Here is a 60,948-nt window from a genome sequence, read left to right on the forward strand (position 1 = left end):
AAGTTTTGTTACTACAAACTTTGTAACTACAAAAAGGTTTTCCAATGGCTCATCATTCTACCATGGACCAGTCAAAGACTTGAAGGCCTAGTGTCTGGCTTATGTCCCACCTGACAAAAATCCTAGAAAGGAAGACTTAGTTTTTGCACCAGAACTACATTCAAGAGGGCAAGATGAAAGGCATTTGAAAAATTACTTTTAACTCCATTATTTACTGGAGACTGTAAAGAGAAACAGAAAGACAGAATCAAACCAGGATGTGATCCAAAGGTCCTTTCTAAATTAACAACAAACAGGTGTTTTATCATGAACATCCTTGTTTTTTAACTTCTCTGGAAGTCAAATTTCCAGGGAGTGTCTTGGATCAAGACCTGTTTCATAAAAAAATGAAGTCACTGCTGCAATATAGCCACACTGGATTTTAGAATTGGCTCAAGCTAAACAAACTGTCAAACCTTAAGATGCCGGGGGGAGTTTGCATTTTGCAATGTCTGTCCCTGAATCTGAAATGAAGCAGAAGAGCTTAGTCCCACAAGGAGTTTCTTTGCTCCGCTTTCTAGTGAGGACCTGCCTAAATTTCTGAGCCCTACTCACCAGCTGACTCCAAAGTGAGATGGGTGAGTATACTCATCCTGGTGCCTGCCGCAAAACTCGCTGTCAGAAGCACCACAGAGTGCAGATCTGAACAGAGGGAGCATTCTGATGGACTAGAATGGATACTAGGCTCTTGAATGTTGTCTTCAAAGGATATTGGGTTCTCTGTGTGAAATGCTGAGTTCAAATGAAGGATTAACCACTGTAAAATGCTGATGACATCATTTATTTTTCTCCATCAACATGCAAATGTTCCCCCTGGAAAAGAATGGATGAAGAAGCTCAATTGTCACAAGGTAATCACTTTCTCAGGAATTAGAGCTGTTTGGCTGAAATTCACATCTCCCAGTGCTCAAGGGCTGTAATGATGTCGTGGTATCTGTACTTTTCTGTTTACTGCTTCTTGTGCATTGTTTAATAAAAGTCAGAGATACATTTCAAGACCTTTTATCTTATACGCAACATGAACAGCACTTAGACTACAAGACACGTTCAGCTGGTACCTTGCATGCTTGTGCAGTACCATGTTCGTTCATATTTCCTTAGGATACAGCCTGCTGACTGGAAATACTTTGCAAAGGGAAGACTCATTTCCATAAGCTTTTCAGTTTAAATTACTCTGCCAGAAGAATCCTTTGACTGGACTGTATTAGCTTATAGTAAGGTATACTTTGGGCAATGAAGTTGGTGAAAGGTCTAGAGAACAGATCTTATGAGGAGAGGCTGAAGGAACTGGGGTTGTTTAGCCTGGAGGAAAGGAGGCTGAGGGGAGACTTTACTGCTCTCAACAACTACCTGAAAGGAGGTTGTAGCCAGGTGGGTGTCAGTCTCTTCTCCTAAGTAACAAATGATAGGACAAGAGGAAATGGCCTCAAGTGTCTCCAGGGGAGGTTTAGATTGGGTAGTAGGAAAGGTTTTTTCACTGAGAGTATTGTGGAGCACTGGAACAGGCTGCCCAGGGAAGCAGTTGAGTCATCATCCCTGAAGGTATTGAAAAGATGCATATATGTGTCACTTAGGGACATGGTTTAGTGGTGGATTTGTCAGTGTTAGATTAACAGTTGGAGTCAGTAATCTTAAAGGTCTTTTCTGATGAAAATGATTCTGTGATTCTATTCTTGGATTCTATAAAAAATGCTATGTAATCCTAGTAAAAGTCATCCTCTGTAGTTCCACCCAGCTGAGATCTACATCCTCAGAGGGACTGGGGAACCACTGTAAGTATCTGCCAAAACCACAGATGATGTAATTTAAAAAAAAAAAAAATTAAAAATGTGTAAAAGTATACAAAGAATTACCTTCAAATCTACTGCCTGTAGAGAAATATTCAAAACTACAGATGAGTCTAGTGCTTAGGGGCCAGCCCACTTCCAACTGGACAATGCAGAAAAACTCCTACTTACAAAGCAAGATTATGTTCACATATTTTTTGCTTTTAAAAAATAGCTGTTCCCTCTCCCCAGTGAATTAAGTACATGCAGGTGCTTCATACAACAGAACATAATTTAATGAAGCTGTGGCTACCCATTAGATTCTCAGTTGAGAAATAGTACGCTAGCAAAAGGACTTCCTTAACTACTCAATCATTATTTCTTGCCTAAGCAATACTGGGGCTCCTGTAAATTGTTTAGCCTGTTAGAACCAATGTGGTTTAGTCAGATTATACATGCTCTGTGCTTGCACAATGAATGTTTGTGCATGGTATTAAAGAGCTACAATCTGTGGGATCTGGCTGAAGAGCAGCAGTTTCATGAAGGTCCATCTGGTCCAACCCTCAGCATAAGAGGAAAAGCTGCAGGATACAGCTGGTCTCACACAGAATTGATTCTGTTAATAAGATTAAGAAAAAATGATGCCATTGATCAGACCAAGAAAGAGCAATGTCACTGAAGTAAAATATGGATCAAGATGGGTAATTCTTTAAAGACTGGAGACTGCAATCTGAAAGATAAAGGACATTTGTGGGTGTTCTCCACATGAACACTGAAAGACCATCCAAGTGTCCTGGATAGCAATCTGGCTCCACTTCCCAGTGACTTGGTTAGCCACCAGACAGCATGGTCGGCCTCCAAGACTGGTGAATTGTAGAGACTAAGTAAGTGTATATTTGGTCCTGTGAGTAGTTTCAGCTAAAAACAAGGTCTTCCTCTTGCACTGATCTTGCACAGGGGCTACTGATTTAAGAATTGTTGACACTGGTTATTGTATTCACAGGTAACTGTGTAACTTGGCATTGTGCATGCATCTCTCCTTCAGGTCAAACTCCTTTCCTTGCAGTTACTTTCAGACCTTTTATCTGTGGAATGGCAAAACTTCCAGTCTGATCTGTGACTTTAATTTTTGCTAAATGCTAACCACAGCCATTTCAATGAAAGACAATGTGCAACATATGACACATTTACATTTTGTGATCTGACTGGAACATATATTAGGTTATATTCATGGGAGAATGGAGAAAGGATGCCAGAACTGACAGTTTGTGTCTTACTGTGACAATACCTACTTGTAGCTACCAGTGTCTACAATGTATTTTGCAAATAACTATGAGCTCTTTCTCCTTGTCCTCTAAATGAGAACAAATCTCATGGCTCTATTACTGTGGCACTGAATTCCAGCTAACAGGCAGGGTGGTTTAGTGTTGGCTTAGGGATGTGTTTAGCGTAGCCACATACTTCTTGGTCAGCAGGCAGTGTGAGCTCATGCCTGCCATCAGATGACTGTGCAGATAAGCTTCCTCTTGCATTTATGTAAGACCAAGAAAATAGTCAAATGATGACCGTCATTTACTATACAAACTTTGAGATTTTAGAGACTAATCTCACTCCTCCCCAATACCTCCAGTTCTGAACCAAATCCTTTTTAAGGCAACATCTATTTACAAAGCATGCTATTATCATAGTTTGTACAGCTCAGGTTACTCTGTCAAATCAGGTTTCCTCTCATACTTTATCTCCATTCTTCATGCAATGTGAACCAAACAGCTGTACATTGGACAGCAAGGTTCTCCTATTTAATAGAAATAAGATACAACAGAATGAAGGTGCCCCTCTTCAGCAGCATTTAACCTCCTCTGTGTACACTACTATGGATTCCTATGGGCTCTTTCATTGCTTGCAGTATTCCTGACAGGGAGCCATAAATAAGTCCATCAGTGAACTAAAACAGATCTTGTTCTACCAAAAATCAATGAGTTTTTCTTCACTATAAGGAATGTTGAAGAATTTATTTAAGCAGTAACGATGTAGTTAAAAGTCCAAACATATTTAAATAACTTGCATTTAAACTTTTCCTCTTTCCTTTCAATTTAAACAACTTTGTCTCCTCTATCTCCTGGTAATTCTCTTTTTGGCCCATCAGTAATGTTAGTTTCTATACTTCTTGGACAGTAAATAAACTTTGTATTTCAAGATGACCGTCAAACACAATTTTACTGGATCACAGCTAAACCTTTATCTTTGCTGACCCATATTCTACTTGAAAACAGCCAGGAGGTCCTTTTCAGATAAGCATTTCATCAGTTAATGTTGGATTGCAGGGTTTTTTATTAGTGCTGAATGAATCCCTGAACATATTTCACTGAGTTAATGAGAGAGAAATCATTAAACATATCTGTGCAATTAATTACCCTAACATATTGCAAACAGAAATTATTCCATGAGTAGCTGAACAAATCAAGTCTAATTTCCTACAGTTCTGCGTGCTACATCCCTCCCTTTACTCAGTCCCCTCTCCTCCTTTACTGTCTGCTTTCTGTTTGACTGAACAACCACTAGCAGGGTGCATTGATAAAATGGATGCTGCACCACAGACTAGAAACGCAGCTATAGTAAAATTATCCTTCCTAAGTAAGGGAATTAACTTGGTCATTCTATATGCAGTGACTAAACGTATTGAAGGTTTCTCTCTCTCTGTCAAACATACTTGAGGTTCATATACTTCCTTTTTTTTTCAAATATGCGTAAATTCTCCACCCCCTTTGTCAAACCAAAGGAAAAAAAATAAAAGAGGGACAGACAGGCAGGCTGTGTAAGTCTTGCTTTCCTGCAAAGCCTGGCAAAAAATACCAACTCTTACAGGAGACTCCCAAGTTCTTACGCTATGTGTTTAAACTGTCTTAAAAATACACCTTGGAGTTTTCTGAAATATTCTCTTCAGTTAGTTGTGCTACTGTATTATGCTGGACAAACATGTTTTACATTTAACTCCTCTATCTGTACCACTTGGAAGACTTCTGCCTGCTTCTTATTTCAAGATAAATCCTGGCACAAGTATATTCCTACGGTTTAATGCAATTAAAATTAAATGCAGTGTCAATGCAAGATGTTAAAGAATTTATGGTAACAAAATTCTTTGCTTACATCCTTGGCTATCATCTTGTCACTATATTAGCTTCAGCCTGGGCCAAAGTCCTGTAGGACGATGCTATAAAAGTCTGGTAGGACAGCCCAACGAAACTTAGTCCAGAACTGCAGCTGGAAAACCCTCTGGTGATTCCTTGTTATTTTCAAACATTAAATTAAGAAGTTTGTTTTGTGAGCTTTCTGGTCAACTTTGCAAATTGATTTTCTGAATACTGGGGGAAGAAGACATCAGTTCCATATGTCTCTCTGTGAAGCACAAGTGCTACGGGAAAACCTGCCAGGAACCTACTGAGAAGAAAGTGGGCTATTGCTAAGTCCACTCTTAGCTGGATTGAGCACCTCTTTCCAGAGTTCTGCTGTACCACTAAAATCAAACACAGTGGGAATGTTTTGCCCATTTCTGCTCCTTGCAGGAGCCGTTCGCTATTGCTGGAAGGTATTTGCCTGTAGGCTAAGAGCATTCATGCATATCAGCTGGGTCCAGGACACTTTGGCACAAAAAATATGCCAAAAGAAGGTTAAGAAAAGATGTTAATTGCTATCCAGCAGAGAAAAAGCAACATTACTGGCACGAGAACGCATATTTCAAGAGGTGGTCTGGCATCTCATTTGCAGTTTATTTGAATGTCATTTTTTTCTTTGTGAGCAGGGATCATGTTGGATTTTTCCTTCGTATGTCAAATGCAATGTGAACTCTCAGCTCCAAATTCCTTTACACTAATGGAAGTCTAGAGTTAACTCCACAGCCTTCTGAATCTGGTTTATAGAGCTTAACCAAAAGAGCTGCATAGCTCTTCCTATGTATTTGAGAGGATTGCAATACAAATGAAGTGAAGGAAAAAGTGGGTCACAACTTTGGCAACCCTTTTTCCTTCCCTCTGTTTTTGGTCTCAGAGTTAAGGCCTTCAACATTTCCTTGTATGGACAAAACAATTCATAAAAACCCAAACCTTACAGTTGAGGCAACCATGCAACTAAAGTGGTTTTACTCTACCAGTAAGGAAAATGCATAAAAATGGGCAACAGCCTGTAAAAGTCCCAATATCGTACCACATATGGTGTGAACTGATAAAATTAGCGTAGGTGATCTGCAGATAATGTCTGGGAAATGTTAACAGTAAAACAGTATGGGCTGAAGGCTTCCAAAGTTTAAATAAATATTCCAAGTAAATGTTATGAAAACCTCTACTCCTTTCATAAGAGCCTGTTCCAAGAAGGGTAAATGAGATATAGTTTATTTACATGAATCACATTTTGATCTTCAATAAAATAAAGTACCGGCTGTGTTGGACAGGACGGTATTGCACACCCAGCAGAACAGGGCACAAATCCCATTCATCTCAGAGATATGCCCGGCCTGTGGAAACAGGAGGTGTTGTCCTCCTAGGATAGCTAGCAAAATTTTGTTCTATGCATGCTCCAGTTTTGCAACCTCCACAGTGCTTAAAAATTCAGGAGGGAAACGAATTAATATAATTCCCTTTAGGAAAGCTATAAAAAAATGTGTCCACTCACAAGGCCAAAAGAGACCCCTGGTCAGCAAGGAGAGAGTTCTCCTTATCCTGGCCCAGCAGGACAGTGCTTTTGGCTTTGCAGATGTTTGCCTTGGATTAAGCACAGCTGGGCTTGGAAGCAAGAGGGATTAGTGAGACACATTTTACCAAGAACTCTTTCTCTCACACAAAGTGCCCACTCACTCTCCTGAACCTTCCCACTTGTTTGGCATATGTGGCCAAAAGAAGAAGAGGAGGGAGGAAGGAAAAGGATAGGGTTGAGGACCATTTCCTTTCATCAAGGCAGGGACAGAAATAAAGCTGGGCTATAAAGAGAGCAGGAGAGCCCCAGTGGGATGTGCTCACTGCTCTCCCTGTGTTGTAGAGGTGGGCCTCTACTCTTTATAGAGGTGGTTCTCTACAGAGAGTAAAACCAGCTGAAGGAGGAGAAGTAGATGAGGAGGCTTGTTGTCAGCCTGGGGTAGGAGGGCTGGCTAGGGGTCAGGGTGGCAGTGCCTCTGCAAGAGGGAAGCCACATCCAGCCTCACTGCTTGAAAGAGACTTCAGCTTGGGGCCAGGAGAAACCACCAGCAGGATGAAATCAAAGTCTGGCTGAAGCCATCTTTCTTATCACTCCTCCCCTCCACCCCTATGGCTCCAAACTTTATGTATACTTGACCAGAAGGTCCATTGTTTTATTTAGAAATTCCTAATAGGTTCTGGATAAAAGTTTCCATAATCCCTGACTTTCAAGTGGAAATTGTCCCTTTCAAAGTCATGGATTGCCAATGCACATTGTGGGTTGTTATTGATGGGCTGGGGCAGTGGGATCAGGGCTGGACACTGTAATTTCAAAGTATTTCAGGGTGGTAAAGAGGTGGGGACAAAGCAGAGTGAAGCAGATGCTGGGGACATGGAGAGGGCAGAACGTCCTCCCTCAAGGCCAGTTTATGCCATTTTCTGTCTGAGATAACTAAGCCATTTGAGTCACTCCAAAATACCATATTTATAGGTTCAAATCATGACACAGCAAAGCAGTTAGAATCAAACCTGAGTGACCCACGTTTTCAATTCTCGGTTTTTAAAGGCTTTTTTTTCCCAGATTTTTAAAGAATCTGAAATCCCAACAGAATCAAGATTTCAGGTTTAATTTAAATTAATATCTTCAGTTTCATAAGGTAGTTTGCACTTGGGCTGATGGTATGTGTGTGAGGTTTCGTATTTATGGCTGAGTTACAGTCCCTGAATTAAACAAGTAATATAGACCCACGAACCTTCTTTTGTAGCAATTTTTACTTTGTAGAGATACAAAAATAAATATTTGCATTTTGAATAAGTTTTAGCTTGGTTACATAACTGTGCTGTTAACTTCTCTTTGTGTTCATGGATAATATTCCAGCAGCAGGGTTTCTCCATTTATTTGATAAGCAAATTTTTCCTTGGATTTTTGTGCTGCATAACTTCTGGGGCTTATGTAAAGACAGGAAATAAATAAACTTTTATTCTGTACCAGGCTGTGCATCTATCTATAAACAGGTCAAATTGATGGGAGAAATAACAGCAGAGAATGTTCAAAATACCAGTTTTTCACTTCTGGCTTCTGCTTATGCCTGGTTTGTGCATGATCCAGTTTTTAAAACCCGAATGCTAATGAGAATATAAATTGTACATCATCTCTGTTAACATCATAATATGTTAAATAATTTCTGAGGATTTTTTTCTCCCGAATATTAACTTTTTGTAGACATTGATGTTTTCCACAGGTAGAGTAGGATTTTCTTTTATTTATCTCCAATGTTATATTTGATATTCCCAGATGATTCACCAAATATGGAAATGATACTATCAGCTGAAGGATCTTTGAGAGAACAAACAGCAACATTTAACTTTTGGAAAAGCTGGTAGTTTCAAAAATCTTTTGTAGTACTTACAGATTGCCAACCTCAATGACCTCAGGTTAAGAAAACATTAAGCTGAAACAAACTAGAAAATATCAGCAACTTAGGTATTACTTAAACATCATGCTTCCTTTGACGCAAAAGCAATTTCATTCATCTGCACCATTTCCTTTCATTTTTATTAGCTGTCCAAATCTTGGAGGCAGCTTTGTAAATCCCAGTCCTACTTTTTTCAATTTGATAGGTCACACCGAAAAACTGATAAAAGATGCTTATGGTTTTTTTTCTTGCTACATTTGTAGTGCTGCCAACTGCAAATTTAAGGAAAACAAGAATATAATCCCCATAGCCTTGACATGGTGTTGAAGTCAGGAAGAAGAAAAAGTAAGGTGGGTTATTCATATCTGACTTGGGACTTTTCAGCTCTGAAACTGTAATTGTCTCACATTCTTCATACATTGAAAGTAAAAAAAGACAGAAACTTTGCTTTTAACACAAGGGGAGATTCTTATGAAATAACAAAGTTTTAGCTTTCTTACAGCCAGAATCTTGAGGCTTTAAGAAAAAAACGTAAGTCGTGAGACTTGTGATGAAATTGTGAGAGCTGGCAACACCTCAATCAAGCTTGTTCTTCATTTCCATTGAAATTGAAAAGAAAAATGCCAAAAAAACATACTTCTGGTGCACAACATGATACACCAGCAGGAAACTGTCTTGCCCAGTCAGCTTTTTCCCTGAAAGGAAAGAAAGCATCTTGTAAAAGGTTGTCTCAGAGTTCCATTGAAGTCAAAATTGGCTCTCACTGGCTCCAGCACTAAAATATTTCACCTACCTACGGGGTTGTCCAAGGCAAGAGAGAATAACCTACTACCAAATTGAAATTTGGATATGCTTGGACCTGATAAGCCTGTAGCTCTTTAGAAGCCACATGGCATAGAGAAATCTTTTTCTTAGTGCCTCCTTACCAAAATGACCTTCTGTTACTGGCTTTGCTGTGAAATATTCAAAAGTGACTCTGAATACTGTGTTTTGGTTTATGTTTAAGAAAAGCTGCATTCACCAAGCTAAATTAAATGATTAAAAGAATCTGAAACTAGCAAGCTAAATTATTTTTTTGCAATTTATTAATGAAAACAAGTTTATTGGGTAAGGGTTGCAAACCTAATTGGATAAGTTAAAATAGTGGAGGTTTAAGGCTCGAAATGACACCATGAGGAACAGCATATGAAGTTGTCTACTCATTATCTTTAAAATGTGATGGCAATGCTAGTGCCAAGTCATATTCATCATCACAATATGTTTTCTCCAGGTGGTGTCTGTAGGTTGCCATGAAATATGCCTCTGCTACCACCTATACTTCAGTTGCTTATGCCCACCACATCTTTCTCCTTAGGACAGGCAATTATGCAATCTCAGAGCTGCTGGATCTGCTCACACAGCTCTCTGAAAATTAATCTGTTCCAAAAAAAATTTAAAAAGGGGAAAAAAAGTTATCACTTAGCTGAGTCTGTAAGTTGACTGGGCTCCCTGCTCATCCTAAGTATCACACGAGTGGTAGAAGGACAGCACAGTGATGGTGGAAAGGTAGGACTACCCTTTCTGCAGAAACATGGTGTTTAAAAAGCCTTTCCACCACCCTGCATTTTAGGAAGCTCTGCCAACCTGCACCAACTGGGCTTAGCAAAACAGACCTGGTTAACAGCCAGGTCTCGCTGGCAGTGCTTTCTCTCCGCTCCCTGCAGGTGGAATTCATCCCACCAGGTGCTAAGTGGAAAGCCCAAGGGCTGGATTTATTTTTCTTCCTTAAGACTGCTTTGTACTAAACTGTTTGCAAGTCACAACAGTATCTAGCTCAGTGTTAGCTTCTAGATGATACCAGAGCGCAGAACTTAAAATTTCTATTTATATCTATGGATGTTTAAGGTGCTCATTTAGTCTTTATTTTATTTCCACCTGCCTAAAATAAAAGAATTTTATATTAAAGACACGATTTCCGTTAGGAATCAAATTAATATACTGAAATAGCTATCAACACAAGATTTTGTTACTAACTGTAGCAGAATTGTACACACTTCACTGAAAATTTTAAGCCATTGCTTTGAGAGTTTCTGTGTCACAAATCAAATTCCTCATTATCTTTCTTGACAGTAAGCAAAAAAACCAAAACAGTGCTTGAAAAATTAAGGAAGAAGAAAATGAAGGTTTTCTTCAATGTACCATGAAAATCCTTTGTGGAACAGAAAGGGCATCAATCTATTAGCATGCAAACACCTAATGAATAAGTGCTTTGTCTTTTACTTTGTCGCTGTAAAGTAACTGAACGGGAGCAGTGAAGTCAAAATTAACTGTTTACTGCATGTAAGCGGCATGTCAAGTCCAGATACACAATTGGCTGTTTGATGTGAGCAATCAAATACACAGCAGCTCAGAATTTTTAGACTCACTCTTGTTGGGAAAACAGCTATGTTTTTTCTCATCAGAAAGCAATTACATACTTGATAACCAAGTAATTAAAAACTTTCTAAGACAGATCCTTTGCTAAGCTAACACTATATTTCCTTTCTGTGTTCAGTAGGTATCTGTACTTCCCATCCTTTTTCACTGTGCAGCAGGATCCTCTCTGTTTTGGCAGGTTCTCTTCATACAGTGTGCAGTACAAAGGAACAATGTGGGTGAGGTCCAAATATCTCCACCTACTCTCTGTAAATACTGGGTGGGTAATGTGCAAGGCCAAGCAACAGATAAACACCGTTGCTTTGACAGGGTCCTGGTGGCTCTGAAGCAGAAGGTACAGTCAAGGCCACCAGATGCTCCACAAGCTGTGAAAAAGATACTCCTCATTTTGTATCGCTGTGGACATATTGCATTGGTTTGAATAAGAGGGGAGCTGTGTTATAGAACATAAAGTAATAATAGTGTAACAGGACCTCCAGGGGTTATCTAGCCCAAGGCAGAGCCCACTTTAAAGGTGCATCATGTTGCCTGAGGTCTTGTTCAGTTTAATGTGGAGTATCTCCAAAGATGGTGGTGATATCATAGCATCTTTGAGCAACCACTTCTGATGCTTGACCACTCTATGAAGAATGTGTCTGTTCTTTCCCAGAGATTTAGCTCAGGAAAAGAGGGCATAAGATCAAGTATTAGAGAAGAAGGAGGGCAGCTAGGCAGACGCTGGAGGTGCAAGCAGCTCAGAGCTTCTGGAGCTGTGAAGTCATTAGGTCGCATGCTGGATGGTAGCAGTTGTGGCAGTGGGTGCTGTGCAGGGCTGGAGGGTATGTCCTGGTCCACGAGTGGTAGGGTAACATGGAGCTGGTAGATTTTGCATCTATTATTTTGAAGGTGAAGATCTTCTTTTTGCTGCGTTTCATCTTGAGGTCCAGATGGCACACAAGCACTTTTGTAGCTCACACTGTGATGAGGGCTGTGTGAAGAGTTTGTATAGCCAGTAAACTTGGTAAACTTGGGTTGACTGACAGAAAAAGGCCATTTACAGTATCTTCCCTAGCCTGGGAGAGATTGCTGGGTGATCACCCAGTGATCCTACAGAGCCACCCAAAGTGTGACACGGCTTGTCAAATTGCTTTGGGGAGCTGAATTGCTTGCTTATGGTCGGTCTTCAGGCTCCCCGACACAGGACCAGTTGCTGCAGACATTCGTCCCAAAATGCATTACAGCAGCAGGTCCACTCGTTGGCTGTTTGGTTTTTGCCACCAATAATAACTCAGTCTTATTAAAAACATGCTATCTGTACAATGCTGTGACCTTAGGGCACAACCAGAAATTGGGACTGCCTTGTGCTACATTTACTCTGTCTGCACTATAAATCCACATGCTATTCATTCAGAAGAAACAGTTTTAGTCCTTCTGTTTTAACTGAGTTGTGCAGGGCAGTATTGATAACATACTTTCAAATCTGACAATGTTTAAAGAATGAGAACCTTATTTTTGTCCAATTCCTAACTGATAGGACCTATTGATTTCAGTGGAGTCATACAAATGATTAATCTGGGGTTTAATGTACAATAAGTCCTATTCTGTGAACAAGTTAAAACCTGTTGAAGGGAAGTGTTCACCATCTTATTAAGATACTTCCAGAAGGGATGGGAGATGATTAGTAAGGAGGTCAACGAACCTAGTAACACAACAAAGAAGCATTCTTTTTTTTTTTCCCTTCAATGTTTGCAGAAAAGAGGATAGAGGCTCTTTTAGGCATGCCAGGCTGAAAATTCTTCGTTTTAAGAAACTGTTTTTTCATCTAGGAAAACTGTAGAAAAATCTGCCTAAAGCTTTGTGTTTTGTAGTGCAATCAGCTGCTGCCTGTGGCATCACTTCCAAACTGGTTTTCTTCTTCCCAGAAGTAATCAAGTCCATTTCGTTTGAAGTATTTTACATCCTGTGCTAAGGCACTTGTCTCATGAATACGTTTAAACATGCACACACAGGAAAATGCTGGGAGATTTTTTTTCTCTGAGGCCAAGACAGGGAAACTGTGGAGGCTAAATCTGAAGACTCTTGCTGTCAGTGATGGAAATTCAAAGGTTTCTGGATAAACTCTGATCCTCTGTGTGAAGGCCTTGGATTAACTGAGAATGTGTCAAGGTCTATAATGTTACCTAGAAACTTTAAAACCTCTGTGGATTAGGAAAACCTTTCCCACAGCTTACTTTGCCCCTTGGGTAAACACTGCCACCTCAAAATGAGATAATTTATGGGACATTGTAAGACTAGAGGATCTGGGCTATTTACTTCTGACAGAGCAGTTTGGCCCTTACGGGTATTAGGTGATTACTGTGATTTAACTCCTAGCTTCATCTTTATCATCAGTTTTTGCATAATATGAAAATGAGACAGATCATTTCTGTTGTACTTATCCGTTGGTGCCCCAATAATTCTAGGAGGTAATTATGGCAGAAGAAATGCTTTTTTCCAGCAATTGAACTGCAGTGATGAAACATGAATTTCTGTTAAACCTGAGCAGAAGTAGTAAGAAAGAGAGAAAAAAGATGTAATTTGTTTTTTTTTCCAGTAGTTTGGAACATGGGAGAAATATAAATGGGAATGGGCAATCCTGATACAATAATGATTGCAAACACAGTCAGCATTGAACTTCAGGTCAAGTAGAATTACAGAAATGAAGGAAAAAACAAGTAGGCTAAGAAACACAGAACAAAATATACTGACTAAAATTATGCTTAAATTGGGAAAAGCCTTTGTATATGAGCTTGTTTGTTAAGCTGATGCACGACCCATCTCAGGCAAACTGCTGATTATTTTTTCAGTTCCAAAGTCTCTGATCACTTACCCTGGGAGAAAGTGTTTGCTGGAACTTGCTGTATTTCTACCAGACTTTTAATTATCCCACTGGGATGCTATTTACAGCCAGCGTTTTAGGGCGAGCCTTAGAGGTGCAGTTCCCATTAACATTAATGATGTGTGCGTTCTGTGAAGATAACTATAATCCCTTTGCAGATTAAACACTTGGTGCTGTCAAACCTTTCCTGATGTAAATCAGAAGGCATTCAAAATGGCTTTTTTCTTTCTGTTTTTCTTTATCCCATAGAGGTGATTGCAGTAGTTTTGACTTCTTAGGATGAACAAAAAGATCTCTCCAAGACTGGTGCTGTCTGTCAGAAAGCACAGTTGTGAATGGGTGGCCTTCTTAGCGTACGTGTTCAGGATCTTTGAAAGTCACACCAAAGAGTCTCTACATTATATTCTTGTGGGAGCTAACTTGGTTAAAGTCTACAAAAACATAGAAATTTTAATTCTTCAATTTAATTTTAATCCACTGTCAGGTTGGTGACAGCTCATTCTGCACTGATACACATTCAGTGTGGCAGGAGGACTCTTATGTGAGTTTCAAGAGTTGTGGATAAAACAAGAATGTGATCCCATGAGGAAAGTAATTGCTCTCCTTTCTGAAATATAAGCTTCTTTATGCACTAAGTGCGCTATATCTAGTTTTGCTCTCCACAGATATGTTATATCTCCAGCTGAATACAAAACTGATGTAAAGAATTTTAACATCATGCTTGTAGACATGCTGTGCTGGTCTACAGGCAAATTAATGTGCAGATAATTGCACGAGGAATTGATAAGCATGTTTCAGACAGAGAGGCCGAACTGCAGGTATCCTTCGACCTGAAGACCTCTGATTTGTAACCAAGCCAACATGGGAAGTCAGAGAGAAGCAGAAATACAGCTGAATTACATCCTCAAGCTAGATAGAAAAATAAGGCACTTAAGAGAAAGACGTAAACAAATCAAGACACAATGTAGTCCTAAAATCAAGTGTCTCTTTAATATTATGCAGTTGCAGATATAGTACATAAATTTAAACACAGACACACTGAGATAGACTCAGGTCCATGGATAAGTGGGTCTCTTGGGTGGGAAAAGCCCTCGCACTTGCTGGCGCCAGCTGATGAAAAGTCTGTTGGGCTTCATCTGCTACAGGCAAAACTGAGTTGGCTCCCATTGAGATTCAGGGCTTGTATCTGCCTTTGCCATCCACCCACCCCAACAGAATGCAAAGACCAGCCTGTGTAGACTCCGCCTCTTTCTTCTTCCACCTATGCAGTGGTAGTAAATAGTTAATTCGTCTTTAAAGGTAATTGAAACATTTAGCTCATTAAAATGTCCCCTAAATACCTTGTTTATTCAGGGACATTATCTGGCCTATCCAAAGCCTCATGGAAAACTAGATGGAAATGGAAAGCAAATGTACTGGGAGAGTCTAGGAGTCAGTTGCTACCATCTTAGATCTCATATGAAGTACCCTTGAAGGAAATGAAGTGCCACCCATTCACTTTTTTAAAAATGGCACAATGCTAGGTTTCTGTTGGGCAGAATTTGCTTCAGGCCACATATCATGTTTGTGCTTTTTAACACTGTTTAATACTTTATGAATCTGTTGTATGCTCCAGAGGTCTCCGTTTTAGCAAGGTGTATGACAAATGTGACAAAATTGTGCCCAGGCTCTGTGTATGCCAGGCCAGGTTGGGTGCTGTTACTAGTGAAGTAGCTGTAAAAAGGAGATATATCCATCTGGTGCCCAGAGTCTGGACTGGAGACAAACCCAACATCTCAGCAGCAAAGGTTATTTCTCACTGCTTACCCCCAGTTGTTGCCTCACTCCTTCACTGCTCACAGCTGCACCATCCGAGAAGCTGCACCGTTCTCCAAACATTTTGAATAGTATTTGAAAATGCCTTTTGGAAAAGGGAGAGAAAACACAGGAAGAACAGCAGGGAAAAAATCCCAAATTCATTCAAGGCCATTTTGTGAAGTGCAGAGCACTCTGAGGATTTCCAGGTGCATGAACTAGGCGAAACAAGGAAGGGCAGACCTCCAGATGGTGTTGCATATTTCCAGGTCAGTCACATGGAGCGATGCTAGCTGAGGCTTGGGATTGACCTCTTCTTTAAAGGTTATTTTATTAGTCTTTAAATCAATACTCAGGTTTTGTAAGCGAGACTACAAAGCACTCAAAAATACTTATGCTGCAGCAAGAGGGCCTTTTGATTCTGTAATCACAGCTCCTCCCTGCACTTCCAGTGTTTCTATAAATAAGGAAGTATCTGTCACAGGTAGCCCAAAAATGGAAGCACATATTAGTCCTCTCAGCAGGGAAAAAGCTAAGAAACCATCAGTGGTGTCCCAGGCCATTCCCATGAATCCCTCTCCAAGTCTGGGAGACATCACTTGCCTCCTCAAGGAAAACTTTCAAAGCTGGAGATGGGGTATATACCAGACAATAAGACGTTCAGGGTCTCTGCAGAAAATTTCCCTCAATTCATCTGGCTGCCTCCACCCACGTATCACAAACCTGCCATGTGCTGAGCACAAAGGGCTACTTGAAAGCACCTGGCCATGCTGCAGGCAGGAATGAAATAGAGAAGGTGACAGGAGAAAAGCAAGTCATGTTTGGTGGGTGATGGCATTCTGAGGACACCTGAAGAGAATCTCCTGGGAGAGGCCTTAAGGGTCATGGTGGCAATGAAAAGCTCTTCCTAGACTAGATCATCCACTGATGGGAGAATCTGCATGGCTAGTTCGTTTCTTTGCTTTATATGATTAGGGAATATGTATGTATTGCAGTTCTGTGGTAGCTTAGTCAAAGGATACTGCTGTCACAGCAGATTTGAACACAAGAAAGAAGTGGTAACAACTGGTCTAACTGCATACTTCTGAGCTTTCTGCCCCTGCAGAAACATACACATCTCCTGAGGACCTTCAGGTTCTGACCCAGGTACTTGTAGGCCATGGTGGGCCTAAAGCAGACCCTCCAGTCAAGCCAAACACTAGGGCTCATCCCATCATCACCCTCTATTTGTCATCCAGCCCTGCCCCATTCTGGCTGAAAGTAAATAGTGGATTGCAGCAGCTTTGGTAGATATGCTGCTGGCAGGATCCCAGGCAGGGAAGCTGAAGCTGCACATATTAAAACACAGCTATTTGCATTACCATAAGATCTGGTGACTCCACCATTACTTCCAGTCTCTATACCAGTACCTCAATTCTTCCTGAAAGCAATTCTCTGCTTTGGTGGATATCAGCTTGAGACCTGTGTGGCTCTTCTGTGGACTGCTTCTAAGATGATTAGGAAAAGTATGTCAGATACTGTGAGTTTTCTGCAGAGGTCTGTGCATTTGATGGAATGTTTTAGTGACCCATAACCTGAAAAAGGTTGAGAATGCCCGCTACTTCAAGGTAGAGCTACTTCAACTGTAACTCATCTGCCTCTTGATGGGAATTACCCGACGAAGGGTAAAATGTCTGCATTGCACAGATGACAGATGACTGGAAATAATTTTTTTCTCTCTCTCTTTATGAAATACTTGTTTTCTGTTATTGAAAAGAATATTAGTGTCCATGTAACACATGCAGCTAGGACTGATCCTAAGTTTGACACGTCTTGCTTTCTTGTCACCATAGTATCGGATAAACTTCCTCAAGTGTGTTTATCATCATGAATAATGTTTGTCTTTCTTTTATCAGAAAAAGTCTGCACATTGGAGTGACTTGTTTTGATAAGTTTTAGGGTTTTTTGGTTTGTTTTTGGGTTTTTTTTTAAAACATATATGATTCTTTCTATTTAGGCAAGATCAAAGAACACAGTAGTACCCAGTTGCAGAAGGCACTTGGTTCTCAGGGAGAGCTCTTAGTTTCCAGCAGGTTCCTCTCATGGTTTTCCATTATGGATACAACTTCCACACAGATAAGTTCTCCCTTGGTAATAGAGCCCTCGTCATGTTAGAGAAATTTAATGCTTGACTAGAGGAGAGGCATAGTGTGGGACTGGGCTTTAGGCAACCATGAAGAAACGGATCAAGACTTTGAGCTTGAGTTGAAATTCTGCAGGAAACTGATATGACAGGTCTCCACATCTTGCCTCTCAGCTGAGACAGTTACATATGGAAAAGCTTCTTCTATTTCCTTCAAGCTGAATCAGGGCTCACAAAATCCTACTGCGCCTTTACTTGCATGGTGCAAGCACATGTGTGTGCACACACATGGGCAGAACTCGGGATAGGGTATGGTCTGCCTGCAACATGGGGACTCTGAGATCTCTGGAAGGTTATTAGGTGGGTTACAAAGAGGTGCCTTTTCAAAAACTACATACGCCTAAGTAAGTCCATCATCTGACTGAAAAGCTTTTTTCACTGTTCTGATCTTAAACAGCATGATACGCATGGAATTTGGATGGATAAAATAATTCAGAATGTTCTAGATGCTGCAGATGCTCTCTGTGTGTGGTTCTCAGTACTTCTCTGCAGACTGTGAGCCAAAACCTGCCTTGTATGCTGACACAATTACACTCACTTACGTGAAGTGACATGGCTGGAACTAATTGGGCTAAGCACGCAAACTTTCACTGCACATAGCCAAAGACAAACTTGGGATCCAAATGTTTTTCCCTGAATACATTTCCATGGTACCTGGCCTCATTTTATCCTGAACAATACAGTTTTGTCTACAGACACTAAAAATAGTTCATGTACTAATTAAAAAAAAACGCAAGCTGTGACAGAAAACAATAAAGGCAAGGAAATGGGAAGGCATTTTTACATAGCCAGCAGCTTCCCTGGCACCATTTCTAGCTATGAAGAGGGTTATTAGGAAGCCCACAATTATATAAACAGTTTTCTCTGCCAGCCAGTACATCAGAATCATCATTTACTTTCAAATTATTCAAGTCAGCAAAATCCACCTTTTCATCAAGACCAGTGAAAAGATTGGCAGAGGTTTTTAAAAGTGGGATTATGATCAGAAAAATTACTCTCTTTCTCGACAGTACACTGCCCTAATTTCATAAACTCTTTGTTATTCCTGCTTTCTTCATTGACAGAATAAAAGTGTGTTTATTCCTGCTAGCACAGCACGCTCATCAGCTGTGGGAGAGGGAGCCGGAGCTGCATTCTTCTCTGCAAAATGCACCGTCATCAGAACCATCCACTATCTCCAAGATGCTGAATCTTTTGCTACTGGAAGTGATAACTGAGAAGGAAACAAACAGATTGAGTTTTGGACTGTGCTAATACTAGTTGCAGTTCAAAACAGCAGGGCAAATCTGAGCTGGAGTTAACGAGAAATAAACAGTCTTCGCCACTTTTTGCATAAATTTAAGTAATGAATTTGAGGATAAGCATTCATCCCTCTGGCTTTTTATCCTGATGAAAAGGGCGTTGACTGGGCCTAAATCTGGGCTCATGCTTGCTCTCGACATGACAGAGAAGCGTGGGTGCTCTGAGCTGCGCAAGGAGAGGCTGGTGGCTGCAGCGTGCAGCCGAGAGAGAGAGAGAGAGAGAGAGAGAGAGAGAGAGAGAGAGAGAGAGAGGGAGCAGCATCTCAGGCAGCCCTCGGGCACACCAGGAGGCCCCGACTCAGTAAATCCTCCAAGACTGCATAACTTGGAACAAGCGAACAGCCCTACAGTGGGGTTACTACGTGCCTCAGGTTATGCAAGTGCCTAAGTGTTTTGCTGGATATGGGCCCTAGTCTGTCAGAATCCGGTTCTCCTGTCTTTAAAACGGTAATAATGACTCCTCCATCAGGAAGGGAAGGAATTACAGAACAAAGGGGGTCTGTATCTACTGAATAAAATAACCCCAAAGCAGGAGAAATATGGAAGTGTGTGGAATAATATCCTGGGAAGGTTATTTTATAAGAGACGGTTCTGTTTTGGAAAGTGTTGATGTTAAACCGCCACCTTCTCTTACTCTGTCTGATCATCGGCATTTAAGAAGTAAAACCATCTGGTGAATCCTGCAGGAAGACAGCTAGCAGTCAGGAGTTAGAGAATCATCACAGAACCATAGAGTCCCATGGGCAGTGTCACTCTCCACTAGACCAGGTTGCCCAAACCTGGACTTGAACACTGCCAGGGAGAGAGCAGCCACAGCTTCTCTGGGCAGCCTGTGCCAGGGCTTCACCTCCCTCACAGGGAAGAATTTCTTCCTAATATCTAATCTAAACCTACTCTGCTTCAGCTTAAGGCCATTACCCCTTGTCCTATCACTATAAGCCCATATAATCAGGATCCCTCCAGCTTTCCTGTAGGCCCTTTTAGGTACTGGAAGACTGCAATAAGGTCTCCTCAGAGCCTTCTCCGCTCCAAGCTGAACAACTCCAACTCTCTCAGACTGTTTTTGTAGGAGAGGTGCTCCAGCTCTCTTATTATCTTCGTGGCCCTCCTCTGGACTCACTCCAACAGCTCAATGCCTTGCTTGTACAAGGGACCCCAGAGCTGGATGCAGTACTTCAGGTAGGGGTCTCACAAGAGCAGAGGGGCATTCCAGGAACTTTCTGGATTGATTGTGCCCTGCTGTGTTGTACCTTCAATGGATATTGGGGTGGCTGAGGTGCGCCATCAGGAACAGGGCTTGTAAACATGAGGCTGCTCCCAGCTGTCTGTAGAGACCCTTATCCGCCCGGTTTCCCTTGTTGTGTGGCCTATAGCAGACCCGCCCACTATAGTGTCACCTGTCACTGCCCTCCCTTTAATCCTGACCCAAAAGCTCTGATGGAGCTCCATGCACTCCAGCTGGTCCTTGACATAGAGGGAGACACCCCCTCTTCCTCATCTTCCTTGTGTGTCCTGCCTAAAGAGCCTGTATCCTTCCATCCCAACACTCCAGCCATAGGAGCCACCCCACCACATCTCTGTGATGCCAATAAGATCACAGCCCTGCAGGCATGTGCACATCTCTAACTCCTTTTGTTTGCTCTCCATGCTACCTGTGTTTGTATGGAGGCATTTCAGTTGGACCCCAGATGAAGCTGACTGGAGCAGCTGGAATTCCTTTGCACTGCACTTCAGATGCTCTCCTGCTGACCTGTGATCCTTCTCCCAGTTCTGAGCATCTTTTGCTTGCACTGTCATCAAACTTTAGTTTAAAGCTCTTTTCATCAGCTCACCCAGCCTATGACCAAAGATGCTCTTCCCTTTCTTTGAGAGATGAACCCCACCAACCCCCAGTAGACCAGGTTTCTCAAGATGAGTCCCATGGTCTAAGTAGACAAACCCCTGGCTGTGACACCAGTCCTGTAATCATTTCCTGATTTGCCAGATTTGACTGGCCCTTTCATACTCCTTTCCCTTGACTGAGAGGATTGATGAAAAAACCACCCATGCTCCAGACTCCCTTACCACTGCTCCCAGGGCGCTGTAGTCCTCTATACTCCTCAGACTGCTCCTGACTGTGTCACTGATGCTCACATGAAACAACATCAGTGGATAATAGTCAGGACTGTATGAAGTGTGGTAGTTTTGTGGTGACATCCTCGAGTCTTGGTGACATCTCTGGTCAAGTGTATTCTGTTTCTCACACATTACACACAGATGGCTTTGTATCTGAGCAGAGACTTTGAAATCACAAGTGTCCTATTTGGCCTAAGGAATCAGGACAGGCAATCTGGATAACAAACTGACTTTCCAGGACCAGGAGTTAAAAAACTCAACACTTTATGCATCAATGTTTACTTTGTAAATGCTTTTCTTCAAACACAACTAGGTGCTCAGCACTCTCCCTCACACATAATTCCTGGGAAATATTGTTCTCAACATTACTAAAACAAATGAGAATTGTAATGACATCATTATGAGACTTCTAGATTGTAATAGAATTTAGAATTAAGATAAAAAAGAGCTAATATGAGAAAATGTATGTATGAGTGCAATTGTATTATTCCATAAGCCATAGGCTGTTTATTCAGATAGATGTAGTTCTAGCCTGAGAAGGTAAGGGGAATGCTCTACCATGTACATTAGCTGAGCCAGTCTCATTGTGAATCTCTACTGGTGGAGGCAGCCCTCCTGCCCTCTCCCCACCTGGCTCCCTCCCCTTCCTCACACTGGCTCAGGTGCTTCCTTTCAGTTCAGCTCCCCAGACATGTAAAAAGAGAAACTCAGGGGAAAAAAAAAAAAAACAACCTAAAAACAAACAAACAAAGAACAACAGGAAAAGGATATTTTCCAGCCCTGATCTGCTTAAGTTGGGCATACAAAATTTACTGACTTTTTCTGCATGGAAGCTTGACTGCAGCTCTGTGTTCATCTCAGGACTTGGACATTTCTTCAATAACTTACAGAGGGGGTGAAGGCCTTTAAAAAGCAGCTAAAAATACCCTGACAGATAGCTCTGCTATATTCCTACTAACCTCTAGAAGTCAAGCAATTTCATGCATCATTACCAACCCCAAGCAAAACTGATAGTTGTAATTGAGATGCAAGAAAGCCAAAGTGTCTCCCATGGCAGGACTGCCAGGGCAGAGCGAGTGGAAGGGGAAGGCTGTTTGCACAGCAAAAGACCTTTCTCAGACACAGGCAGGTACTCAGCATGCTCGCTTACGGCCGATTCAATGTAGAACAGCTCAAGCTAGTCAGTGAAGCAGCACTGTGCTTTCTGTATAGCAGCATGGGCTATGAAACTATAGAGGCTTTCTTCTATTTATCATCTACTGTGTTCTTACACAGGCTGATCATTAGTGAAGACAAATTACACCTCATTTTTCTTATATCCCAACTGTTGACATTGCTTTAAGCTGCCAGCTACACCAGCAACACTGTGGTTCGATACCTCAGTAGGGATTACTTCTTATCACAAGAAAGTCTACTTTTTCTGACCATCAGGAACCAGGACCTTTTACCACAAACTCAAAATATAGCTGTCTGTGGTGCTCCCAAGAAGCGAGATCTTTGGGTGGCAGGATGGAGACAACCTGTAGCCTTTGTAGTCACATCAGCTGCCGCATTGTTTCAATTGAATATGGAAGCAGGTTGCTTTTGGAAGGGTATTTCTGTAAAATGAATAGAGCTATGTGCAAGTGCAGGTCTAAAAGAAAGAGAAATGCCCTGCAGCTTCTTTGAAATCTCATTTTGTTGCCATCGGATTAACCTCCTAGTAGCAAACGAAAATGAGCTTGATTTGTGCAAGTTAGGACCTTCCAAGGAGTTTGCCCATGAGGAGGCGTGGGCATGTGGAATGCCGCGGGCTGACAGATAATGTATTTGAAAACAGCTTTGAAGTTGAGCTCAATTGTCCTTATACCAGGTCCTCAAAGTGTGGCTGAAAGTTAAATTTTAAAATTATTTTTATTCTTGGACTGAAGCTTTTCCCAGCTGTAGGTGTTTTTAGTCTTCTGCCTAATGACATGGGTAGATGTGCATTGTAATGGACTTTTGCTCTGCGTTACACATTTCATATAGAGAGAGCATAAATACCCATTGTTTAATAATAGAGTTGGTAAGCATGGTAAATAATAGAGACTAGTTGTCTTTCTAATTTACTGTCAGAGCTCATTTGGCTCAGCTTTGTCTTCGCGGTATTATAAACCAAGGAGAACTCCATGTAAGGTGATGGGGACGCTTTGGTTGGAAATAAGAAAACAATGGAATGAGACTCACTGGAACCATTTGCATGCAGCAGAAATTAGTTGAAAAATGTGTTTCACAGTCTTGGTTTCTTTTCCCCTCTTCCCATACAGTACTGCAGTTACGATTTAGTTTGGGAGTTTGAGTTTTGAGTATCCAAAGCTAAAATAGGGCAGAAATGGCAGAAGAGTACAAAAATGGCTGGTAACTTGAGCTAGACTGTGGCTTGTGAAATCTCAGCAACACCTGCTTTGGAGAAGATTACAATACAGTCCTGAGATTTCTCCTCACCTCCGGGATTAAGAAGTATTTTGGGACCGAGAGCATGTGTGGAACAGAAGACCTGTGTCCTCTGTTCCATGCAATGCTCCTCCATGGCTTAAAAAACAGAGCAAGGGCTCTGCCCATTCCCTAAGCTTACCTTTTACATTCTTTTTGTTATCAGCCTTGCCCCAAACGCTTTGTCTTGTAAAGTTAGCAGCATGACCAAAAACAGATAACCAATAGCAGGGCATAAGCAGTACCTACTTTCTGTAAACCATCTCGTCTGCATGAGAAAGAAATCTCTGCCTGTTTTGCTGGACTTGCCTGTAAGGGTTTCAATGCTGCTTCAGTGCCCGAGAACACATCGCTGTGTTTCTTTGTCCTTCTTGTTCACAAATTACCTAGTGCTACTCCTAATAGAGGAACCAAACTAAAAGGGAAACAAAACAAAGGGTTTGCTGGAACAAACAGGGTGAGCTTGTTCTTGCCTTTAATTAAGATTCTTTTTTCTTGCTGCTCTGAAGAATCTGCTTTACTGGGTCTAGCAAAAATTCTAACATTTTTTCATTTGTTTTCTGTTTTCTTTCACTAGACCATTGCAGACATAGTTTCTTGTTTTTCTGTAATCACAGACAGTAAGAGAAAGCCACTCTTTAATCTCTTCTAAACTTGTCCAAGTTTCACTGAATTACCCCTTTAGCATAAGTCATCTGCACACGGTTTATCTACTTACGAAGGTAGTTTCTACTGTTTGCTAATATTTTGCCTTTCACTGGAATCCAATACTGGAAAGGAAAACATGAAGAGGCATTCCTGCTCTCACACCACCTTTCACCAAGACAGGCTTCGAGCCTTGCTCTCCTCTCACCCGCCGCAGGAACTCCCCCACGCTGGCTATTCAGGGGTCCAAGCTGTGGGCTGGCAACATGCCAGTGAGTTCATTAGTGGCACACTAGGTAACAGCAGACCCAGTCCTCTGGGATTTAAACAGCATTTTAACAGCAACACTGTGATGGCTGAAAGAAATTAAACTCTGGCCTGCTGGAGCTGTCTCAGGGGGTCCGAGCACCCACATGTAGCAGATAATGTAATCGACTGTTGTCTCTTGTCTGTAGGCTGCTTTGGGAGAGCAAATGACTCTTGCCATAGTTGCTATCTGCAAATTAAAGTGTGCAAAGCTAACATACTTTTGCAGTCACCTCACTACTTACTTTTAGGATTTGATTTTTAGCAAGAATGGCCAGGTCCTGGAAACCTCGTAGGACTGGAGATAACAGAAAACCAGAACCTAAATCTTCCTGGTTTAGTAAGTTACTTGGGGATCCCTCCTGCTTTCCTGGTGCACCTGCAAGTACAGCTTCTTTTGTTTGTTCTGGAAACAGAGCTTTTTTTTATATTAAAAAAAATAGTAAGAAAATGAAAAACAACACAAGCAAGTGCTCCTGGCTGTGTGGGATGTGCCCTGAAATGAGAAAGTGTCTGTACCAATAAACCACGTCCGGTGACCCCCCGGCCATCCCCTCCCTGCATGGAGGTGGATGAGGACACTCTAGGACAGCTGTGTGGGTCACAGCTGTGTGGGTCACTGCTGTGTGGGTCACTGCTGTGTGAGTCAGTGCTGGGCAGTGTGTGGTTGTGTGGGTCACTGCTGTTCAGGGCACTGCTGGGCAAGACTGCCATGCAGATCAGTTCTGTAGGGCCACCACATGCAGGACATGGCTGTGTGACACTGCTGTGCAGGACGTTGTTCTGTGGCTCACCACTGCGTGACACACTGCTGTGCAGGAAGGACATCACTGGGTGGGACCCTGCTGTCAGGGTCATCACCACGTGGGATGCTGCTGTAAGGGACATCTCTGTGGGAGGCACTGTCATGAGACACATCGCGGGTCACCACTGTGTGGGTCCCTACAGTGTGAGACACTGCTGTGAGGGATATCATTGCATGGGACATGGCTGTGTGGGACATGGCAGTGCAGGACATCCCTGTGCAGGACATCCCTGGGAGTGTCATGGCTGTGCAGGACACCACTGTGTGGGACACTGCCATGTGGAAAGCTGCTGTGTGGGTCACTGCTGCGCAGGACATCCCTGTGCAGCACATCACCATGTAGGACCTCCCTGAGTCGGTCACTGCCACGCAGATCCTGCAGGGAACATCCCCACGTGGGGGGCCCCGGGCGGGCACCCACCCCCTCCCTCCTCACCCCTGGCTGCCCCCACCCCTCGAAGCTTTGCCCTCTCGGGGCAGGGAGCGGGGGCGGCCGGTGCGGCCCTTCCCAGCTCAGCCCGGCCGGGCAGGGAGGGCCGGGGAGGGCCCCGCCGGCCGCCCCCCCAATACCCCCCCCGCCCCTGCTCCCTGCCCGCCGAGCCCGCCCCGCTCCGCCGGGTGCCGGTGGCAGTCGGATCGCGTAGCGGTGGCGGGATTCCTCACGTCGGGGCGGCACGGTGATGGGCGGTGCGGCTCTATCGGGAGCGCTGTGGCTGGGATTGCTGTGGGCCGGGAGCGGGGCCGGGGGCAGCTGTTCGGGGAAGTGCTGCGAGGGCCGGGACGCCGCTTGTATCGGCGAAGGATGGAGGGAGGGAGGGGGCTACGGGACTTGTTACTGCGACGGAGGATGCCGGCGAACCGGGGATTGCTGCCACGACCACGGCCAGGCGTGCCCGGGTAGGTGCGTCCGATCCTCCACCCCCTGGGCCTGTGAGGGGGTGGAGGGGGAGTCGGGCTGGTCCGCATCCCGGAGCGACCCCTCCGGGAGAGGCGGGCAGGGGGGACGAGGCTGAGCGGGGATCCCCCGGGCAACCCTGTCCCTTTCTCCAGGTGTAGTTAGCTGTTCGTTTGCCGGTGCTCTGCGGGCTGGTAGGTTTATTTGAGTTCGGAGACGAGGAGTACGGTAAGGGTCTCAGCTGTGAGGGGCTCGGCGTGGACAAATTCCTCCCCGGTATCACCAGCCTCGGGACCGGGACCGGGCTGGAGCTGCGTGAGGGCAGCAGCAGGCACAGAAGTGGGAAGAGAGAGTTTCTCCCACACTAGAAGTTTTCAGGGCGTCTGATCAGCTGCAGTACCGGCAAAGCCTGAAGCTATTTTCCCTCTAAAATGCGATGTTACTTTTCACTCCCGCTCATCCCAAATGCACATTGATTACAGTGGGGATGTGGGACTGCAGACAGGGAGATTTATTTAGCACTGCTTGTGTCTCTGCACTGATTCCTCATGACAAAGAAATGCCAGTGAAATAATTGGGGAAATCCCCAGGGTGAAGTTTCATCCTCATCTATAGGGGCAGAAATCAGCAAGGAACCTTCATGAGGGCAAGGACTTCAGCACGAGTGTAAGGGAACTAGTGAGAGGGTCTGGGCTGCAGGTGAAGGCCTGGCTCCCGGGATGTGGGGAGCAGTGGCAAGGAGGGGAAAGTGTCCCAGTTCCACCAAACTGGACTCAGCATCCTTGTAGGTATTTACTCTTTCCGTGGTATTTCTATCCTTTGTGATCGTGGGACGCTGCCTTCTCTTTACAGGTGCAGCACTAGTGCTCAGACACCTTAATGTCTCCTCCCAGCTGGCTGGATGAACACCAGCCTATAGCCAAAAAGCCCTGAGTCTCTGCCGCACAGTCCTGCTAATTAGGGTGTAGTTAGCAGGCTCAGCGCTGCGCTGACACGGCCACACAGCTTTGGGACCCAAGTTGGCTTGTGCCTGCCTGGTTTGGGAAGGGGGGAGTATGACTGTCCTATGGTCTAGACCCATCTTAAGTGATGCAAAGCTGCACAAAAAGACTCAGCAGAACAGAACTCTGATCCCAGGTCTCCAGAAGAAACAATCAGTTCTCTGACTGTTAAATAATCTCTTCATAATAAGATGGCGTGGGGGGTGGAATGCACCATGAGGTCTGACAGAAGGTAGCATCTGTAAAATGAGCATTTTTTAATATATTGGTCTTTTGTTCAGGAAAATCAGCAGGGCGAGAACAGGCAAGCTGCTTGCTTGTCATACAGTCACAGCATACTGCTTTTCAGTAGATCAAAATGTTTTTGATACTGGAGTGTAAAAGAAGGACACTCCCAAAGGTGCATCGTGTGAGCATGACAACAGAGCTGTGATCGGATACAAATCTCTACACTCGTCAAAAAGAAGCTCAAACTGGTGCTTGAAAAGTTCTGGTTTAGTCACTTTTGTTGCTATGACTTCTGGCACGACTTCTGGCAATGCCTTATGGTTATCAGATAGTATTTTTTGTCTCAGGCTCAGTGGAGATCGCCTCAAAAGGCATGAGATGTATGCTTGTGCTGCCACTGTCCTGCACCCTGCACGGACGGTGGGTACTCTAGATCCAGCAGGAAGACAAGAGTCTTGATGAAGTCTGTCTGTCTCTCCTTCACCAGAGATGGAATTTGACAGTCTCTGGTGTCCCAGTTCAGGGCGCTAAGCCCCATTTCTGTTTCCTCAGTTACCCCTTTCTGGCTGGCTTGTGTCCCTGCGTGGCCTCGCTGCCTGGCTCTGCAAGCACCACTGCTGCTGCAAGCAAAGGGAGCCGGGTGTTTTGTATGGGTGTAGCATGGCAGGGCAGGACTTTGGCAGCCTGACAAGGTGGTCGTAGGACTCACCCCAAACCTATCAAAGTGGTTACAAGAAGTTGTTATTTTGAAGGCAAAAGGCCATTTGTACTTTCTATTGCAAGCAGTCAGCAAGTTCTGTTTTGTATAAACAGAAATTCCAAATAATTCTGGTTTGTATCAACGTAGACAACTATGGCTGCAAATTTCAAAGCTGCTTTTGTTCCTGTTGGATGTTGAGGTCCCACCACTGAGAGCTTCTAAATTCTTATAAACGGGTTTAATGACACCAAGGGTTTTTATTGGCACAATGAGCCCTGAAATACCATTTTAAATGTAGAGCTCAAAAATTAAACCCAGAAATGCAAAGAAAGGTGGCCAGTGGTTCCAGAGCCTGTTAGTCACCCTGTTTGCCACTCATGACTTCAGCACCTGCTGAAATGACATTTCATCCTTTTGCAAATATTTAACAGGACAAAATATTTGGGGAGAGTGCCCCAAGTGTATGTAATCAAAGAAAGTGTTAGGAATAACATAGAGCCAGTTCTCCAAAATAATGGAAACCACTGAAGGGAGGGGTATCCTGAAGCTGCCAATGCCATGGTTAAATTCTGTCATTCCTAAAAACTGCAGTAGGTCTGGTACTTTATAAACAGATGGCTCAACAGAAGTGCCTGGGCTGCTGAGCTGAGGTCCAAGGGGTTTAAAATATATTTCTTTACAGGCCTTCTCAAGTAGATTTCCTTATAGTTCTAACAATGAAAAAAGAGTATTATTGTACATAGAGAACATTTTAAATAGAAGCTACTGTACAACGAGAAAGCCTGGAAATGGAATGACCTCATCATTTGAATGTAAGTGGTTACTCTGAAAACAATCTGCATATCCTTATACAACATATGTTGTGCAGTGATTCAGAGAAGATACTGTAATCCTCTTTTTTCCACAGATGGGAAAAAAATAGTGTGGCACAGAAAATAAGTCCATGATTCACAGTGCTGTAAATGAAAAAGAAAAAAAAAAAGAAAAAAATCCTGACCATTCAAGCTGTGTTTCATAGGATAGCAATGTAATTCTTCTGTGTCCATTTCAACTTCCAAGCATCTTACTAGCTTCCACATTTTGGTAGGTACCTGAGCACAAATCCTGTCCTTCAGGTTCATTTGACCTGCATCCTTCTCACTGTTTGAATGAATCATCACCTACTATCAAAGTAAGCTGGATGTTTAGCCTGGAGAAGAGGAGGCTGAGGGGAGTCCTTATCACCACCTACAATTACCTGAAAGGAGGTTGTAGAGAGGTGGGCGATGGTCTCTTCAGCCAGGTGACAGGAGACAGGACAAGGGGAAATGGCAAGAAACTGCACCAGGGTAGGTTCAGATTAGATGTTAGGGGAAAAAAAACCTGGAAGAGTTGTCAGGGCCTGGAACAGGCTGCCCAGGGAGGTGGCTGAGTCACCATCCCCAAATGTGTTTAAAAGACCAGTAGATGAGGTATTCAGAGATATGGTTTAGCATAGGACAGTAACAGTTGGACTTGATGATCTTAAAGGTCTTTCCCAACCTTGTAATTCTGTGATTTGGTGATTCTGATAATAACACAGACACCATAAAGATGCAGCTATGGGTCCCTGATACTTCATTTTGTATTTCATGAGATGGCACCATTCCTTTTATTTCAGCTCTGAGACCCATCTCTGTCATGCTGGGGAATTTGACATCTTTCCAGTGAGACACAAAACTGATGTATTGTCCCTTAATAGTTGTTGGATACTGACTGCAAGAGTGATGTTATCATCCCACTGGCTAAATTCCATTCTAGCAACCCAATATTCTTATTATTCCACATGACTAAGGCAATTCATACTTCTTATTCTAAATCTTGATGACCATCGAATTGCCATGTATTGCTGCAGATGACCAATACTTAACTGTCAGCTTGGTTTAATTCCAGCAAGACACAAAGTCATCGCTTTATTTGTTATGCAGCTACCCAGTCCCTCTGGGAGTTTTCTGCGTGGAAAATGTGATCTTAGGCCCGATGTTATCTGCATAGCAAGGTGCTAATATGGGGTTAAAATTATGTAGATGTTCTTCCTTCTGTTCATTCATACAGCCAGCTTGGAAGAGAGCCAACAGATAAGGACACTGGGCTCCGTGATGCTTACTGACTGTCCTGTGGGTACTCCAGGTAGAATTACAAAGTGTTATGAAGTATTGAAGTATTGGCAACCAGTGGGGGAATGGTATGAAGCTGTGGCAGGGGAGGTTTAGGGTGGATATCAGGAAGAGGTTCTTTGCTGAGAGGGTGGTCAGGCACTGGAACAGGCTCCCCAGGGAAAGGGTCACAGCACTGAGCTTGGCTGAGTTCAAGAAGCGTCTGGACGATGCACTCAGTCACATGCTCTGACTTGTCTGGCCCTCTGTAGAGCCAAGAGTTGGACTTGATGACCCTTGTGGGTCGCTTCCAACTCGGAGTACTCTACGATTCTGTGGTTCTAACGTGCATGTTCTTTAAATCAAAAAGGTGTCACAGGCCGTAACTAGTCTGAAGGTTTCAGCAGTTGCCAAAGAAATACCACAGAATGCAAGACAAAACATTTGCAGCCAGTGGACTGTGTTTGTTGTGATTTAGCCCTGACCAGCAATTAAGCACTGCTCTGGTGGGATGGTGGAAAGAATCAGAAGAGCAAAAACGAGAGAACTTGTGGGTTGCGATACAGCCAGTTTAATAGCACATACAAAAAAGGAAGATAACACAATAATAATAATAATAATAATAATAATAATAATAATAATAATAATAATAATAATAATAATAATAATAATAATAATAATAATAATAATTTGATAAACAGCACAATTTCTCTCCACCCAAAGCCAATGCTATGTGAAAGCCCCCAATTTCCCCTCAAGACCCCCGAACTATCCAGGCTCTCAGCCCACATGTGCAAGCAGAGCAAAACAGGGAATTCATTCACCACTTCTCATCAGCAGGCAGGTGTTCAGCTGCACAAGACCCTCAGCTGCTACACTAGGGCCCCCAGCTGCCACTCCAGACACCCCAGCCCACTCCAAGTTATAAATGGAAAATGATGTCATCTAGGATGGAAGATCTCTTTGGCCAGTTTGGGTCAGCTGCCCTGCCCACATTCCCTCCCAACTTCTTGGGTGCCCCCCAACTTCTTGTTGTCAGGGCAGTGTAAGAAGCTGAGAATTCCTTGACTGCTGGGCAATGACTAAAAACATCAATATGTTATCAACACTGTTCTCAGCCTAACTCCCAAACACAGCACTATGCCAGCTACCAGAAAGAAAATCAACTCTATCTCTGTTGAAACCAGGGCAATTCTATAGTTGGGAATGAGCCTTAAAAGTTACATTTTTAGTACATTATTTAGTAAGTTTGAATATAAAGCTCTATCTAGACCTGTGACTTTGCACAGGAACACAATGCTATACACATCTCTGCATTGTTCCAACACTAAACAAAAGCAAAATTATAATCAAAAATTGTTTTTTGCAGCAAGGACTGTGGAGCAGGACATGCTGTGTTAAAACAGGGCAACAACTCTGTGGCAGTGGAAATTATTTCAATGTAGAGGAAAAAAGGAATCAATCTGAGAGGAAATGAGAGGGGTGAAAGTCTTCCTGAATTCTGTCACTTTATGTTCCAGCCTTTAAACAAAATCTGATGGTGTAGGAGCTGCCAAGATGGGTGGGTCAGGCCACTAGATAATCCATTGTCTAGATAATCCATGAGCTGTTTTCGTTTGGGGCTACAGCCATACGCTGCAGAAGAAGGTACAGAAGAATCTCACAGCTGTAGTGAAAGGTTTCCATGAGGAGCTGATTCTTTCTGGGCAGGGAATGGAATAGGGAGCCAAGATCTGTAGGCAGGTTTGAATTTTAAATTTGAAGATGCAAACTCCTAGAATAGCATTTAAACACCTACAAACAAAATTATGTCAGAAAGAAAAAAAAACAGGCATAGAAGCACAGAAACATTAAGGTTGGAAAAGACCTCCAGGATCATCCAGTCCAACTGTCCCCCCTACCACCTGTGTTACTTACTAAGCCATGTCCTTCGGTACCTCATCCAACATCCTGAGGGACAGCGATTCCACCACCTCGCTGGGCAGCCCGTTCCAATGCCTAAGTATGGTCTTACTACTCAAGGTTTTGAGAGCACTTGAGATAAAACAGAAGTCTTGACTACAAGCAATGTTTTAATACTGCTTTGCAGCTGTGCCGTGTGTTGTGGGGGAGTGGAGTCATTGGAGTGGCTGCGCAGAGCAATGCCAACCTCACCTGCGGATACGCAGGCGCTACGTGCTGCAGGAACCTAAAAACGGTGGGGAGCCCTGTCCAACTCTAGAGGAGAAGGCCGGCTGCCTGGAATACCTGACTTACCAGGGAGAGGACTGTGGCCACGAACATGGTATTCTCTCTTCCATATATCTGTACATTGTGCCTATCAGGGCCTTCACACATTTTACTGATATTAACAGGAACACAGCCTCCCCTCCCCCCACCCCTCCGAAGGATCTACCTGCACCTAGCTGGTTAAAAATACAATCTAGACCCTTACTTTCTACTGGCACATCGCTCTTCATTCCATTTTTTTTGTTTTTTCTACTTGGGCTTTACTTAATTGCTATTAAGGAAACAACTAAGCTGCATACAGTGCTTCAGTTTCTTGACTTAAGCCCCTCAGTAAGTATCGAATTCTCTCTGTGCCAAGTTAGAACACAAATTCAGTACAAAACAGGAAAGAAAGCTCATTGTAGGATTCCAGCACATCCTATTTCCTCACAGACTAGATGGCATGCATTTCTAGCTACATTTCTTCTGAATTAGGGGAGAGCTTAGCTGTAGGGAACAAGCTTGAGGTTCTGATTTATCACTTTTTCAGTAACATCAGTCTGCATCACCATCCACAAGCTCCTGATTCATTCACTCACTGTTACAGTAATTGAAATATGACTCAAGTGTGTTTTGCTGCCTTACTGTAACCGTTTCCTTCCTCAGTCCCTGCTTTCATAACTACTTCTGAATATGGTAAAGAAAGAAAACGACGAGCAGCATTTTCTCCCTGGTCTTCAGACAAAGAAGATGCTGGGTAATCTCTTTATCATATGCATGTGGGTCATCTTGTTCAACAGAAAATAACTGTCAACAGAGAAAAATGTAATTAAATTTGCATTAAACAATAAGCTATAGCTTGTACTGTTTTTCTCTCCTGCAGTTCATTTGCATGTTCTAGATGTTGTTTTTTGTTACTTGTTAATTGTCCTGAATTAGACATTGGGGTCACAGCAAAACCAGGGATAGCTGCTTCTGAATGTATCCCCAAGTGGAAGTCTGAGAAATCAGACAGGTCTCAGAACAAACAAAATGAGCCGAATGTGATTAGTTTTGGGAGACTTTAGTTTTTTTAAGTTAATTCACACAAGCAGTAAAAATTTTTGTTTGGTTTACCAATGGAGATGAAGGGTATCTTAGCCTGCTACGAGGTCTGTAATGCCCCTACTGCTTTACCCTATGCTACTTTCCCCAGAACAATAAAGCCCATTGCTGTTAAAGCCTCTTCCGTTTTCTTTTAGCAGCATTGAAAAGCCTGGGCTACTAAGATTTGTTCTTCAACATAATTAAAGTATATAGAACACAATCAGAAAGTGAGATTATACATAAAGCAGTGGTCTGGGGCAGTTTGTGGGAAGCTTTAAAGAATCAGCTCATTAGGGTCAGAAACAGACTTGTCAGCAATGATGATGTCTAACCTGCACTTCACAACTACCACCTGCATGCTATGCAGGTACGTTTAAAATGCATACCTGGCGTGTGCTTTATCTATCACGACTAATTTAGTACTTTTCCTTCTGAGCAGGTATTGCGTGGAATTTAAAACGGAGTCACTTTCACAGTACTGTGCTCTGGAGAATCGGCCGTACGCTCGGTGGATGCAGTACCTACGAGAAGGACACACCGTGTGTGTGGCTTGCCAGCCCCCAGCAATGAATGCCGACACGCACCGCTGCTCTGGAGATGGCCAGAATGCAGATGGGTAAAGAAATCCGGTTTTGTGCTGTCTCTTCTGTAGCAAAACACAGCATGGCAGTTAAAACTGCTCATGGTCTCATTAAAAGCTGTATGTATTTACTATAGCTAAAAAATGAAACAGCTCATATCACTTGAAGAGTTCAGATTTACCCTTTCAGTTCTCAGAGAAATTGCTTTTAAAACCTAGAAAAACTGGGAAATAATTTCAATATTAGAGTTCAGTTCTCTGAATGTTTTATTTACTGTTGTGAAGGGATGACCAGCTTCTGTGGTGCAAGAAGTCTGTTTACAGCTACGGGCACTTTTACTTAAAAACCCTATTTCCTGCCACAATCCAAATCCCATTTCAGGTTCAGCAGTGGTGGATCAATACTCCTATCAAACCTGTACATCTGTTTTCTAGAACAGTGACTCTGAACACAGACATTTAATATTCAAAACCATTTTTATTTGATCTATAAATTAAGATGCATACTACTTAATACCTGTACAACCAGCTACTTAATCCACCATGTTTACTATACTTAGGAATACAGTTCCAGCTCCAGAATGTATTTTAAGAGCTAGATGAGCTAATTAAGTTCTTACATTATTAAGCAAATCTAATGTTCTGACATATTACACAACATAACATAGTAACATGAAATATACAGTCTTCAGAGTTAATTCCTTGTTTATTGTCACATTTCAGAAGTAAAATCTTACACTGGGAAGCAGTTGGCAACTCTCAGTGCCAAGGAACCTGGAGGAAGATTCGACAACTGGAACACTGTTCATGTCCCCTTGTGCATAGCTTTATTTTTACATAAGAGTTTAATAGACCTTTAAAACAGTAATAACAAAAAGATTCAAGATTAAGAAATTTAACACCAATGCCAAGAAACCTACACCTTGCTGCTGCATTTTCTGGAACCTAAACAAACTTTAAAGGAGTCAGAAATTCAGAAGAAGTATTCTGGGAATCTCCCCCTGCTTTAATATAAAACACTAAGAATGATCTTTGTATTGGAACACTAGAAGCATGTTTCCATGTTTCCCTTTTGTAATTAAAGAGCTAATGCTTCTGATCATGGTTGATGCTTTTCTTAAAGTTCCCATTCTTTAGTGGCCAGAGTCCTGTTTACAAGCACTGCTCCCATCAGCAGTGAACCAGTCAAACATTCTCAAATCTGAGAATAGTTACTGTCACTGTTAAATTGTAAGGGTGAAAAAAAATTAAAAAGTTTGAGAGCTAAAACTGGATTTAATTTTAGACCCTTTGTTCCTTCTTAATATCATCTGGACAGTTGTTTATACTACAAATGGGTAAGTATTCTTCCTCTACACTGCATGTTTCATGTCCAGCCACCCTCATAAAGATGTAAGGCTAGTAAGCATTGTTAAGGAAGTAGTCTTGCTCAGAACTTCATGTCACTGATACACAGTGTGAACTTGGTGGCAGGAGAATCTAAACAGGATTTGTGACTAGAGCCTTGGCAAACGCTAAAAATAAATCACTTGTTACCTGTCAAACTGCTCACGTATAATGATTAACACAGAAACCTGCAATATTCGAGCACTGGCAGAGCTGCTATGCAGGTAGCTCAGATCCTTGTTTTGTTAAGCGTTATGTACTTAGACTCATTGTAGCAGCATTAAAGAGGCTGCACATTGCACTTCTGCACTTGTCAGATACCTGCCACGCCTTCTTTTTCAGTTATTGGCTTCCAGCTGCTCTAGCATTTATTGCTGAAGGACAAAGCCTCTATTTAATCAAGATCCTGAAATTCACAGTGTTTGTTAAAAAGAAATTTTATCTTAAGGTTTAGAAAATTTACTGTCCGGCAGCATCTCTGTGGAACCTAGAGACTTGCTGCTGCTTCTAATGGCTGCAAGAACAAACTGTAGCGTCTGGTATCAAGAATGGGGAAGGTGACCTGGGTGAGGTCCTCTCCACAATAACAACGTGAAACAAATCTTTGAAACTGGACTTCACCATTTTATCTTGATGCAAGGAGGCCTCCAAAACAGAAACCAGTGATTATCTGAACACTTCCTGCATACGTCAGCCTTCAAGAATATATCTCTTCCTTTGTATAGAGTAAAAAAAAACATGAGAGGTTTATTTTATTATGACCAGTTTGGACAGATGCTTGTAAGTTTCTTGTAAATTCAAAGTTTTATCTAAGGCCAAGGGTACAGAACAAATCTGAATTGGAAGAGACTTCAGTTTCAAAAGAATGGTGTGATATGTTCAAGACTCGAGTATGACAAAGCAAAATGCAGGTTTTCTGAGGTGGTCTGCCACAGTCGGTCATGAGCAGAACATTCCTTTTAGAGCTTTAGCTTTCCCTATCTAGAAGAAACCATTTTTCAAGACAAGGTAGGTAGCACAAGAAAATCGAGAGATGTTAAGATGTGAGATAAAAAGTAGTATTATGCCAATAGACATAAGCTCAAAAAAATTACCCACCTAGAACCGAAGCCTAATTCTTTAAAAAACCCCACAATCCTCAAAACCATCACATTTACTACTTACAAAATTAAAAGGAGTTCACATTTTAAAGTGCAAAACCCAGGAATTAGCTTGTAAAATTAGCTATACCAATACATAGGTATTTTTTGATATAACTTACTGACAGAGATGACAAGTCTGACCAAAATTTCAACGTGAAATATGTCAATTAGAATGGGCTACATGGCAAGAAGTAAAATGCTAGAAAGTTCAATCTTAGCTCTGTACTAGCCTCTATCAAGCTAAACATGTTGCCAGTCATTTTGTACCCCTATGGACATAACTGATCTTTCTTAAATCACTGCAAGCATTTCCACATTTCAGAAATTAGGTCATCTATTGTGTGTAGAGAAAAGGCTAGGCTTTACATACCAGTCATTGTTACCCAAGCACATGAGCTTCCGTGAATGTTTCATGCCTATTACTACTGTTTAATGTTTTAGGGCAGCAGTGCTGTTGGACACTTTCAGACTAAAGTTAAGCTGCTATCCTGAAAAGACAGGCTAGGTCATTATGAAGGGAAACGTCAAGAAGGTTGATTTCTGTAGTCCAAATTAGAATTGTTCGATCCTGCACAGTGTTCTCCACCGGTCTTTTAACATGACACTAGTTCGGTTGTTGAATTCACCATGGACCAAAATTTTAGCCCAGTTACCCACTCCAAACGCCTTTACTCCTGATTTCAGTTGCGAGTCTTCTTTGTGAGTCCATCGCTAGAGGAAGAACAGAGGAAAACACTGGGCATATGAACAGAGAAATGCTTCAATGAAATTGCTAAGCTTATAGCAAATACAAAATCAAGTCTTTATACACCCCTCCAGGTATTACAAAGTACAGATGTCATTTTGATTTCTTTTGAGCATCACACAACTTGACACTGAAGACAACAACAAAAGCTACCAAGATAGCAGCAGACATCACCTAGGAAGAGAACCATGTGCTTCAGCATTCACAAGGAGGAAAAGGAAAGGAGAAGGACATAAGACAATGTTCTGCTTCATTTAAAACATTCTTTCCAAAGTTATATGTTATTAGCTACTTCAGCCGAGACAAACCTTGATTGATCCCAGTATGCACCACAAAAGAGAAAGCATTTTGTGGCACAGGAACCTAGGGACTGAGAATCAAAACACAATTTACCAACAACAAAGGAATTTCAGTGTGCTTAGAAAAAACAAATCCTAAGATTTAAAATTCTGACAGAAGCAAAATGATACAACTTCCATTTGGAAGTGAGATCAGCCATATCCTCAGGCAACAGCTATGCAGCTGTTTCTGGCCATTTGTTGAGACCACTATTTAATTCTCACTGCCATGACCTACAAGTGTTTTTATCTTTGGTGGATGACATTTCTCTAATAAAAGGAGAGAAAATTACTTGCAGTTAATACACCTGTAAGCAATCTCTCCCCCCATGAAGTTCTCCGCTGTACCCTAGTTGCTTTTTGATACAAGTATCTCATTAAGATTTTAAGACTGCACAGAGTCTGAAAGAAAATGGAAACTTCAAAAAAATTAAATACTTGGATTTTTAAAAACTTGCCTTTAAAATGTGAGGTAGAACTGAATATCAATTAATTTTTTGTTGTTTATAGAAATATCATAGGGTGTGTAAGGCTGGAAGGGACCTTTTGATGTCACCTAGTCCAACTCCCCTGCAGTGAACAGGGACATCTTCACTAGATCAGGTTGCTCAAAGCCCATGTATATATTTTACAAAAGTTTACTGATCATATATATCCTATCATACCTATCTTTAATATAGGAGCATTACATACAGTAATTTATTTTTTTTTAACTCTGGAATAGCAATTAACAACTTCAATATGAAATCACTAGAATCAGATCCTCCACAAATTTCTTCAAATCCTTGTTTGCTTAATATACAACTAATACCATCAGCACACCTCCTTAGGCAAACCAAATTGTGTATCATCTATGCAAACACAGGACAGGATCCCCAGCTGAAATAACTGTGCAGGAAAACTGTTTAAAAAAAATATTGATTTCTATTTTAACCTGCAGTTTGATAGCATGTTCTTTCTAAATTTATTCTTAAAAACGTGAAATGTAATGACTTAACTTTACAGGAAAAAATGTAAACTTGAAAATGTTAACGAGATTGAGATGCACAGAGAATTGTGTAGCTGTTCCATTTATAATTTGTGTGTTCCCTTTTGCTTCTTGCACTGGAGATGTCCAGCTGGTCTCACGGACCATAACAAGTTATGAAAAGACATTTTTACTAGTCTCACGCTGCTATTTCTGTGAGCACCAGCAGGTTCCATATTAAATATCAGTTACCAGACTTAAAAAAACCTGCATCTATTTATGTGCATGCCACGAGCACACAACTGCTGAAAATCCAACCAAGCTCTTAGCTCTTCATTCAACCACTGACTCTGCTTTTATTTGTTTTGGAATTGGTCTGAAATATCAAAAAGGCCAATGCTTTTGTTCATAAGAGCACTATGAAATTCACATATCAAGTGACCAAAAGCACCGCAAATACTTATGTTCAGCTGTGAAAGGAAAATAATTAATGTCTCACAGGCCTTTGCAGGCCTCAGTAGTTAAGAAGCATTTGCAGCTAATGGTCTTGGCCTTCAGAAGTATTTAATTGGCAAAGGAGTGAACTCTTTGTAAAAGGATGTACTTACTGTCTAGACCCTCCTTGTCTGATTAATTTCAGTCCCTGTTATGCAGCATATATCTGACAGTTTTGGTGAAAAATGGGCTGTAAAGGTTATAGGAACTCTGTAGCAGCCCCAGCTGAGCAGGGTTCACAGCAGCAGAGGCTGTCACCACTGGTCCCTGTCTGCTATAGCCACAGAAATGAGCCGCTTCTGCTCTGAATGGATCTGAAGTGTACTTCAGGTTACTTTCTCCATAACATCTGGGTACTGGGAAGGGGAGTACCCATAGGCTACTCCCTGCTACTGCTAGGAAAGGTATGAGACCTTTGGAAAGCCCTGCCGGGGCTTCAGCCAAGGGTCATCTGTAGGCTCACGCAGCCTGTGGGAACTGCTGGATCCCAGCAGCTGGGGGCAGGTTTAAAGAGGAAAAGGTAATTCTTGCCTGGACCACTCTGGTACAAATACTTCTGTTAGCTGCTAAAATTTAGGAGGGGTTGTTTGGGTTTCTGAGTTAATTTTAGCTATTAACATCGTATAAATGTGGAATGATCAAGCTAGGTTTACAATAGGGCTGAAGGCACACACAGCCACCCCTGAAAGGGTTTGGAGTTAAGTCAGCTACAAGGGCAAAGAGTGGGGGCGGTTCCAAGACTGCCAATTATCCCCTCCCCTTCCACATTTCCAGCATGAGGTTCTTTGGGACCTGATGTTGACAGTCCAATCCACAACAGAGGGCTCAGAATAGACACTGCGTCCAGGATGAGCCCTTGTGTGCCTTGCAGCATTTTCTTCGAGTCTTTATTGGATGGGCAGCCTGGTAGCAGTGACTGAGCTGACACCTGAGCAGGACAGACCCCCTCTGACTTTCCTTCATCTCCTTAAATGAATGAAAACTTTGTCTTTTGCCTGAAAGGGAGACATCTTGAAAATGCACACAGAAGTACAGACAGAACACAAAGTGCCTATTTGATGAGAGTGCAAGCATTGGTATTTGGTGCATCAGCCAGCAAGCAAAGGACACAAGAGGCAGGTAAGAGGGCTGGGATTGAGACAGAGAAGCTCTGCCCATACCTGGGCATCTGCAACCATTCACCTGCCTGCGTGCATTTTCAGCACTGAACATCTACCAGACAAGAGAGCTCAGCTGTTTATGTTTACATGGGTACAGTGCATGGGTGCTGTTAAGGGCAGCACCTCATCCATCACAGCCTGTGTGACCAGCTCCATCAGTGCCCTGTGCCTGTGTGGGAAGGAGCTCAGATAACATTCAGCCCGATCAAAGTTATACTCTGTTTATCCTGTAACAAGTGAAAATTTGGCATCTACATACAGTGCAAGTTGAAGTACCTTAAGATCAAACTTCACTTCTGAAAGTTGGACTTATTTCAGCTTCATGCAATTATCAGTGCCTCTTCAAGAAACGGATCACTGAAAACCTCACTGAGCAGCGGAAGAATTGAGTAGCAGTAGTTGAGCTGCATTTCTAAAAGTTAGAAACTTAAAACTTCTCTAAAGTAGTCTACCCTTTATCAAAAAAACCCCTCCTTTCCCCAGACCTTCCTGTTCCCCAGATCTTTTGCAACATTAGCAGCGAATGTTTGGTGATTTTTTTTTTTTTACTATTAAAAGGCCAGAGATTCCATTGCAACCATCTAGCTTATCTCATTTCAGAGCATGCCAGAAAACTCTCCTAAATAAAATCTTTATTCAAGTAACACAGTTATGCCTGACCCAAAGTACCAGATAATTCACATACTTCCAGCACGACAGACAATTGCAGCCCTTGTTACTTGCAACAATTTCATTTGCTTTTAAGAGGGTTGGGTTTTGCTTGTTTATTTTAATTTTTTTTTGTATTGAGCCTTGTTAAAAATAAATATATTCAGTTTAATATATAAATAAGAAGCCTGCCTTATAGATAAATAAGAGGCTAATTTTCCTTTCAGTGAGGAACTGTATAGAGCAGTAACTTGCACACCTCCAACCTGCCACTGGGATAGCAATTACATAGACTCTAGCATTGTACTGTTAGAGGCTACCAAGACTGGTTTAGAGACAGGACATTAACAGCACTACGCTTGAGCTAACATAATCACAGCGCCTGGTCGAGAGCAATGTGACATTTGGCTAGCTCAGGATGCTGGCAGAGTCAGCTTGAGTTTGCCAGACAGACTGTGCAGATGTACCCTCACATATCTAAACATCTTGTTATTCCTTAGTTGGTTCTGCTCTAGTAACCTGTCTTCCTTTGATTGTATGTTCTGGGACTCTGCTCTGGTTTCCCCACCCTTCAACTTCAGCTGTGTGGAATTTTTTCGTCCCCTGTACAAGTCTGACTAAATTCTGAAAACCCAGATTTTTAGACATATTCTTTAAGCAAAATGTCAATCAGGTTTTCATCAACTCCCAAGGCTCACCATACATATAGGGGATATGAAGTTGAGTACAAACAGTTCCCTAAATTCTGCAACTCCTGCATCCCCTAATTTAGGAATGAGAAAATAAAGTATGCTTCCTTTCAATAGCACTGCAGATTGTTGCATGCAGCTAACTGAAAACACAGCAATGAAAGGCTGAATGTGGGTACTGAACCATTGCAATGAAATGCCATTTGCAAAACAAGCGCACACAATGCCGACATTGAAAGAGGGACTACATGGAAAAGGAAGTTCTAGAAGTCAACGGTTCTGACATTCACTGCATTCTTTCATGCATGCAGGCAATTTTCTAGTCCAGGTTATTAAGGAGAGGAGCAGATTTATTGTTAAAAGGGCTAGTATCATTGCTTTCTATACAATTTTTATGGGTGGTCTCACTGTCAGGGAGTATGGCATAAATATAATGCAGAGACTAAATGCCTACTTTCCCAAGTGTTTAAGTGAACGTAGTTCTGAATCTTAATTTCTTTCAATTTTATATAAGATTTAAAATGAGTTCTTTGCTACCTATCAAATGTAGTTTTCTATAAATGTAGTCTTTAAACTTCAATTAAGGTTGAATTATGATAACAGAATTAAGCACCTTTTTCCCCCAGCAAGATGCGGGCACAAGCCCTAGACCCAGATACAGTACTTGTAGCTGACCTCATAACAGACCACCTCAACACTAAAATAGGCCAGTGTAAAGCTGTCATTAGCTTCGTGTCAGTTGTGAACCAGTAAGTCTAAATCTTGATGTTGAAAACAAGGTTGATGGAAGCATGCGTGCTTACCAGCAACTGGCTGACATGTATCTTGCCCAAGTCTAAGTCAGAATAAAGTATGAAGCAAATCCAGTAAGTGCTGGTATTTTTTATTTTAGAGCACTGTCTCTATTTGCAGCTTTTAAAGATGCTCTCAGTGATTTCACTATTACTGAGATTTGTGAGGAAGTGAAGCACTATTTGTATGTCGCAGAGGGCTCAACCTCCAATGATAGATGAGCTGTCATTGGGACCTCAACCAAGGTGAGGGCAGCATGTAACTAAAGATTAAACCAACACTTCAGTAAAAATGCTTTAAGAACTAAGGATAAGTACAATTCCCCTCAAGGAGAGTCTGAAAAAAAAATAAGCAGGTTTGTTTTTCATGTAACAGGGAAGGACAAAGTGTCAAAATGAACAGTAAAACAGCTCACACCCAAATGGGTGTATGTTGATAATTTGCACTGTTATCTAAACAAAGAGACTCCATATTGCTTCCTAAGACATTCTCAAGAGGAATCCAAGAATAGGAATATATCTATATAATATTGATTTCATTAATAAATGCTTATCATAACTGAAGAAAATTAGTTCTGCACTGAAATCAGTTCTTAACAGTTCACCCCAACATCAAATCATCTTCAAAGTACCTTTATTAAGACATACACTTCCCTAATTCCCACCAGTAGGGAATTTTAGCATTAGTGAACATATTAATTATTTTAAAATTAATTCACTGAAGTAGGCTTTGTCTTTTGCATTGTCTTAAAGGGTATTTGAAATGTAGCGTTAGAGAGGCCTTATAATTTGGTTTATAAAAACTAGAAGTATTTCCCAAGTAAATGTATACGTTTTACTTTATATAAGCAAAGTATTTAATTATAAAATTGCTAAATTTTAAAGTAGTAAAACAAAATTAGGTCTTTGATGTTTGCCCTAAACTCTCATGGGCAAATAACATTCTGAATGCTTTAATTCCAACAGTGAAAGATTTTTAAAACAGGTGAAGAAAAAAAAATTTCAAAAAAAAAAAGAGTAAAAGAGTAAGCTTTAGTAATAATGTATTTCAACAAACTAAAGGCTCATAAGCAGTAGGAACAATATTTGATACTATAAAAAACAGAAGGATTTTTTTTAGAGACATATTAGAACTTGAATGTTTTCAGGAGGTGTAGCACAGCTCAAGCAGTGTAGAGAATCTTAATTCCAGGCATTCTGGAGACAGAGTCAAATGAAGTTGGGAAAACAGTTCTATGCAATTAGAACAGAGAATGGTTACAAACCCGTTTTCTTCGGCCACAAGCCAAAACATCTCCAGTTTTTTCCACATTTTCCAAATTCTCAACACCTAGAAGACAGTTAACACATGTCCACACTAAAAAGGAGTCAACATTAAGCCTTCTTCCATTTACATGAGACAAGGATATGTGTTGATAAGACTGGGAGACTTCAGTGTCTCTTCATATATGAAAATACTTTTTTATTTGTATACACATGAATGTCACCTTAGTCCAAGGACTCAAAAAACAATCTGTTTAAAAAAAGTCACTATATTTTCTATGCAATAGAGCTCACAGAAGAATTATACTTTAAACAATTAGGTAAACTTGGGTACATAAACACTTATTTCATTTTGGCAAAACACTTATGGTACATACTGTTCTCATCTTACATAGTATGAAAACTAACCAACAATCAGAACTATGAGGCTTTGTATACAGGTTTGACCACTTCTATAGAACATGCCAGGTTTTAACTGGTAAGCATCCAAGGGAAGAGCTTGTCCAACTGAATAACAATTATCAAACCACCAACCCATTTATCAGCGACGGGGCAGGGCGGGGCGGGGGGGGGGGGGGGGGGGGATGATTTGACAAGACATTGTTTTCAAAGAGTAAAAATGAGCTGGTACTCACTCTGAAGAACACTGCTCACTTTCTGCATCTGTCCTGAATGAAGCCTGCAAAGAGCACAGAACCTCAGTAAAACCACCAAAACTTCATGAAAGGTCTACCGAAGAGATGCAAAGGTGTAATGAAAAGACCTTTGTGAAACCAACTGTAGCTAGAATGTAACAGGACCCCTAAACAAACAACACATCCTTGATTTATCAAATAACATACTAACAAGAAAGCCACAAATAAAGAAGAATTTAGCAGAAGAAAGGCCTTGAGGAGGAAACTTTGTAGATAAGCAGAGCTTTGAGGACACCTTGTAGATACATATAAGAGGAATTCTTGAGGTAATCGGATGGGTATGCAGAAATTGGACCAACCATGAACTTTAATGAACTGAAGAGTGTGATGGGATGAAGCTGCAACCCTTGAGGAAGGCAAGGATGAAAGAGTGCCTCTCAACTCAAATTAGTTGTGAAGCAAAAATACCATAAGAGGAGGAAGAGGTAGAAGCCCCAATTCCCAAAATAGCTATGAATATGTATTACATTTCCCATAATTCTGTTGAATATGTATGCAATGCTTATATACAAACAACCTACACCTACAGTTCGGTGTGTCTTAGGAGGAATGATCCCCTGAGCACCCAGGGCTGCAATTAAAGGATACCTGTTTAAAAGCTACATTGGACTCTTGACTGTTAAGTAGATTACCACATTTTACTATGACCAAGAGCAACAACAACAAAAAAAGAATTTTTGCCTTGCTGTGGGGTTTTTTTAATGTCTCCAGGTGACTTATTTATGGTACTCTCTTGCTTCTTCATTAATCTTTTAAAAAGCAAAGATATAATTTCTTAGGCAGCAACTTTCCACTTATGTGAATCAGCAATATTTACTTCTTCACAGTGTAGAAATGTTTCCATAGGTTTTTCAATCATGTGTTACAAGGTCTTCAAGTATCTTCTGCCTGCATCAGTCAATTTCCCTGACTAATGCCATGTGTTTGAATTATAAAACTGCAGAAACACAGGCTCTATCCTGACCACAGACAGTGGTCAGTTTATTCTCCATGAAAAGCAAGTAGGGATAAACCTAGAATATTAGCAGTTCTCAAAATTATGTCAGAGGAGGGAAGGAACTGGGCTTCAAGTTCCACCAGCATTTCTTAGAAAAACATCTAATTGTTATAAAGGCGCCCACTGCCAGTCACAAATATAACTACTTTCCATAATTCCAAGTTATCACTATGGGAATCTTCTGTTTAGCTGTAAAGAAAAACTAATAGATTAATTCCCTTTGCTGACCCCCATTGTTCTCCAGATGACATATAGCCTAAGGGCTATATACTGAGGGCAAACCTCATTGCTCTCCAGAAGTGCCTAAAAGGTGGTTGTAGCGAGGTGGGGGTCGGTCTTTTCTCCCTGGTAGGTAGTGACAGGACAAGGGGAAATGGTCTGAAGTTGCATCAGGGGACATTTAGATTGGATATTGGGAAAAAATTCTTTACTGAAAGGGTTGTTAGATATTGGAACAGGCTGCCCAGGGAGGTGGCTGAGTCAGCATCCCTGACGGTGTAGAAGAGTAGGTGTTTGTACTTGGTGACATGGTCTAGAGTGTTGGATCTAATAGGGCTGGAGAGATGTCTGGACTTGATCTTGAAGGTCTTTTCCAATTGAAACCATTCTATGACTCTAAAGTTAGGAGGGAGGACAAAAAGAGCTGAATGAAGCATAGAAGAAAAAAAAAATGAAGTATTTCTGGTTTTAATACAGTACAAGACTGGCAGCTGTTTAAACTGAAAAACACGCATCTTCAGCAAAGTACTTAAACTTACTAACAAGCTACAGGATGTAAATGCCAAGAGTAATCACCACAGAAAGCCAGAACTTGAAATATACATATAACAATTAATTTTCTATTGGAGAGCAGTTAGGAATTTAAAATCTGTCCTTCTACCCAACTCTTAGTTCTACAAGTTTTAAGTTGCTGTCTGAGCGTGTTCCTCAGTATGCCCAATACAAACCTTTGCTTTTTTTTCAAGTTACTCTCCTTATTTTCCTCAACATGCAGAGTTCTGTTTTGCAATACTATAGCTTCCAATCCTTTAGACTCTACTTGTTTTGTAGCTTCCTGTAAGAAATGGAATTAATACTTTAAAAGTTAAAACCACAGAGTATCTAGATAGTAGTTTACACTAAGAATGTGTAGTCTATTAGGACTAACAATGCTTACTTTCCAGAAGCTTCAGAGGTACTACCATTAAAATAAGTAGTTTCAAAACAACTGTAGTGTTCCCAAAATACATCAAGACTGCAAATTTTATCAGTACTTCTACTCCAGTTATAAAAAACAGAAACTGAACACTGACAGGCCTCAAGTTCATCTACCTCTTGGCATGATCGAGAATACCTGTAACATCTTCAAAAGACATATGTCTAACCAGACTTCAGGCGTGTAACGTAACCTCTCCTGTACTAGCAAAATAATTTTGTAACATCCTGCCTAAACTTTTAGCTACAAACTAAGATTATTTTTCCTTCATTCCCAAAAGAAGGCGGGAATAATTCATTACTCTTTATAAACTGACGAGAGGCTTGTAAGATTTCTACTTTTCCCAAGATTCCTCCCACCTACTTGCTATAATAAATGCTGTCTTCAAAACAACCAGAACAGTCCACATGAAGTCATTTTTGACACTTTGCTAACAACTTTCTTCTCTAGCATCTTAAGGTATCCTTACTGCCTAAACCATAAAAATAAATTCTGGTTGTGCACTATCATCACTAAGCAGAGCCAACCATCTTCCATCCAACACTGTCCAGGTATCCAAAAAGTGATGTGTTTTGCAAAACTTGAACATCAAAATGGTTCAAAGTTGACATATTCACTGCAGGCCCATTATTCATTCTTTTTTTCCTTAGCCAGTTGCTCCCAAATTTCAACTATTTCTCCTTTCAGGGCTTGTTTTTGCCTGTTAGTTTTCTGCTGTCTATCCAATTTTCAGTTGTCTTGAAATCTTAACCTGTCCTTCACAGTAGCTTGCAAAAACTCTCCACATTCGTAAAAGTCAGATAACAAAATCATTTTCTAATTTCACTCATTCACCCATAAAGTGCTGGAAGATATTCTGGTCACTGAATACTTCCAATCACAAAAGAACACGTTTCACTGTCAGAAATGTCATAGCTACCTGACCTACCACATCTTTCAGCTGTAAATTTTCAAAATACTGGCTCTTTTACAGTGGTTGATGGTAATAAAACACAGCAGAAAGCAAGGACATGTTTCCGTACAGACAAATAAGTATAAAGTATTTAGTAAAAACAAATTAATACACCACATTATATATTAAAAGGTAAAATTAAGATTTCAAAACGTACTTATCCCTAATTATTTTTTTCAAAGGAGATGTGAAAAGTATAAAGTTAAGAAGTATCAGCTCAATGTTTTCTTAGTACAGGTTTCCTTGCAATGCATTATCTGCAGACTGCTCTTAGAGCAGCTAAACTGTATGAGCTTCCTGAAGTGCAAGAACTTCATCAGCAGTAGGAGCTGCAATCTTGTCAAGCTCCAAGCTTGTCAGTAACTCGAAAAATCAGCCTACAAAGCAGTCGAGCAATGTAGACCATCTTATACTTCTGCATATGGCACCAAAACAAAGAGGAAAGAGATTAACAGTTAGTTAAAGCCGGGGTGTTTTTCTGTTGAGAACACAGGGCACCCTGCTGGGATAGGGTTATTTGCACTGCACAGCAGAAATAGGAGCTCTTCACAAAGAGGTCTGCTCTGTGTCCACAGTAAATCAGTCCAAAGTGGAAATACACCAGAAGACAGACCTGAAGCATTGCTGCAGACAGGAGGATGGATGTGCAGCACAGAGGACCCTACATGTACTCATGTGGAGTTATGGGCATCTCTAACACGTCCCAGCTGCCATTTCCTCTGACACTCGAAGAAAAAGCCTTGAAAATTAAACTTTAACCATTAAAAAGGAATTCCTTGCATTATACTTTGAATACACTTAATAAGTTCTCTGGTCTATTTCTGTTAAGAAAATGAAAATCCCTGAGGAACTTCAGGTTTGTTTATTTAAAATTTGCTTCTTAATATCTTTGGATATTTGTGCTTTTGTAATTGAGTAATTCAATATTCTTTTATAGGAAGTAAACAAAAGAGAAATTCTTCACAATCCTCCTGAAGATGAACTGCAGGAGGAATGTTCTTGCCAATTTAAATCACTTGAGCAAGCTTTTTTATTTACAGGAAAACAGCAATGATAGTCTTCTGTCTCCTAACTACACTGACATTCCTAAAGCTTTTAGCCAAACTAACAGGTCTTTATCTTTTAGTTTTATTATAAGAAGTCATATAGATTTAAACAAAATAAACACTAAATATATTGCTGCAGTAACTTTAAAGGAGTCTCAGAACTGCTTCTCTTAAACATACACTAACGACAGACCACGTTTTATGAAGGATTTTTTACAAGCTATTTTTCTAATCAGAACAGTTGTGGAAAAAAAATTTTTAAATATTTTAGAGGAGTCTTATTGCTACTTAGTTTCTCCTAATAAAAAAAGGTTGAATATACGTTAAAGACAATCTAAATGAATATCAAGCTTCCTTTTTATTTAATACAGTAAGTGAACACTGTCTTAACAATTCTCTTGGTAAGATTAAATAGATATATGCTCATTTTAAAATAGGTTCTGAAAATTGTTTTGACATACCTGTATTAAGAAGTTAGTTTCATTTTCTTTCATGAAAAGCTCAACGTAAGACTTGATTTTACTTATCAAAAGATCATAATTGAAGCTCTCGAGAAGGGGAACATACAGATCCTTTCTTTTAACTATGGTTGTCAGCTGCACCCTTAAAGGCTAAGAAAAACACAACTTTATGCAACACAAAAACATACCCTGCTGTAAGCCTGGCACCTACGCTAAGCCAAACGTATACAAAGCTAAACAAGATTATTACATAGGTTTGTGAATAAGCCTATACAACTTCACGCTACAGTTTGAAAGGGTTGTAAAGTTAGCTAGGCACAACACCAGCACTTGACTTTATGTGCTCAGTAGATGGTGTGTAACTTTCCAGAGACCCCAATTTTGATTCCTTTCGGAATAACCTTTAAAGCACTGTTGTCAATGTACCAAAACCAGCTGGAAAAGGCCACTCATTACTGGGTTCTCTTTTCTTATTTACTGCCTCAAAAAGATTGTCACTGAAAGGGGTTCACAGTGTTCAGGAAAAGGACTCTGTAGTACAGGAGCATTAAGGACAAATTGATACTGATAACTGCAGCTTCATGTTTTGTCTGCCAGCTACTCTGAATCTTACAGGGAGCAATATAGCCAAGAATTAACTTCTCTGTACAGATTGTATTCTTGGTTATGAGTTTGAATACTGCTACCACAGCATGCACTGTCTGAACATCAGAATGAAGACTGTATCTGAACAATAAATTATACACATGCTATTATTTACATAGTACATGCCCTAATATAGGCCAGAGGAAGACAGAGGCAGAGATTTGGCCTTTTTTTTTTTTCTTTTTTTGCCCGCTACCCTCTTCTGCTTTTTTCTTCACCCCAGCAAATTCATACACTGGCTGTTATTTTAGACACACTCAAACTTGCATCTTTCTGAATGATGCAGTCAACGTGAAACCAGAAGATGGCCTGATCCACATATGTTTTCTTTTCCAGAGAGAGGCATAATAATACCCACTGTATACTACAGATAACTAGTGAGCTTTCCTTCCCCAGGATACTTCAGCCTGTAGAACACTTACCAAAGGGAACAAATTCAGTGCACTGAAATGGAACAAGTCAGCAAACTGGTTACTAGGGAGTTACTACATCTCTACCAGCACTTTTCTAGTGTCTTTACCGAGGAAACAGCAACATCATATTCCCAGAATCTGTAGTGACACATCACTCCTCTCATAAAATGGGAAAGGGAATGAAGTTCAAACTGATGTCATCCACAGCAAAGAGCAACTGCTACTGGAAGCCTTTTGTTCATCCAAATTACCCACTACTTCTATCAATCTCCAAGCCACAAATTTCCTTTTGTATTTACAAGTGCCACCTGTAAGCGACTGCATTGGCAGGAATTAGGAAAAAGCTATGCAAGTAGTTACTACCTTATCTGATTCCGAGTCTGTAAACAGCCTTTCCAGAACTTCAGCAGCCTCCTTGAAATACCCATTTTCCACATGGACTGCTACAGTCTGCAACAAATATCATTACAAGATGCACTGAAATACATTTCATCCAAGTACGAAAAAAAAAACCCCAAGAGGAGTTCTACAATTTAAGAGTTCCAAAGTCCAGAAGATTATCAATAATTATCTAGTTATAACAGTTATTTCTGAAGTACCATTAAATCTCATGCATAAAGGCCTAAAACCTCTCCATCAGACATTTGAAAGGACCCTCACTGATGCCAAGTATCCCATATTTACCAAGTATTGCTTTCAACTTTTCCCAAAAGACACTCAGTAGCTGTCAACATGTTTTTACGGGTTTCCCTTTGAAATCACAAGTTATCTAATACAAAGAGTTATTTTTAAGAAATAGAAAAGCAGCTATTCATAACATTTTAAATCTCAAAACACTAGTGCTTTGAAATTGATCACTCCATTGATATATAATTTTTTTTCCAGACTAGCAGCTTTTGAAACAATTTTGAACTGGGAGAAACAGGAACCAATTTAGTTAGGAAAAGGTACCTGTACAGATCTGTAGTTTAATTACTGTACTTGAAAATACAATGAACTTAGAACATTCAGTTCAGCCTGTTAATAAGCCACACTTTTTGTAAAAGGAGTTGTATTTTAGCAGAATGAATAGGTAGCATCCTGAAGCTTTTTAAGTCATACAGACCTGAATTTGAATCAAGCAACGGATGTCTTTATGAAGCTTTTCCAGTTTAATTTCTTCCCTTTCAAGTAGAGTCCAAACAGACAGAGCAGATTCCAAAGCTGAAATCTTTTTATTATTTTCAAAATAGCACTCTTAAGGGGAAAAAAAGAGAAGGTATTTAAAAATGTAAAATGATAAAGCTAAATATATTACATTATTTATACACAATAAGGTAATATATACTACACATAATTTCAACTCCCTTTTCCTCAAATAGTTTTAGTCTCTCTCTTCAGATGTGTTTAAGAGACCTGAAGTAACTGCCTTCTTTTCAGAAAGACTGATGATGTGAAGAGCTGAAATCAAAACTCAATAGTCTTGGTGACTACTAAGCAGGTACTTTCTTACAGTGCTGGGCAGCACCGGGGATTGCTCCTTCAAACGTGTGCACCCGTAAAGGCTCAGTTATGCAGCTTTTCTAAGACACACATTTCCATGGGGTTTTCAAGGAATGGTCAATTTTTTCCATTATGAGAGTTCACTATCACCCATCCACCTACCCTGCCCCGATAACATCTTGGTGGGCTTCAAAGACATTTGATGGCCGTTTACTTAATTTACTCCTTATTATACGTCCTTTTGGTGAGCTTTAGCTTTTGTCTTCCTAACAAAGCCACGGTGCTGGTTCCGCAGCCTTGAGGCACCCTCCTGTTCCTTCTCCCTCTTCCTCTGTATCACTCCCTTCTCAGAGACAAGTTGTTTCTCCTGAGGTATCACAAGGCACACAATGCGCTAACACTGGTCCTTTCGGCAGAACTTTGCATATCCTTTACGTAGTTTGTTGCTGACCAACTGATATTTATCATGTTCCCCGCTTCACTACCCTTGCTAATAATATACCCGTTACATTTTTAAGGGAGATTATGTGTCTGCTAGATACTAATGATTTAAAATGCCACTTGCAACACTGCTACATTCAGCATTGTGTTTGGGCTGACATTACTAATACTCTTACATTAAGCTTAACATCAGACATCAAAACATTTGATACTGATTTTGTTAATTTTGTAATAGAACCACTACCCTAAATTTCTTTGCCCCGTCTCTCTATTTCCGTGTCTTGAATTTGTGTTATATTTGAGGGGGTTAAACTGAGAGGGAAATGTAAACAGCTTAACACAGGAGCATCACTGAAAAAGCAGAAGCAGCCTCCCACATCATCATACCGCTGTGTCAACACCAAGGTTTGCACGAACTCCCAGCAAGCAGTGACCAGTTCTGGCAGAAATGTAGCTCAGCCAAACAAGTATCCCCTCAACACTCTGGAAACTGTTTCCCAGCCTGAACACCATACATCTGCATGAGTAAGTATGCCAACATAACAGATGCTGTAGGAGCTGGCAGGTGCACAAGACTGCCGTTTTTTCCATGGTGCTACCAGCTTAGCTCAAGATGTTCACCAAACTGTAGCCTCGCTTATTCCTTCATTTTATATGGCATCTTAGCAGAATCTCTCAATACCTTCGTGTTCCTTAAAGCCTTTTTCAGACAGAAGGTAAACAATTTAAGCAATATTAAAAAAACATTTGATACCTGCTACAGTAGGAGACAAACACTGAAAGTGTAAAGTGTCATATATAGACATACACACATTAAAATACTTGATTGAAACAAGAAATTGTTTAATGACACTTCACATCAAGTTTATTCTAATATTCTTTAAAAGTGTTTAACTCAAAGAGCTGGCATCTAAACCAGCCCACTCTGTTTTAAGGCTCAATATAGATTAAATATTTTAGTAATTCATAAAGAACTAGGAAAGCTACCATCATCTATTAGGTTTCCACAGACTTTGTGCATCTACATCTGATGTAATACCTACTAAGTACATGCAATCTTCCTCACCATGCAGGTCATTCCTTACACTGATAAATTTTATGAACACACACAGGAGTCATGTTCTTCAAGTGTTATCTACGGTAATATGGTTTTAAAGCATCATAACAGTTTCATAATTTGTTTCACAATTTGGATATGGTGAACTGTTTTAAATATTAGACTTGACAGGCAACTGACATGCAGAAACAAACTTCACAACCCGTAGAAGCTTATAAAGCAGGTGTGTTTGCTGTAGCACTAGGTGCAAGGGGGATCTCTCCTCTGAACTTTACACCCACAGGGACAAGCAGACAGATATTTATTACACTTACTATTACTCTTGTATATTCATAGTTCATCATTCATTCCATTTCCAGGACATGGGTTGGACTATTACAATTAGTTTCAGGGCCTCGTTATCATAAGTCTCCTACAACCCAGCTAAACTGCTTCTTTGAATGGTTATTCTTTCAGAGCGTTTTACCCTTTTGTCGCTTACAACTGTCTTTAGTTTATGCAATAAATGTTGTTTCCTGTTGTTTCAAATGTTAACGTTTTCCCCATAGCAAGCTATTTTTGCTTGTTGAGAGTAGGTTTTAACCTATATCACAACTGGAAAAAATGTCATTTTATAAAAACAATCCTCTGGGGCACTGCTAGAGTAGAATACACTTTTTCCTTCCCCGGTCATGCTGACAAGACTGCTTTAAGCCCTTCAACTCCAGTGAGTTTCATCAAGCAGTAAAAACTTGTAGCAAAAAAAGTTAAGTCTTCCAGAAACTTGAGCGGGGAAGCAAAAATCAGCTCAGCTAAAGCAGTACAAGTGGTTTGAGTACAACTACAGAGGAGACACAGTAGCATTTAACACTGGTCCCACACACAGCTCAGGCACTTGTGGAGTACAGACATTTCAGAATGTAAAGTTCAGTCATTCTACATATATATGTGTGTGTGTGTGGGGGGGGGTGTGTATAGTAAAGGCTGTGTGAAAGCATACCTTTGCAAGTTTAAAAAATGGGTGAGCAGAATAAAAGAATAACAGTACTTACCAAGTTTGTTTCCTTTTGCAATTCTTATCAAAAACTGACATAGATAAACCGTTTTTTTCTGATGTTTGGGTATCCTGGAAAGGCCATCAATAAGAGCTGGAAAAGAAAAGTTAAATCAGTCTTGCTCCAGCACTGCCACAGTGTGGCTAGAAATATACTAGACGTTGTTATCAGACTTTATTAAATCTATTAAATTTCTAATTCACAAGGAAACTGGTGAAGCACATTTAGTTAACATCCTTCCATGTTAAGAGAACTTTAATAATATTTAAGAATTTGACCAGAATAACCTATCCCCTTGCAGTTCACGACAGTAACCAAGATAGGGTGAGATAGATCACAAGCTTAAACACATCAAATTAGAAGATCACACTATCCTACACGCCCAAATGAAGTTATGTTCTGGTCAGTACCTTACTACGAAAGACAACTGCCAGCTCCAGAGAACATTTCTGTGAAATACTCACAAAATACGAGCCACATGTAGACTGGTGACATTTCTATGTTGCTATAGCAACCAACAGATGAAAAGCAGTAAGAGTTACATAGAGAACTTTGTCAGAAACCTACATACTAAGAAAATCCTTCTGGCAAGGTTGGAAGTTCAACAAGCATTACTACATATTTTAGAATGGGAGCTATCATGACATAATTTCCATCATGCTGGTTACTGTGAACTCCCTACTATAATGTGCTGGATATGGTATGGAGTATGTAGACTAAATGAAAAGTAAGTAATACGTCAAGCGACTCGCCTAAGCAGCAGGCTGGACATGCTAGCTCAGGAAGTGTTTATGTACACATTTTGGTGTCAGCCTAGCAAAAGCCAGGGTCCTGGAGCATGGGACCCCCAACTTTCTCAATGACACAATTAGAGCACATAAAACGTTGTTTTTCTTGGAAACACTAAGCCTGCTTGCTTACTAGTGTATGATGATCTCCTACAAACAGGGATAAGCATAAAATGACAAAGTAATTAAATAGCCCCAAATAATTCTGAAACTGAAAATCGGGCAACATACAGTCCTTTGGGTTGGGAAGAAGACCCTTACAACTGCTCCAGTAAGGGCAGGTGATGCAAAAGCTTTGAATTCCTATAGCCAAAACAGGAAGTAAAAAACCCACCCAAAACACTGCTTACAATGGCAGACAAGAGAGTTCAATTTCAGTAAGAGTTTGGAAGAGTGCAATGATAGAGACAAGCACCATCATTGTGGCCCAAAAACTGAGCCAGAGGTAGATTACTGTAGCTCAGTGATTCCACAAAACACAATGGATCATCTTAGCAAGTAGCTTGAGATCTTAATGTTCACTTACAGTAATGTTTTAATTCAGAACAGGGTTACATTTTTAAAGCAAACTTCTTGTGATTGGTTTGTATGATGTAGTCTTGAGTACACAAACTGAAATCCTTTAGAGCTCTTCAAGGTTTACTTTTCTTTGGAAACGTTCACTGTGTGGAGACCAGGTCCTTCACAGCAATTATTCACAAGTAATGCAATCAGAAAGAGACATAGACTTAGTAATCTGTTCTCCCTCCCCACCCCCAAGGAAGTTCTATTTATTTGTTAATTGTGCTCTCAACCAGAAATTGCTTTTGCCCTTGTAGCCACTCATATGTGTATCTCCTCTTACCCTTTCATTAGAAATTCTAGAATCCAGCTCCTCCCCATGTGGATACCCACTCAAGCTAGTTCAGGTACACAAACTGCAATATTGTGTTGAGGCATAATAAAGTAGGGAAGGCACATAATCTTGCCATGCTGTTTTTAAATCCTCAATCCTAGGTAACCTAGCTATTTCTGCTTGGCAGAGTACAGAGCCATACAGAAATATTATTTGTCTCCTAATAATATATACACCTCGATTTGTTCCCTTAGCCTAACTACCCCTCTGCAATTGCTTCAGTTTTAATCAACCTTCTTGTTGACAACCAATCATCATTTCAGTAAGCTCTCACTTTGACATATACAAGAATAATAGTTCTGTACTTCTAAGAAAATCCACACCCATTTTTCTAACACAGTCTTATGATGGTGCATAGCTTTTCCAGTACATTTTTACAATCCCAACTTGAATCTTATAGCACCAGTATGCCCAACTCTTTCCTCTGTTGCTGAGCAGGAGCAAATACAAAATTTGGTATTAGTTCCCAGTTCCACAAGGCCTTGCAATAAAGGTTAAAAGTCTTCCTGCTCATCTTTGGAGATATTCCAATCAGCTTCTGTGTTGACAAGCATTTCTGCTTCCCACCCACTTCACAAAATTTCAGTACAAGTCTCCCACTGAGCCTGAGTCTCCCAAAGCCAAACACAGAGAAGCACCATTAATAACTCACTCCAGCAGCACACCCACCCCACCCCCCCAGGTACTTTACTATGTTATCTTTTGATATGAGAAATTTTAAGGGGTAAGAAATCTGTCTCCTCACTAATCATTCTGCATGCCACTGTACTCCATTCTTTGTGAAAGTTTAAGCAATTCATACTGTCACATTTGAATCAAAGACACATTAAAAAACTCCGACCACAAAAGCTCTGACCTGGTACCTTCAGAAAAGTTATTTCTAACAGAAAAAGCATCACAAATCCATCAAATTTATCAGGCCATTTACATCTACCAATTAACTACTCCCACTCTTAAATATTTCTCATTTAAAGTACTTGTTTTTTCCATTCAAAACTCAGTCACCAGACTTCATCTTTGCTAGACAGTAATTCCTTTCATTACTTCTAGTCTTCTATCATAAGCATGAATATTAATTCAAGGAGCTCAGTGCATTTAAGTAATTCTACTCTGGCTTTTACCATATTTGCATTTCTTCACCAAATCCTCTTCAGCTTTTCAGTAGCCTTGAAGTCTCAGCACCTGAGGCCTCAGCTTCAGTAACTGCTGATAATATCTATACAATAGTGTTATAAAATCCTAGAATCACTATGGTTGGATAAGACCTCCAAGATCATCCAGTCCAAACATCCCCTTACCACCTATATTACTAACTAAACCATGTCCTTAAGTACCTCATCCAACCTTTCCTTGAACACCCAGAGGAACAGAGACTCCACCACCTTTTGTTAGAAATACCAAAGGTCCTAAGAAAGGACCCACAGTAGACGTACTAGTGAGGCAGTAATTTATTGTACATTCTTGCAAGACCGGGTGTCCTAGCAAAGTAAGCACACCTGTGGTCAGTTTGCAGTATTTATATACCCTATTCCCACTTGAAATCCCTTCCCCTGTTTGCCTATGGATTAGGTAATTCCAAAGTTTACAGGCTCAACCAAGGTGCCTTCTTCACAATAGTACATAGTATAATACACATTGCATGTCTGGCAGGTGCCTGCTTCCTATTGGTGAAAGAAACAATATTCATGATCTTACTGAGCAAAATGCAGTATCTTTCTAAGTTACTGTTGTTTATCTTACATAGCCCTTACCTGTTGTGTATCTTTGTTAGGTCTAGGCCCACTGAAGGTAAATGGGGACCCTCAAATCATAGAATCATAAAATCATAGAATGGCATGGGTTGGAAGGGACCCCAAGAATCATAGAGCTCCAACCCCCCTGCCACAGGCAGGGGCACCAACCTCCAGCCTGGATCTACACAAGGTTGCCCAGGGACCCATACAAGCTGGTCTTGAGCACCTCCAGGGACAGGGCATCCACCACCTCTCTGGGCAGTCTGTTCCAGCACCTCACCACTCTCTCTGTAAAAAAACTTCCCGCTAATATCTAATCTAAACCTTCCCTCCTTTAGCTTTAATCCATTCCCCCTCGTCCTGCCATTGGCTGCCCTTTCAAAAAGCTGATTCCCCTCCTGTTTGTGTGTTGCCTTCAGGTACTGGAAGGCTGCAATGAGGTCCCCCTCAGCCTTTTCTTTTCTAGGCTGAACAAGCCCAGCTCCCCCAGCCTCTCTTCATAGGGGAGGTGCTCCAGCCCTCTAATCATCTTTGTGGCCCTCCTCTGAACCCTCTCCAACAGTTCCACATCTTTCTTGCATTGCGGGCCCCAGACCTGGACACAGTACTCCAGATGGGGTCTCATGAGGGCAGAGTAGAGAGACAGCTGAATAGTGGCTCGATTTGGGCTCCAGGTATATTGTTTGTTGAAGGAATTCAAGGCTCAACACAGGTTTCAGTTTGTTGAATTATGCAGCGGTGCCCTGATTAACCTCATTTTACAGGACAACTCAAGTCTGAGTTATCTACACAGTTCCCAATGGGTTGCCTCTGCTGAGAAGGGGCATCAAGGCAATCCAAGGCTGAGTCCCTGTACAACCCCCCATGAGTCACCTGATGGGCTAGACATTGCTGAAACCTGTTTGTGGAACTGAGACAGACGATTCCTTATATTTCACCCTATGACCTGAGTCACAATTCATCCACTTATATGTTCTCATTGTCTGATTGTCCTGGTTTTGTTCAGGATGGAGTTAACTTCTTTTGTAGCAGCAGATGGAATGCTGTGTTTGAGAGTTAAAATGGAAGCAGTGCTGATAACACCCTGATGTTTTTAGTTGTGGTCAAGCAGTCAAGGACTCTTTCAGTTCTTCATATTTCTCTATTAATGAGAAAGGAGGGGACAAAGCCAGGACAGGTGACCCAAACTGGCCAAAGAGAGTATTCCATGCCAATTATGTCATGCTCAGTATAAAGGGGGCTGATGGGAGGAGCAGCGGGCAGCTCCAGGACGCGTGGTTTTTGGGGGACGGTCGGGTTCTGGGATGGCTCTGGGTGGCACAGCCTGAGCTCTGTGGTTCAGTGAGAAACTGCATTGTGTATCAACAGCTTCATATATTTTTTTGCTCTAAAGTCCTGTTAGCATTGTTATATTTTATCTTTCTGCTAATTTAGTAAACTATCCTTATCCCAACCCACGGGCTTTTGGTTTCTTGGTTTTGGGGTTGTTATTTACCCCTTTCCCTTCCCTCCCCCTCACCCCCCCCCTTCTCCCCCTCCTCTTTTCCTTTAAAGAGCAGGCAGCTGGGTGGATCTCGGCTCTCAGCCAGGGTAAAACCACGACACCGATGTATGGGCATAAGTTTCATCTGCATCTTTTAGCAGAGCTATGTATTCCTCAGTTTCTAACTGAGCCTTTATCTGAGAGAGCAATTTTACCATAAGTTTTTAACACAACCGACAGCAAAACTTATTACGAAAATGCAAATTATAATAATTAGCAGTGTTCCCCCTTATCTTATGTGCTATCGGCTGTATATCCGGACTGACAGTTGTCAGTTACCTTCCTAAATCCCCGACAAACGATTCCCATTGAGGCAGCCTGAGCCCTCCACTTCCCAAGTCAGGACAGAAAAACACTACAACACTTTCCAGTTTGCAAAAGCAACATTGCCCAGCATTTTCCGCACTTTCAGGTGGAGGTAGAGAGCAATAAGGTCTCCCCCAAGCCCACTCTTCTCCAGGCTTAACAGTCCCAAATCTCTCAGATGCTCATGGCAAGACCTAAGTTCCACACCCATCATCAGCTTTGTTGCCCTTCTCTGGACATGCTCCAGGGTCCTGATGTCTGTCTTGTAGTGAGGGGCCCAAAACCGAACACAGTACTCGAGGTGCGGCCTCACCAGAGCTGATACACGAGCTTACACATTCAAGCTTCGTAAAACCAAGAGGATACAGTAACACCAATGCTTGCATTCACCAAATCCTCTCAAAATCCTCACCCCACCCCTCAACAACCACTTCTTTTTTTTTTTTTCCGAGCAGTTCAGTGGCTTCCCCTCCCTGGTCTCCTTCAGCCAAAACACCGACACTCCCCCCACACAGTGTCTCCCTCACACCGCTCCAGCTGATCTCCCGCGGCACGCCAACCTCAAGCGGGGGCGGATTACACAAGCAGGCAAAAGCTCGGCCTGCCGTGCTTCGTTCCCACGGCGGGCACACGCCGCTGATGCCATCGCATGACTCCAGGCTACCCTGTGCTCCGGGAAGGCACCTCGAAGAGCCAAAACCCCCTCAACCCCAGGGACCGCAGCCGTTAGAAGGCCACACGCGCGCCTAGAAAGTACTTTTAACAAGAAGCGAGCGCCCAAGCGCTGTCAGCTCCTCTCAAGCTTCGCGGGGGCAGCCTCCGCCTGCAGAGTAGCCACGGCAGCTTGGGGAACGCCCGCACCACCAGAGCCCCGCCGCTCCCTCACCCTCCGCTACGCCCCTCCAGTGCTGGAACTCCGCCTCGCAGTTCTCCACGAAGTGCCGGCACAGGCAGCGACAGACGAACTCCAGCATCCACTCAGCGGCCACGGCTTCCACCGCGGCCGGCAAAAGCGAAGAGCCAGAGCCAGCGCCGCCCCCAGCCGTCTCCTCCGAGCAGCTCCCGGCCATCTTCAAAACACGCGCCGAACAACTACCGGCCCCACCTCCACCAACGGTCCGCCTCAGGCTGCTGCGGCGCGGAGCGGCCCGGCCCGGCACCGCCCCGCCCCTCACAGCGCAACAGCCATTCAGCAGCAGCAGCAGCGCCGCCGCCGCCACTGCCTCCTCCCGGCCCCGGCTGGCGTCACCTCCGCCAGCGGGCGGGGCCGCAACTGCGCGTTAGGTCTCTTTCGGAGGAGGAGGAGGAGGAGAGGCCGTGCTGGCTGCAGCTGTGTTGGGTCTTGGTGGTGTTTCTGGAAGCCGCAGGGTGGTGTCAGCCTGGGGGAGCCTCCTGGCCGGGCACCCCCGTTACCCCGGGCCGGACGAAGGACGTGATGCGCCTCACGCAAGTGTCAGCAGGGGCCAGAGCCCTGTGTCCCCTGACGGCAGCGCCCGGTGCCCCGGCTGGCGCTCTGGGGGCCTTACCCTGCCACGGCGTAGCGATGTGAATACAGGTGTCTGCCGTGCCCGCG

General features: G+C 41.7%; 2 protein-coding genes across 2 annotated transcripts; one reads left to right on the forward strand and one right to left on the reverse strand.

Moving 5' to 3' along the window:
• Positions 1 to 25,936: 25,936 nt before the first annotated feature.
• SBSPON (somatomedin B and thrombospondin type 1 domain containing) lies at positions 25,937 to 34,909 on the forward strand (the record flags this gene model as incomplete). The annotated part of the gene is made up of 5 exons (XM_084260098.1): positions 25,937 to 26,153; positions 32,284 to 32,478; positions 33,069 to 33,159; positions 33,928 to 34,104; positions 34,792 to 34,909. The coding sequence occupies 5 exons, from the start codon at positions 25,937 to 25,939 to the stop codon at positions 34,907 to 34,909; spliced, it is 798 nt and encodes a 265-aa protein (XP_084116224.1).
• A 2,239-nt stretch (positions 34,910 to 37,148) lies between these two features.
• Positions 37,149 to 60,445, reverse strand: TERF1 (telomeric repeat binding factor 1; the record flags this gene model as incomplete). Its single annotated transcript, XM_084260595.1, has 9 exons — positions 37,149 to 37,307; positions 43,695 to 43,759; positions 45,084 to 45,136; positions 46,332 to 46,438; positions 49,039 to 49,188; positions 50,460 to 50,546; positions 51,202 to 51,332; positions 54,108 to 54,203; positions 60,262 to 60,445. The coding sequence occupies 9 exons, from the start codon at positions 60,443 to 60,445 to the stop codon at positions 37,149 to 37,151; spliced, it is 1,032 nt and encodes a 343-aa protein (XP_084116721.1).
• Positions 60,446 to 60,948: the final 503 nt, after the last annotated feature.

The sequence above is a fragment of the Gallinula chloropus genome (assembly GCF_964237585.1).
Source record: "Gallinula chloropus genome assembly, chromosome: 2".
NCBI classification, from domain to species: Eukaryota; Metazoa; Chordata; class Aves; order Gruiformes; family Rallidae; genus Gallinula; species Gallinula chloropus.